Source organism: Onychomys torridus, chromosome 1 (assembly GCF_903995425.1).
Source record: "Onychomys torridus chromosome 1, mOncTor1.1, whole genome shotgun sequence".
Classification (NCBI taxonomy): Eukaryota; Metazoa; Chordata; class Mammalia; order Rodentia; family Cricetidae; genus Onychomys; species Onychomys torridus.
The window spans coordinates 1,130,771-1,202,859 of record NC_050443.1 but is presented as its reverse complement, the minus strand read 5'-3'; the positions used below and the strand labels follow the sequence as shown (position 1 = coordinate 1,202,859).

The 72,089-nt window shown below is 43.2% G+C and overlaps 1 protein-coding gene and 2 pseudogenes across 3 annotated transcripts; all 3 read right to left on the bottom strand.

The window, feature by feature from the left end:
- Positions 1–21,889: 21,889 nt before the first annotated feature.
- On the bottom strand, positions 21,890–27,091 carry LOC118590170 (annotated as a pseudogene).
- Positions 27,092–28,712: 1,621 nt separating this feature from the next.
- On the bottom strand, positions 28,713–36,419 carry LOC118582836 (leukocyte immunoglobulin-like receptor subfamily B member 3). Of its 3 annotated transcripts, none has more exons than XM_036185957.1 (14): positions 36,326–36,419; positions 36,125–36,160; positions 35,664–35,948; positions 35,224–35,529; positions 33,964–34,248; positions 33,569–33,874; positions 33,096–33,392; positions 32,549–32,851; positions 32,211–32,249; positions 31,206–31,322; positions 30,826–30,901; positions 30,710–30,747; positions 30,439–30,491; positions 28,713–29,485 (listed from the first exon to the last, which is right to left on the bottom strand). In XM_036185957.1, the coding sequence occupies exons 1-14, from the start codon at positions 36,357–36,359 to the stop codon at positions 29,306–29,308; spliced, it is 2,355 nt and encodes a 784-aa protein (XP_036041850.1). In that variant the 5' UTR covers positions 36,360–36,419; the 3' UTR covers positions 28,713–29,305. The 3 variants fall into 3 exon arrangements, with proteins under 3 accessions (XP_036041850.1, XP_036041858.1, XP_036041866.1); XM_036185965.1 differs by having other exon boundaries at positions 32,549–32,821; XM_036185973.1 differs by lacking the exons at positions 33,569–33,874; positions 33,964–34,248.
- Positions 36,420–37,590: 1,171 nt separating this feature from the next.
- On the bottom strand, positions 37,591–61,008 carry LOC118590073 (annotated as a pseudogene).
- Between the last annotated feature and the right edge of the window lie 11,081 nt (positions 61,009–72,089).

The following is a 72,089-nucleotide window of genomic DNA, read 5'->3' as shown; positions in this document are numbered from 1 at the left end:
CAGGAAACTGGGTGGAAATTCCTTCCCTTCTAGGGACAGACTAAAAATCTTGACCTAAATATTAGCAGGAAACATATTCTGGCATGTGCATGGAATGATAGACATTATCAACATGAGCATAATCCAGAATTCAAAGTTCTATTATAAATATGTGTCAAACTCATGTGTATGTGTGTGCATGTGCATGTGTGGGAGGGTGTGGGTTTGTATACTTCATTCACAGAGAATAAATAATGGGAGATATGTTCCCTCGAATTGAAGAAGACAAAGAATTTGATCAAAAGTCAATAATCAAGATACAAAAGTACTTCAAAAAGGATAGATAATCACTCACTGGCCAAAATAACAAAACACCAGATATAGCGTGGTTGCACCTGGAATCATAAATACATCCTGCATTCAAGATACAGCCACTTCGATTCTGCCCAGCACTGAGATAGATTCAAGGCATGGACTCCCCTACATTCTACCATTACCTGTTTGTGAAAAGCATTCTCAGTTGGGCACACTTGATGGACACATCAGTTTAAAGAACTCACCCAGCAGAGTCTATCTCTCTATGTGGTCATTAACTGTGGTCCATGCAGAGTGCTATGGATGGAGGCCATGGGGCAAGGTTGGAGAAGAATTGTGACCTTCAGGGGAATTCATGACATCCTAGAGAGTTCAAATCCATCAGCAAACATGCTGCATCTGCTGTAACTCTACATCTAACCTATCTGTGTAAGAGAGGACTCATGGGATGGCATGTGTGGCTTTCAGTCATCTGAGGCAAGTTCATCATATGGAGTTCATCCTACCAAGTCAAGTGTTGGTGTTTGGTTTCATGCAAGTTTGTGGAGGAAACAGGGTCATTCCAGGAAAAAATTTGGTTTTTGCAGGGGCAGGGAGAAGCCTTTTTTTTAATTGTTAGACAATTTACACCTTAGCAAGTCAACTTCCCCATAACAAACCTCTTATCTGAAACTTCCCAAAAAAGACAAATGCCAATGCAATTCTCAGGGACAGGACCTCACCCTTTATTGAGACCTTCTACAACCAAGTTTTGTATAGGTTTGAACCTTTCAGGGAGAACTCAGATAAGATTGATATACTTCAAACAGAAGGTAGTAGACACAAAAGGTAAGAATCACAAAAGGCAAATCAAAGCCCAGGCTCTAACACTGCAGAAAACAAGCTCTGTGGGAACTCCTGATATACAGCCAGGAGAGAGCAGCACTTCTCCCTGGCAGTGATGCCTGTGTTAGGTAGGTATGAAGGAGCTCACAGCACTCAGTGAAATCCTGACTGGTTCAAATGATATGCCTCATCACTTATTCTGAGGTCAAGAAAAACAGCTGCCCATGAAATCCACAGGAAAGAGACACTACAGCCATGTGGCACACTGGGCATAACAACTCACAGGGGTGCAAAGGAAAGCAGGGTCTGTGATAAGAATATCTCCTTAGAAATGGATATAATGAAATACTTGGGACATATGCACACTGTGGGAAATTTATAGGAAATATATTTAATTCTGTTCACCACAAACTCTAGGGGACTTTTTCTTTACTTTGATGAGACAGGGCCTGATATAGCCCAGGCTGACCCCAAACTCATTGCATAATAAGAATTTCCTTAAACTCCCTATACTCTTAGCTCTACTTCTGAATGAAGTTAAAAGACATGAGCCACAACAGCATATTTATACAATACTGGAGATGAAACCCACTCACAAGTACTCTATCAAGTAATCATTTTTCTGATTCAGTAAAGGAAATATACAGACAGAGTTAAAGGATGATAATTATTCATATTGACATTGATATGAAGAGGAAATTAAGAATGTGTTTGGGGCTCATTAACAAAAGGAAGACATGCTCAATGATACCTGTCTCTTTCTCCATGTTACAAACAAGACATCTGTATCCTGGATAGATCCTGTGAGGTGATGCTAAGTTAGCCAATTCCTTCATGTGACACATTCCTAGCATGGGGTCATTACTGAAGAGGTTGAAAAATTTTAAGACCCAGACATGGTGGATGATGACAATAAACCCTTTTCCAGACAATGCAGAACAGTTGACCATCTGAGCTCATCTACAAGACCCATGTAAGCTCAATGCAGAACAAATCTAGTATGGTGATGGGAGATGTGCACCAAGTCTCACCCATAGATGAAGAACTACTGGCATTACATGCTTACTGCAAGAGGGAGAATCAGTTTTCATTAATGGTGTGTCCCATGGAACTATGCCCAAGACTATGGGAAGCACAAATTCAGCTGCATGAGAGAAAGAGAACAGAAATTTTTGTGTATAAGGAAAAGAAGTGGACTTTCTACAACTCACAGGTCAAAGAAGGAATCAAAGAGCAAATCAGGTCAGTGAGCAGGGAACTAGCAAGAGATGGCTAAGGGACATGGGGAGGTTGGGAGGGTTGACTCCATCAAAACACAATACATATTGCTAGGACAATTTCCAACAATTAATATATTAAGTCCATGGCCAGGTTTGGTGGCCTACACCTTTAATCCAAACACTTGGGAAACAGAGGCAGGAGGATTTCTGTGAGTTCTAGCCCAGCCTGGCCTACATAATGAGCTCCAATGGGAGAGCCTGTCTCCAGTCAACAACAAAAATTATTAAACCCATAAACATAAGAAAAATACAGAAGATGAAGAATGGATAAATAAAATGTGGTACATATACACAATGGAGTACTACTCAACAGAGAAAAACAATGACATGATGAGGTTTGCAGGCAAATGGACGGATCTAGAAAAAAATCATCCTGAGTGAGGTAACCCAGACTCAGAAAGACAAACATGGTATGTACTCACTCATAGATGGATACTAGATGTAAAACAAAGGATGACTAGACTGCTACTCACAACTTCAGGGAGGCTACCTAGCAAAGTGGACCCTAAGAAAGACACAGGGATCGCCCAATGACAGAGAAATGGATGAGATCTACGTGAGCAATCTGGACATGAGGGGGGTAATGAAGGGCAAGGGTAATGGAAAGAGAGCTTGGGAGAGTGGGAGATCCCAGCTGGATCAAGAACAGAGAGGGAGAACAAGGAAAGAAAGACCATGATAAATGAAGCCCCCATGGGAATAGGAAGAAGTAGAGTGCTAGAGAGGTCCCCAGGAACCCACAAAGATACCTCCACCATAGACTACTGGAAATGGTTGAGAAAAAAGCCCAAACTGACTTACTCTGGTGATCAGATGGCCAAACACCCTAACTGTTGTGGTAGAACTCTCATCCAATGACTGATGGAAGCTGATGCAGAGATCCATGTCCAGGCCCCAGGTGGAACTCTGACAGTCCAATTGGCGAGAAAGAGAAGGGATTGTATGAGCAAGAGATGTTGAGACCATTATTTGAAAAAGCACAGGGAAAAATAACCAAACTAGTGGAAACACACGAACTATGAACCAATAGCTGAAGAGCTCCGAGCTGGATCAGGCCCTCTGGATAAGTGAGACAGTTGATTAGCTTGAACTGTTTGGGAGGCCCCTAGGCAGTGGGACCAAGACTTGTCCTTAGTGCATGAGCTGTCTTTTCGGAGCCTAGGGCCTATGTTGGAACACTTTGCTCAGCCTGGGCGAAGGGACAAGGGGACTGGACCTGCCTCAACTGAATCTACCAGGCTGAGCTGAATCCTCTGAGTTGTCCTTGCCCTGGAGGAAATGGGAATGGGGGAGTTGATTGGGAGGAGGGGGAGGGGGCCCAATGCTTCCCCTTTTTGCATTTTGGACACATTCTGGGGGTAGGGTGTTGGCTGTTCCCTGTTTTTGGTTACTTCCTCCTTAGGGGCAGTTACATTTCACATGACCCATCTTGCCACATCAAAAACAGGCGCCATTCGCTCCGTTTTTCTTTTGGTTGAGTTGCAGAACTGCAGCCGCAAGGCAAGGCCAGCATTGGTGAAGGGCCCTCCAAGCTCCCTACGTACCTTCATCTAGACCTCTAAACCCTTAGATTTATACGGTGTAATGGCTGCTCTACACTCTTTTGTACATTGCTCGTAAACCAGCTGCTTTATTAGAGGCATAGCTGCATCAGGGTCACCAAAGATTCTTCCCACGGCTTCTACTGAACGAGCCACAAAATCAGAGAATGGTTCCATAGGCCTCTGAATGATCTTTGTGAGGTTGCCACTCACCTCTCCTCTATTGGGAAGCGCTTTCCATGCTCTTTTGGCAATGACGTTTATCTGATCATAAACTTGAACTGGGTACCCATTCTGCTGATTAGCAAATCTGCCTTGCCCTAATAACATGTCTACATCCCAAGCTGCCTGTCCTTCTCCTGAGGCTCTGTTTGCAGCTGCCTGATCACTAGAAAATTCTATTAAAAATGCCTCCCAATCTAAATATTGCCCTGAACTGAGACAGGCCCTTGCTAGGTTCATCCAGTCTGCTGGTGTCATAGCGAACCTATGTAAAGCTTCCAACTGAGCCACTGTGAAGGAGGCTGTGATACCATAGGTTCGGACAGATTCTGCCAATGATTTAATGACCTTAAAATCTAAAGGCTCATGGTACCTGTTACCTTGAGGATTCTGGAACACAGGGAATGCCACCTGCATCTCTGTCCTGACTTTCCTCCACACATCAGGGTTAAAGTATGCCCCCGCATTCGATGGCACAGGGAACGTGCCAGGATATGGTGGAGGAGTGGAAGGAGGGACGTGAGACTCAGACTCCGGCTCCTTTTCCTTTTCACCCCGACCCTTTTCTCAGTCTTTACATCTCTTTCTTATTTTCGTTCTTTGTAAAGACTTGCATAATGATTCCATGTCCTCATCCTCAAGGACAGAATCGGAGAGACTAGAGGACTCTAAGTCCTCAAAATCTTCCAAATCTGAAAGCCTAGGGTATAAGCTGCTCTGTCCCTTTTGTTTGTGTTTCTCACCTTTACCGGCCTTTTTAGAGGCGGCCTTCTTGGAGGCTGCCTTCTCCGACCTCTCTTCCTGGAGTATCTCTAGAGCTGCCTGTCCATTTTCCACGGCATCATTGCATCTCTGATCTTCCAGACAACCTCTAACTAATTTCTACACTGGTCTTACCCCATTCTTAAGTGTTCCCTGTTCTGCAGCAAAGTCTAGGTCATGTCCTAGCTCCTCCCATGATGCCACCGTAAGACTACCAGACACTGCGAACCAGGGAGCAATGATGTCACACTCTTCCAGAAACCTTTCTAAGGTGCTTTTCTTAATCTTTAATTTCTTGGAAAGAAGGAGCTCATTAAGAGCCAGAAAAATTGGTTGCGCGGAGGAAGCACCCATCTTAGTATATCCTTTCTTCCTCAATTTTAGAGGTTTCTTGGAGCCTTTACCAAACAGCCCCAGCCTTCTGATTTCACTTTCTTACTTTGTTTACTGATTACCCGTCCGCTGTAGTCCCGGCTCTACTGTCCCGCTCCCCCTCTATTTACAGGTGAGAGCAAAACCCCGCTTTTGTCGCAGACCCCCAATTTACCTGAGGACTTACCGATATACCCCCTGACTGCAGAAAGTTCTGAGCCCCACAGAGAGATGAGGAGGTTCCCCGTACGGGCCACCACTTGTCGCGCCCGCCTCGACCAGCAAGGATGACGCTACACCGGAGCTCTTCTTTAAGCAGTTTATTCAGGACCTTGTTACAAGCCATGTCTATCTCTGGGCCAGCCTCCCCCAGCCCTTAAGTAGGCATGGGCTGCCAACCCTGAGCAGCCACGTGGGCGCTGTCCATTGGTCCATACAAACGCAAGCAACACTTGATTCCAACCACAGCCAAATAAGGATTTGTTTACCACTTCAAGCACTCGCCGTCAGGATGGTGGAGGGCAGAAGCCAGTGCCATCTTTAAGGTGTGGCTGCACACAGCTCTCTACAGAAGGCGTGATCCCTGGCTGGACATTTAGTTATCTTGGGAACATTTAATTATCTTGAGAACGTTTCAACTGTCCCTAACCTCTGTAACTTCTTTGTCCACAACCACAGCCCCAAAGAACCACACACTGGAGAATCTCATCAGAATGGGGATTGCTGTCCTGGTCCTCATAGTCATTGGAATTCTCATCTTTGAGGGTTGGTGGAGCCAGAGGCAGGCCAAACATGTAGCTGGGATGTAATCAGAAGTCAAAGAAGAACATCTCCCAAGATTCTAGAGCATGGAAAATAAATTTGATGGTCCAAGTTTTCTGTACAAATGTCCATTTCTTATTTTGAGGAACTTTTTTGAGAAAATGTCCAGGGGGCAAACATGATTTAGATGCAGAGAGAGGTGTGAGGGTTGTGATGAGATGCTTCCTAAGCAAATTCACAACCCTCCAACTACTATAGGCATTTGCTGACTGACACAATTTTTTTCTGAATCTATAAGGTGAGGGAATATGCTGTCTCATCTGTTGGGCATGGGTCCTCAATTCTGTACATTTTTCCTTCCCTCTCATGTGTCATTTTCCATTCTTATACATTGCCACATCTTCATGGCAGGAGGCTCTGTCTGTTGTACTAGAAATGGTGAAGGTGCCTCAACACCAAAATAATAAGTAAAATCAGAGCCCAGAATTCAAAGTTACTCTGCTTATGATGCCACAAAACTCTCTCCATGACCCTCCAACCTTTCAGGCTTCAACAGTTATTCCTCATACAGTTTCTCTTGACTATAAAGCCAATGTTACCACACTGTTGGAATAAAGACTGACTGTGAAGTTAGTGCAGGCACAACTTTGAAAAAATTTCCTTTTCTTTTCTTTTTAAATAATTTCTTTCTTTATTATTATGTGTTTTAAATTTTATATCAGCCATGGGTTCCCCTGTCCTCCCCCCTCCCGCTCCCACCACCACCATACCCCCATCCCTTCCCCTCCATTCTCATGTCCTCCAGGGCCAAGACTCCTCTGGGGATTCATTTAAACCTGGTGGATTCAGTACAGGCAGGTCCAGTCCCCTCCTTCCAGGCTGAGCAAAGAGTCCCTGTGTAAGCCCAAGGTTTCAAACAGCCAGCTCATGCACTAAGGACAGGTCCCGGTCCCACAGACTGGGTGCCTCTCAAACAGATCAAGCTATTCAATTGTCTCAATTATCCAGAGGGCCTGATCCAGCTGGGGGCTCCACAGCCTTTGGTTCATAATTCATGTGTTTCCATTTGATTGGCTATTTGTCCCTGTGCTTTTTGCAATTTTGGATGCAACAATTCACCCTCTTACAGTCCCTCCCCTTTCTCGACAATTGGACACCTGGAGCTCCATCTGGGGCCTGGCTGAGGATCTCTGCATCCACTTCCATCAGTTATTGGATGAGAGTTCCAAGACAACTGTTAGGGTGTTTGGCCATCACCAGACAAGGTCAGATCAGGCTTTCTATTGACCATTGCCAATAGTCTACAGTGGATATATCATTGTGGATTTGTGGGGACCTCTCCAGCACTCTGCCTATTCCTGTTCTCATGTGGTCTTCATTTATCATGGTCTGTTATTCCTCATTCTCCCTTTCTGTTCTTGATCCAGCTGGGATCTCCTGCTCCCCTAAGCTTTCTTTCCCTCAAATCTTGCCCTTCATTACTCCCACTGTCATCCAGGTTGTTCATGTAGATCTCATCCATTTCTCTGTCATTGGGTGATCCTTGGGTCTTTCCTAGGGTCCCGTTTTCTAGGTAGCCTCCCTGGAGTTGTGTAGCAGTCTAGTCATCTTTCTTCTATATCTAGTATCCTCCTATAAGTGAGTACATACTGTGTTAGTCCTTCTGAGTCTGGGTTACCTAACTCAGGATGATTTTTTCTAGAACCATCCACTTGCCTGCAAAACTCATGATGTCATTGTTTTTCTCTGCTGAGTAGTATTCCGTTGTGTATATGGACCATATTTTCTTTATCCATTCTTCAGTTGAAGGGCATCTAGGTTGTTTCCAGGTTCTGGCTATTACAAACAAAGTTGATACGAACATAGTTGAGCAAATGCCCTTGTGGTATATGCCCAAGAGTGCTTTAGCTGGGTCTTGGGGGAAATGGATTCCCAATTTTCCAAGGAAGTACCATATTGATTTCCAAAGTGGCTGTACAAGCTTGCATTCCCATCAACAGTGGAGGAGAGTTCCCCTTGCTCCACAGCTTATCCAGCATAAGCTGTATTCTGTGATTTTCAGCTCAGCCATTCTGACAGGTGTAAGGTTGTATCCCAGAGTCGTTTTGATTTGCATTTCCCGGATAATTAGGGATGTTGAGCAATTCCTTAAATGTCTTTCAGCCATTTGAAATTCCTCTGTGGAGAATTCTCTGTTTAGTTCTATAGCCCATTTCTTAATTGGACTGTTGGGCATTTTGATGTCTAATTTCTTGAGTTCTTTATATATTCTGGATATCAGCCCTCTGTTAAAAGTGGGGTTGGTGAAGACCTTTTCCCATTCTTTAGGCTGTTGCTTTGTCTTGTTGACCATGTCCTTTGCTCTACAAAAGCTTCTCAGTTTCAGCAGGTCCCATTGATTGATTGTTTCTCTCAGTGTCTGTGCTACTGGTGTTATATGTAGAAAGTGATCTCCAGTGCCAATGCATTCAAGAGTACTTCCAGTTTTCTCTTCTATCAGGTTCAGAGTAGCTGGATTTGTGTTGAGGTCTTTGATCCACTTGGATTTAAGTTTTGTGCATTGTGACAGATATGGATCTATTTGCAGCCTTCTATACATTGACATCCAGTTATGCCAGCACCAATTGTTGAAGATGCTTGCTTTTTTCCACTGTATAGTTTTGGCTTCTTTGTCAAAAATTATATGTTCATAGGTGTGCAGGTTAATGTCAGGGTCTTCAATTCGATTCCATTGGTCCACATATCAGTTTTTATGCCAGTACCAAGCTGTTTTTATTACAGTAGCTCTATAGTAGAGCTTGAGGTCGGAGATTGTGATGCCTCTAGATGTTGTTTTATTGTACAAGATTCTTTTGGCTATCCTGGGTTTTTTGTTTTTCTATATGAAGTTGAGTATTATTCCTTCCAGATCTGTGAAGAATTGCGTTGGTAATTTGATGGTAATTGTGTTGAATCTGTAGATTGCTTTTGGTAAGATCGCCATTTTTACTATGTTAATCCTGCCTATCCATGAGCATGGGAGATCTTTCCATTTTCTGACATCTTCTTCAATTTCTTTTTTCAGGGACTTAAGGTTCTTATCATATAGGTCGTTCACATGCTTAGTTAGCATAACCCCAAGGCATTTTATATCATTTGTGGCTATTGTAAAGGGTGATGTATCTCTGATTTCCTTCTCAGCCTGTTTGTCTACTGTGTATAGCAGGGCTACTGATCTTTTTGAGTTGATCTTGTATCCTGCAATTTTGCTGAAGGTTTTTATTAGCTGTTGAATTTTTGGGGTCACTCATGTATACTAACATGTCATCTGCAAATAGGGGGAGCTTGACTTCTTCCTTTCCAATTTGTATCCCCTTAATCTCTTTATGTTGTCTTATAGCTCTGGCAAGAACTTCAAGTACTATATTGAATAAGTAGGGGGAGAGGGGAAAACCTTGCCTTGTTCCTGATTTTAGTAGTATTGCTTTGAGTTTTTCTCCATTTAATTTGATGTTGGCTGTTGGCGTGCTGTAGATTGCCTTTATTATGTTTAGGTATGTTCCCTGTATTCCTGATCATTCCAAGACCTTTATCATGAAGGGGTGTTGGATTTTGTCAAATGCCTTTTCAGCATCTAGTGAGATGATCATGTGGTTTTTTTTCTTTGAGTTTGTTTATATGGTGTATTACATTGACAGACTTTCGTATGTTGAACCACCCTTGCATCCCTGGGATGAAGCCTACTTGATCATGGTGGATAATTGTTTTGATGTGTTCTTGGAGTCTGTTTGCCAGAATTTTATTGAGTATTTTTGCATCAATGTTCATGAGGGAGATCAGTCTGTAGTTCTCTTTCTTTGTTGCATCTTTGTTTGGTTTAGGAATCAGGGTAATTGTAGCCTCATAGAAGGAGTTTAGTAATATACCTTCTGCTTCTGTTGTGTGGAAGAATTTAAAGAGTATTGGTATTAAGTCTTCTTTGAAGATCTGGTAGAATTCTGCAGGGAATCCATCTGGTCCTGGGCTTATTTTGGTTGGGAGAATTTTAATGACTGATTCTATTTCCTTAGGGGTTATTGGACTGTTTATGTGGTTTATCTGGTCTTGATTTAACTTGGGTATATGGTACCTATCCAGAAAATTATCTATTTCTTTTAGATTTTCCAGTTTTGTAGAGTAGAGGATTTGAAATATGACCTGATGATTCTGTGGATTTCCTCATTGTCTGTTGTTATGTCCCCCTTTTCATTTCTGATTTTGTTAGTGTGGATGCTCTCTCTCTGTCTTTGGGTTAGTTTGAATAAGGGCTTGTCTATCTTGTTGATCTTCTCAAAGAACCAACTCTTTGTTTCATTAATCCTTTGTATTGTTCTCTTGGTTTCTATTTTATTGATTTCAGCTCTCAATTTGATAATTTACTGGCTTCTGTTCCTCCTGGGAGACTTTGCTTCTTCCTGTTCAATGGCTTTCAGGTGTGCTGTCAAGTGCTATGACTTTCCCTCTTTGCACTGCTTTCATAGTATCCCATAAGTTTGGGTATGTGGTGTATTCATTTTCATTGATCTCTAGGAAGTCTTTAATTTCTTTCTTTATTTCTTCCTTAACCCACTGGTGATTCAGTTGAGCATTATTCAGTTTCCATGAGATTGTAGGATTTCTGTAGTTTTTTCTGTTGTTGAAATCTAACTTTAATCCATGGTGGTCTGATAGAACACAGGGGGTTATTCCAATTGTTTTGTATCTGTTGAGATATGCTTTGTGGCCAAATATGTGGTCGATTTTAGAGAAGGTTCCATGGGGTGCTGAGAAGAAGGTATATTCTTTTTTGTTTGGGTGGAATGTTCTGTAGATATCGGTTAAGTCCATTTGAGTCATAACATCAGTTAAGTCCATTATGTCTCTGTTAAGTTTCAATTTGGCCGATCTGTCCAGAGGTGAAAGTGGGGTGTTGAAGTGTCCCACTATTAATGTGTGTGGTTTTATATGTGCTTTAAGCTTTAGTAATGTTTCTTTTACATATGTGGGTGGCCTTGTGTTTGGGGCATAAATGTTCATAATTGAGACTTCATCTTGGTGGATCTTTCCTGCGATGAATATGCAATGTCCTTCATCATCTCTTTTGATTGATTTTAGTTTGAAGTCTATTTTGCTGGATATTAGGATGGCTACATCAGCTTGCTTCTTAAGACCATTTGATTGAAAGTCTTATCCCAGCCTTTTATTTGTAGGAGGTGTCTGTCTTTGAATTTGAGGTGTGTTTCTTGTATGCAGCAGAAATATGGGTCCTGTTTTCATATCCATTCTGTTAGTCTGTGTCTTTTTATAGGTGAATTAAGTCCATTGATATTAAGGGATATTAATGACCAGTGATTGTTCATTCCTGTTATTATTTTTATTTTTTGGTGGTAGTGTGTGTGTACTTCTCTTCTTTGGAGTTTACTGCTGTGGTGTTATCTGCTGCCTGTGTTTTCATGGGTGCATCTGCCTTCCTTAGGTTGGAATTTTCCTTCTAGTGCTTTCTGTAGGGCTGGGTTTGTGGATAAGTATTGTTTAAATCTGGTTTTGTCTTGGCAGGTCTTGTTCACTCCATCTATGATGATTGAAATTTTTCTGGGTACATTAGTCTAGGCTGGCATCCATGGTCTCTTAGTGTCTGCATTTTATCTGACCAGGTTTTTCTGGCTTTCAAAATCTCCATCAAGAATTCGGGTGTTATTCTGATAGGTTTGCCTTTATAAGTCACTTGGCCTTTTTCCTTTGCTGCCCTTAATATTCTTTCTTTATTCTGTATGTTTAGTTGTTTAATTATTATGTGGCAAGTGGACTTTTTTGGAGGGTCTAGTCTGTGTGGTGTTCTATAGGCTTCTTGTATCTTCATAGGCATTTCCTTCTTTAAGGTGGGAAAGTTTTCTTCTATGATCTTGTTAAATATAATTTCTGTGAGTTGGTATTCTTCTCCTTCCTCTATCCCTATTATTTATAGGTTTGGTCTTTTCATGGTGTCCCAAATTTCGTGGACATTTTGGGTCATGACTTTGTTGGTTTTAGTGTTTTCTTTGACTGATGAATCTATTTCTTCTAACGTATCTTCAACACCAGAGATCCTCTCTTCCATCTCTTGCATTCTGTTGGTTATACTTGCCTCTGAAGTTCCTGTTTCTTTACTCAGATTTTCTATTTCCAACATTCCTTCTGCTAGTGTCTTCTTCATTTTTTCTATTTCCCTCTTCAGGTCTTGGACTGTCTCCCTTGCTTTTTCACAATTTTCTTTCAAGGACTTATTTTTTTCTTCTGCTTTAATTGTCCTTTCCTCTAGTTTTTTTATAGTGTTCTTCCCATTTTTTGTTTGTCTGTTCCTCTACTTTGTTTTTGATTTCTTCTATATAATGCTCTAGCCTCTTCATGATGTTACTTATAAGGTTGTTTTCTTCTTCTTCTTCTTCCATTCCATGATGTTCAGGTCTAGCTGTTGGAGAAGTGCTACATTCTGGTGATGCTGTATTGCTCTTTATTTTGATGTATGTACTTCTGCCTTGATGTCTGCCCATCTCCTCTTGGGTTCATTCTTGGTGTTATCAGTGTACTTGTTTCAGAGAGAGCTGACAGATTTAGGGAGCCTCTCTCTAGTCCAGATCGAAGCCCTGGGCCATATGGGAGCACTGGTCCAGATGAGAGTGCTGGCCAGATAGGAGCTGGGGGGCTGGACTCTGAGTCTCGGGAAGGCCCTGGGGTCTCCTTCTTTTGTCCAGATGGGACCTCCTCTTGTCTAGATGGGAGTTCCTCTGGTCTCTGGTCCAGATGGGAGTTCCAGGGCAGAATGGAAGCTGGGGGCTGGTCTCTGATTCTCAGGAAGTGCCTGGGGTCTCTCTGGTCCAGATGGGAGTTCTGGGGCAGACAGGAGCTGGGGTGTTGGTCTCTGAGTCTCAGGAAGTGGCTGGGGTCTTGGGCAAATGTGTGTGGGGGCAGGGTGTGGGGACTGCAGTGTCTGCCTGCAGTCTTGGAAAATGGGAGCCATCAGCAGGGCCTGCCAATTGGCCAGAAACTGGTGCCAAGTTGGTCTGTTCCTCTCGGGATTGGCTGTGCTCAGCAGTGGAACCCAGGGGCAGTTGCCTCTCTGGCTATAACCCCATGCACTCACCTCTGGTCCAGATGGGAGTTCTGGGTTGGACAGGAGCTGGGGGGTTCGTCTCTGAGTCTCAGGTAGTGGCTGGGCTCTCGGGTGTGGGGGCCTAAAGGTAGATTTTTAAAGTCATTGACAACCCTGGAGTGTTCAGGAAACACTGTGCTAAGGAGACACAATGCCACAAGACCTACAACTCCAGAGACTTCTTGTGATCTAACAAAATCACCCAAAATCTGCACCCATGGGGAAATGGGCAGGGAATAACTGTTCCAAGCTGTCATATACACAAAGTGCTATGTAAGCATTGTTAAGGGAGGACTCATATAAACTTTGTGCCAGCCCTACCTCCAAGACCTATGTACTGAGAACCTGCCCAAGACTGAGGCTGATTCAGTAAAGAGGCTGCTTCTTCCCATGATGAGCAGCAAGAGCTGTCCTCAGCTGGGTGGACACTAGTGGACACATTATTGAAGGATTAACTCAGTAGGGGTCATCCAGCTGTACATCAAGTGACAATAATGCATGAAAAATGAACCATGAATGAGGTGGCCAGGAGGCATGACTAGGGGATAAACATGGAACCAAGCTCCTGGAGAGTTGCTTTCTCACTAGGGGCATGTTGCTACTGCTGTGGTTGAACATCCAGTGTGTGTCATCAGAGAAGGTAGGTGGGATGCCATCTGTTGAGGCCCTAGTCACCTGACAGATGATGCTCATCTTGCTGAGAATGATTTCTGTGGGGAGGACAGTGTTACTGAGCTCATAGAACTGAGTGCATGTTCGACTGGTTCACAGGGTTAACCCACCACATCCTCTTAGGACAGAGAAAACAAGTATCTATGAATTAGTAGGTAAGAATTATCATACTGTGCATGTCAGCACACAATGATGAATAGGATTCACTGGCTTGGGTGCTGCTGTGTCTGAAAGAGCATGAGCATGTCTCAGAAGTGGATATAAGGATGAGTTTAGATTTACTGTGCAGTGTAGATGTCTGATGTTTTGTTCATTCACTTCTTTCTTTTTAGGCAGAGTCTGATATGTCTCAGGTTTATAGTAAACTCACTGTGTGGCATGAGTGATCATCTTGCCTCTGTCATCTGAGTACAGAGATTGTAGGCATCAACTCCCACACCAGATTTATGCAGTGCTGGATCAAAGAAGGGGGTCATGGATGCTAACATTTTCAACTGAGCTGTACTGTGGCTCCAAGGAGGCACATTTTGGTTCAACAAAAATGGATATAAATAAATAGATAGACATGGAAGATGAGAATAATTGAAAAAAAGACAACTAAGGATATTCAATCACATGGGGAAATACTGGGCAATGAGGAGATAAAAATGGGTGAGAAAGTTGCTTCTTGAGAGATGTGGTGGTTTGTGTTAGCAAGAAGTAGAAGAGAGACTTACAGGACAGAGTTCTGGAAAAGGAACATAAAACCAAGTGCCATGAGAAGAGAATGCCCTGTTTCCCTTGTGGTCTCCCTGTGTACCTCCCTTGTGATCATCTCCAGGATAGATGCTCCACGTGAACTGGAAAGTCTTGTGCTCACTGTCTCTCTCTCCTTCACATCCTCCCTGCAGCATCAATGTGCGCCTTCCCCTGCTGTGGCAAGGGATGACACTGGCCTTCTTGAACTCCCAGTCCCTAGGATGGGCCTAAGGTGATGCATATAAGATTAGCTCCATTAAGGTGTTTCTTCATGGAGACTGTTAGGAGGTCCCACTTCTCACCTAAGGACAGATGGAAGATAGGTAGTTAAAGATTTCTGGGGAAAATCTTTTCTTTAGTGAGGTAGACATTCAACAGATGCCAATTCTCCTGTCATACTAATAATATGAAAATAATTCCTTCACCAAGCCTGGCTTGGTGGGGTTGTGTCATTGTTTCTGTCAGTGATTTCTCATTTGGATGAGTATACAGTGTTTATATAACTCCAGGCAAATTCATATAATGTCTATGAAACAACTCAAGGGCTGGGCAGCAGAGTCGCCATGTTTGGACCTCACACCACTGTGAGGATGTTCTGGATGAATGAGTGAAGAAGACTGGTATGGAGGCTCTGAGGGAAAATGGCCACCCCTAGATCACTCTCAGCTGGAAGTTACTTCCCTGGATGACACTAGGACTATTAATTGGTAAGTCCTGGCTGTTGATGACAAGAAAATCATTCACACTGATATAGAAGATTCCAACAAAAAGCTCCTTCTGTAAGAAAAGACTAGCTCATTACTGGCCCATAATGCCAGCACACAGGAAGCTGAGGGAGGATCACCATGAGTTTGATCACTGCTTGAGCTTCATGAAACTCTTTCTAAAAATAATAATCTAGATTCTTCCTGAGCTGTAGCATTTGGGAAACCAAAGACAATTGGCCAAAGAAGGTAATTCCTGCTCTTATTAGGCTGATGAAATGACAGCCTGTAATAGGAGGCAGATCCCACCACCTAAAGGCTACTCTAGGTGTGTCTTTCCATCTGGTTGTGGTGACAGAATGATTGAGGATGGGCAGAACTGTTTAAAGGATTAGATGAAGTGGGGACAGGAGCCTGGAGTGCTGCTGAAGGTGGATGGATCAAGAGGATAGTCTCAGAACTGGAGCTGTGCTGATATGCCCGGGTCAGTGGAAGAAACATTTAAGGTTGGGACTGTTTGAGGTTAGTATCAGAATGAGAATGGAAGGATGGAGAAAATGAGGAAGGATCTTTACTGCAGAGGTTGCCTGGAGTATCAAACATGGCCATCAAAGATAGTGACAGAGAAGATACAAAAAGAGTTATGCAAGCCCCAGAAGACTCACTGGGGAAGCTGACTTCCCTCTTTGCCTGGACTTGTGGTTTGTAACTGATAAGTTTCTTATTCTTCTAACTTATTCACTTCTGTCACAGGAAGCCTCTCCTACTGCTTCCTCTTCTTCCAAACTTCCTCACTGTGTTTTTCCCCTCTATTCCCTTTCAATCTGGGCCACAGTTCCTGATATAACACTGCAGATCGTATCTCAATTCCCACAACATAGGGGGAGCATATTGTCTGGCTGCTCTGTAATGTGCAGGAATATCATTCACAGACTTTCAAACTGAAGCTGGTAATAATATTCCTCTTCCATCCTTTCGTGCATAATGAGGGCAATGACCTCTCTTTCAGGGTTAGTGTGAGAATCAAGTAGTCCTGTGACATGGAAGGGTTCATGAACAGATTCATATTTCTGAGGATATGAATTGGGGTAGGAGAGTGCAATGATTAGTTTTTGTTATCTTCAGGTAGACTAAAGTCACTTGGGAAATTGAGAACCTCACTGATGATGTGCTTTGATCAGATTATACTTCAGTCATGTCTGTGGGGCCCTTTCTAGATTAATGATGCTAAGAGAAATCAGAACCTGATGCTATGCTCTTAGAGGACAACATATGGAAGCAAAGTTTGGGACTCCTTAGGTGGTCAATTTCTTTCCCTGATCCCAGCATGTAGTTTGCTGACTTACGCATAGGAAGAGGATCTATATTTTCACAGATACTGGGCATTGTTGCTGAATCCATCCAGCCCTTTCTCTTCTGGCTCACTTTAGTGTTGCTCATTCTTGCCCTCACAGCTTCATGCAGAAGTGTCTGAAGTGTTGCTAAGTGTTGGTCATGTTTGAAATTAGAGCAACCATTTGTCCCCTGAGGCAGAGACAATAGATTCTGCTCATGCTTCAGTTAACAACCTGTACCCTCACCATGTTGCATGGCTTCCTGTAAACTAATGGTGCTCAGAGTGGAAAGGATCTTAGTTCATCTGGGCTGGGTGGTGTCATGTGGCATTCCAGCTCCTTGTACCTCTTCCACTGACCTCCAATGAAGTAAGTATCAGAGTATCAATTTCTAGATTCATCCTAGGCATCATGTCTCATAACCAGAATATAACTCTTCCCTCCATGGGCCTACCAGATTCATATGAAAGTATGACAGAACCAGACCACATAACATTTTCCATGTGTACAGAAGGAGGTGGTATATTGATGGCATGGACAAGTGTTGCCTCTAAGATCTGCTCAGCTGCTAGTTCTGGTGGCTCATCCTTTCAAATTCAGCACATCTGAGGCAAAGGAAGGTGGATATCTGTGTTCCAGGACAGCCAGGGCTCTGCAGAGAGACCTTGTCTTGAAAAAACAAAAAACACAACACAACAAAACAATCTGCTCAGACAGAGGGAGGAATTGACTACAGGCTACCTAAATCACTGGACACTCAGGTCTAGAGAATGGAATGTGTAACCTCAATCATGCTGTAAGCCCAGCATCACCTAACTGTGAATCAAGAAAAAGAAACTAGAAGAAACTAATTGTAGGATAAAAATCTCCCATGAACACAGCTGCAATAGCTACAAAAATATCATTCCTGCACCCTGTAGAGACAGTCCTGAAGAACAAGTAATCTGTGACATCATATTCATGAGATTTTGCTAAGTATTCTATAATTTTAACACATTTTGAGCTTTGTACTTGAAGACTTAGCTAATACAGAAACAGAAGTATAGTTTATAAAAGAGAGAGAAAAATAAATACCACTATTATTGTTTGAATATAACATCATTTTCTATGTAGAAATTATGAATCATTGTATGATAAGTCTTCCTAGCAAGGTGAATTTTGGGTGATTGGTCTGCATGCCAAATGCTTTTGCATATATGAGAACTAGACATTGGAAAATAAAATGCATCAATTTAATGCAACATTCCTCACCCTCACACCTGTGATGCTGCTTTGCTGGTGTGAAGGTTTCTTTGATGGGGATGTTTATAGTGGTCAACAAATGCTACAGATCAGAGATTCGTGTTAAGAAAACACCGTGAAAGTCCTGCCCACACTGTCTGGTGACACAGTCCTTATTCCACCAGTGTGGTAACACTGGCTTTATATTTCAAGAGAAACTCCATGAAGAACATGTGCTGAACACTGAAAGGGTGGGGGTCATAAAGAGAGTTTGGGACATCATAGGCAGAGTAACTTTGAATTCTGTTCTCTGACTTTACTCATTTTTTTTTTTGATATGTAGGCAACTTCTTTGTTTCTAGTCCAAAAGAGAGAAACTTCGGCCATAGTGAATGCAGCAATTTATTAAAATGGAAAATGACAAAGGAAAGGGAGAGAAAGAAAAGATGTAGAGATAAGGATCAGTGCCAGACAGACAGGACAGCATATTTCCTCACTTTCTTTCTTTTTTTCTTGTTTTTTTGAGGCAGGGTTTTTTTTTGTGTAGCTTTGTGCCTTTCCTAGATCTCACTCTGTAGCCCAGGCTGGCCTTGAACTCCCAGAGATCCACCTGCCTCTGCCTCCTGAGGGCTGGGATTAAAGGCGTGCCACCACCACTGCCCGGCCATATTTCCTCACTTTATAGAACAAGAAAAGAGTTGGTTCAGGCAGCAAATGCCCACAGTAGGTGGAGGGATGTAAATTCATTTGCTGAGGAAGCATTTCATTACAAAACTCACACCTTCCTCTCAACCTAAAACACGTTTGCTCCCTGGACATTCTCTTACACTAGTTCCTCCATGTAAGAACTAGATTTCCTTTCGGAAACCTTGGATCATCAGATTTATTTCCCAGACTCTGGATCCTTGAGATATCTACTTTTTCTTCTCTGATTACCTCTCAGCTGCATGGTGGGCCTGTCTCTGGCTGCCCCAAGACTCAAACAGCAAAATCCCAAGGACTATGGGGATCATGGCAGCAAACCCCAACATGATGAGGTTTTCTACTGTGTGATCCTGGATCTCTGAGGCTGTGAATGTTGAAAAAGAAGTACTGAGGTTAGTAATGGCCCAAGTTTCTTCAAGATAACTAAATTTTCCCAAGATAACTAATGTCCACCCAGGACCCCTCACTTCCCTGAATGAATCTTGGAGCGTCAGTTTCTAGTGCTGTTTTTCAGTTCTCTTCATTCAACTGTCTTGGGTTTAGGCAAGTTCTCGGATGGACTGATAATCACAAATGGTCCTGAGAACAGAGCAATAAGATGGGTGCATGCTTAAGACATCTGGGTTGTACTTTCTCATTTGCTGTAAATGCTCATCTCATCCTATAGTTCATGGAGTCTGGGATGAATCTTTACGCTGATATAACTGGGTTCCCTCTCATTCTTAGATTCTTCGTCACCACTGTAGAAACACCAGTGAAGACAGAAAAGCCAGGGTAGAATAAGTTGTCAAGACATTATAGGCTTGATCCTAAGTCACTGCACTGAGCAGCCACAGTGTCATCTGAGTGTGGTTGGTGTCTTTGTGTGTGGTGAGCTCAGCAGGGGTTGTGTGGACTCACATCCTCAGTCTGGCACGATTTCCTAAATGGGTGTTTTTGCTGAGCGTTTGTTCCATTGTCACACTTAGCCCCCTCTATCGCTCCTGTGACCTGAGCTTTCCCCTGATCTCTTCTGAGTACCCAGAGACCACATAGGGGTGGTTGAGAAGAAACTACATTATTGTTTCAGAGATGAGAAATGGCTTCTGCTAAGGTTGAAAACCAGTGTCTTGTTGCTAAACTTTCCCAGATGTTTCTCCCTACCTCAGACCAAGAAATTTCTTTATGCCAAGTTCAGGTAGGAGCATATCCTTCTGATGTAGTTTGTGATCCATATCTTTTCTGTCACATATCATGTGGGAAATGCAGGATTTAGGTGTGAGGCAGTGTCCTGCAGAATGTTCTGCAGTAGACTCTTTCAAAAACTGGTGTGAAGTGAGTGTGCATGTGTGTGTGGGGACCAGGAAAGAGAGTAGATTTTAAGCAAGTGGGCTCTCACTTAATAGTGCCCCCAATAGCATGGCTAGCTCACACTCAGCATAGATCCAAAGACTGACATATCTAACCCTTACTTTTGTCATCTTTACAAATAATAGTTACTACTGAGACAAACAGAACAGCTATAGAGTGAGGAGAGAATAGTGCAGCTCTTCCATCACACTAGGAGACTCAGGGTAAGTTGTGTACAGCCCCTGGCAGCTCTATCCCCAAACTTCTTGCTCAGATGAGCACACCAAGGGCAGGCAGAAGACATTCTTAGCTGTCTCCCTTCAAGTGAGGGTTGAACCCATAATGTCCCAGTTCCCCTATTTCTCCCTGAAGTGAAAGGTTGCAGACTTCACAAAAAATTGGTTTTGATTGAGACTGCTGGATTTTATTTTGCTTAATGTGAGCATCATTATATTCAGGTTCTCATGGAGAATTCTGTCTGGTAGGGTTGATGTATGAATTTGTTTCTGTTTTGAACAAAGGAGAGTGTAGCAGGCTTTGTAATTATTACAGCAAGGCTACCTCTCCCATGCAGGCACTGAGGGCCATGGATTCACTGACAGCAAATGTCTGTGAATACTGGTAAGTGGAAGGTGATGAGCAGAGGTTGTCACTGGAGACTGGTTTCTGCATAGTATCTTATATCTATGTGTGCCCTCCCCAGGATGCTCTTTTAGACTATCTCAAATCCTTCTAGGTTCCATAAGCAGGGACTGTCAGGAGCATTCGTAGAAAAATCCATATTGGCCTCCACCAGCATGAGGGTGAATATCCATCTGGCTGACCCTCTGCAGCATTTGTAACCTAATCCTAGCCAATAATTGTAAATGTATAATGTTGATATACCCTTTAGCTCAGAAGGATCTGGATCACCTCACCTTGGACCATTAGCTTCACAAGGACAATAGGTATAGAGATGAACTGAGGTATCCATAGCACCTGTAGGTAACCCTGAGAATGGAGGTCACAATACTCATGGAGAATATTAGAACTATATTCTATAAGCTAGAGGGAAGTTTCCTGAATGCTCTGCCATGGACCTGTGCCTCACCCTTGCAAATGTCAGTACTGCTGTGGAAGATCGCCTGCAGAATCACATTCTGGAAGATTTTTCTGTCAGGAGAACATGCAGACAAGGCCAACACAGAAGGAAACTTAAATGTGTGGGCCACACTTCTATGTTTTATATGAAGAATATCAGCAGTCTAGAAACAGGATTTTTCCAAGTCAACATCTCCATAAGCAGCTGTTTCAAGCCCATAATTAGCTACTGTCCATTAGGACCCCAAATTCTAATATGGTCTTTACATAGCCTTCTAGGGCCTGACTCCATGCAGCTGAGAAATGTGTTGTCATGACCTTAGGGGCAGGATGGGCAGGTGAGTGTCTGGGTTTCCCTCTGGAACCTGACTCCATGTAGCTGAGAAGTGTATTCTCATGACCTTAGTAGCAGGATGGGGAGGTGTGTGTTTTGGTTCCCTATTCTCCAGCTCACCCACCTTCCCCATCCTCCATGCTGAGCCTAAACATCTATCTCTGGATGCCACCTTCTGTAGCACAAACAAAACCCTGGGCCTCTGGGATCTCTGTTGGGATTTCTGTTTGCCTCCTGCATGCACAAGCTGAAATTACAGAGAAATGGGGACTTTTCTGGCCTAAGAGCTGCCAGGCAGCTTGAGGATGGAGCATACATCCTGCACTGAGGTGCCTGATACTCACCAGCCATTGGCATGGACAGTCATTTGGCAGGCTGGAGGCTGTAATGTGTCCCAGGAAAAACAAGGGGAGGTTGAGAGTTAGATGCTAACCCAGTATCTCCTCTGCTCACTGTCCTACCTCTGTCCTGTAACCTCCCCAAGATCCTCATGCTGTCTATCCCAAACTGGTATGGCAATATAGAAAGAAGTGGACATTACTTGAGGATTTTCTGCTGGGATTCACTCCATGGCAAAGGATTAGGGTGTCAAAAATGATTAGACAATGATGGGGCTAATCGCCTGAGATGTGTACTTTCAGAGGTTCACCACAACGATGGGCCATGATTGTAGTAACCATAACATATGAATGTCCCTCTATGGTCTGGTTTGACATCATCTATAGAGAACAAGGCTTGGTACTGCATAATACTGTGTATAACTTGAATTCAGAGACCTAAGGAACTTGTGATCATCCTTGGTGAGAATGAGCTTGCTTAAGAGTCATTTTCCCTCCTGAGGTCACCACATGGCTGGATGGGACTGACAGGCTGGGTTTATTGTAGTAGATTCCTAAGAGAGAGCGAGGCAGCCTGTTACATGGACTCACACAGACAGAATATTCTTCAGGGCTAGGGTTTGTCATGGCAATACTTCTGAGAGCAGAACCTGGGGCTGAGATCCTGACTGTCCCCTCACCTGTCACCACTATGTCCAGGATGTCACTTGTACTTGACCAGCCAGCTGAGCTGTAACAGTAACAGCGATATTGTCCTCCATGTTGCTGTGTCACAGAAGGGATGGAGAACTTGGCCTTTTTCTCAGGCTTCTCTGGGGACTGTGTGTCCAAGGTTTTTTGGCTTCCCCCTTTATTCAGAACACATATTTCTGCATCTGGGCTCCTCTGACACCAGTTGGTCATGGGACTTTCTGAGGTGACAGAGTCTGGCTCAGCCTTGATGGTGGGTTTGTGTAGGGTCCCTGCAAGGAAGTAGGAGAGAATTTGAGTCTGTCTGAAAGTGGCACAGAGAAAGTCACACTGGCAGATGGCACTTTTTCCTTTTGAATTTTCTCTCATACAACACACCCTGACAGCAGCTTCCCTGCTACTCCACTCTCCTGTATACACTGCTCCTCCCTTCCCTTCAGGAAGAAAAGGATTCCCAATGATATTAACTAAATAAGGCATAATTACATGTAATACGACTAGCCACACACCCTCATGTTAAAGCTGGTCAAGGAAACCCAATAGGAGGAAAAAGATCCCACATTCAGCAAAAGAGTTAGATATATCCCCACTCCGATTGTTATAGTCTAACAGAGACCACATGCTAGGCAGGAGGTGGTGGTGCATGACTTTAATTCCAGCACTCAGGAAAGAGATGCAGACTCTGTGAGTTCAAGGCCAGCCTGCTCTACAGAGTGACTTCCAGAACAGACAGGGCTACACAGAGAAACTCAAAAACAAAACAAAGCAAAACATCCAAGGTAAACAACCACAGCATGTGTGCAGAGGGTCTAGTGCAGACTCGTGTAGGCTCCATGGTTGCTGTTTCAGTCTCTGTGAGCCCTCATGATCCCTGCTTAGTTGATTGTGTGGTCCACGCTCACCTGATGTCCTGAGCGCTCTGACTTCTGCAACTGTTCCTTCCTCACTTCTGTGGGGTTCCTCTAGGTGTTGTGGATGGTATATGAGCTGATCAAGAGTAACAGAAGGCTCCATAAGGATTTGTCTCTTTCCTGGACCTCCTGGGCTTTGCAGTCACTTTCTGCCTTGCATTCTCTATCTTGTGTCCCACTCTCTCCCATTCTCTGTGTCAATGGGCTCAGGAGCCCTGGCAGCTCACATACAACACACACCAAGGCTTCCTTGAGCATATATATAACTTCAACATCATTCTAGGCAAAGGCTGGGGTTCCTCACCTGAGACCAGGAGGTCACTTGGTTCTGACCACAACTGTGGTATGTTCTTATTAAAGCTGTAGCATCTGAATGTCCAATTTGGCTGGAGGTCACAGGGCCCACAGAGAATAGGACCTGAAACTCTCTAGTAGAGTAGTTATACTGTGAGTCCAGCATCCAGAACAGCCTCTGAGGCCCTCCTTAGTCAGAATGAACCTGTCATATTGCTGCAGTGAGTCACACTAGAGGGAGACATTCCCTCCTTCTTCAGTCACCACAGGGCTGGGCCTCACTGACAGGCTGGGTTTACTATAGCCTCCTAGGAGAGAAGGAGGAATCAGTTAAATGTATCAGGCCTCAATATCCTCCAGACCTATGAGGTTGGGGGTCAACCATAAGAGCAGACTCACTTCTTGACAGTCAATCCTGAGGCTTGGGATCCTCTGTGTCCTCTTACCTGTCACCACCAGCTCCAGGAAGTCACTCAACTCTGACCATTCATTGTGGGTCTGATATTGTCCACAATATTGTCCTGCTTGGTGATCAGCTATTTTTGAGATTGAGAATTCCAGTCTTGTATTTAGGATTTTGTAGAAACTCTGTACACTTTTGTTTTTGGTATTCCTTTTTATAGAGTCTGTATGCTTTGGTTCCTGTGGTCCCCTCACACAAGAAGATCACCACAGTCTGCTTGTAGACCACAGAGTCTGGCTGTACCCTGAGGATAGGCTTAGGTAGTGCCACTGCAAGGTAAAGAACAGCTAGGATCCAGGTCAGCTACCCTCAGATTGCAGATGCAATCCCAGACCTCCAGCAATCCCCAGGGCAGCACAGTTCTCCATCCTCACTGCCCAGGCATGACTGCAGGAATGATGAGAAGTGAAGGTCAGGACATCTCAGACACTCACTCATCTGCCTGCACTGGGCTCCCAAGTAAAGTCCTGACTGGAATAGTCTGTGATGCTCTATTCTCTGTATTCTGTATTGCCTTGAACACATTCTGGATATTGAGTCCTCTGGGCCATGGTGCTATCGGAGACCTATCAGGGGGTCTTAGATTATCAAATGTTTTTCTGCAGTTAAAAATCCCAAAGACTGTATAATCCAGACTCTCTGTGTGATTTCCAACTTTATTTGGCTTATTTTTGTATTACTTTTACTTTCTCTTTAAAGACTTTATTTTCTTTGTTGTTTATTTATTTATTTATTTATTTTGAGTAAAACCAAAACTTATTCTAATCCATAGTCAACCTAGGGTTGCCCCTGTCATATAGCCTCCCTGGTTATATGGGTTGCAGTCTGATTGTTCTTTGCATTATATCTAGAATGCACTTATGAGTGAGTGGATACCATGTTTGTCCTTCTGGGTTTGGGTTACCTCACTCAGGATGATATTTTCTAGTTCCATCCATTTGCCTGCAAATTTCATGCTGTCATTGTTTTTCTCTGCTGAGAAGTATTCCATTGTGTATATGTACCACATTTTCTTAATCCATTCTTCAGTTGATGGGCATCTTGGTTGTTTCCAGGTTCTGGCTATTCTTGAAAGTGCTGCTATGGACATAGTTGAGCATGTATCTTTGTGGTATGGTTGAACATTCCTTGGGTATATGGCCAAGAGTGGTATGGCTGGATCTTGAGGTAGATCGATTTACAATTTTCTGAGAAACTGCCATACTGATTTCCACAGTAGTTGTAGAAGTTTGCATTCCCACCAACAGTGGAGTGTTCTTTTGGCTCCGCATCCTTTCCAACATTGACTGTCATTAGTGTTTTTGATCTTAGCCATTCTGACAGGTGTAAGGTAGTATCTCAGAGTCATTTTGATTTGCATTTCTCTGATGATTAAGGATGTGGAGCATTTCTTTAAATGTCTTTCAGGCATTTGTGATTCTTGTTTTGAGAATTCTCTGTTTAGGTCTTTAGCCCATTTTTAATTGGATTGTTCAGTATTTTGATGTCTAGTTTCTTGAGTTCTTCATATATTTTGGAGAGCAGTCCTCTGTCAGATCTGGGACATGAAAGAATCCTGTATAATAAAGCAACCTCTGGAGGCATCATGATCCCTGACCTCAAGCTCTACTATAGAGCTATAGTAATAAAAACAGCTTGGTACTAGTATAAAAACCAACATACAGACCAAGGGAATCAAATTGAAGACCCTGACGTTAATCTATGCACACATGAACACCTGATATATGAAAAAGAAGCCAACACTATACACTGGAAAAAAGAAAGTATCTTCAACAAATGGTGCTAGCAGAACTGGATGTCAACATGTATAAGACTACAAATAGATCCATATCTGTCACCATGCACTAAACTCAAGTCCAAGTGGATCAAAGACCTCAACATAAATCCAGTTACACCAAACTTAATGGAAGAGAAAGTAGGAAGTGCATTTGAACACATTGGCACCGGAGATCACTTCCTAAATATAACACAAGCAGCACAAACACTGAGAACAACAATTAATAAATGGGACCTCTTTAAACTGAAGCTTTTGTAGGGCAAAAGACTTTATTTTTTAAAACTATTTCTTTATATAACTGTCTATCCCTCTATTCCTCTATCTTCCTAGCCTACGTACATGTTTACACACATTGTAAACGATTTCGGGTTTCATTTCATCTGAATCTGTTTTTGTTTTTTTGTTTTGTTTTGTTTTCTGTTTGTTTGTTTGTTTTTTTTTTCAGGACAGGGAGTCTCTGTAGTTTTGGTGCCTGTTGTGGATCTCACTCTGTAAACCAGGCACCTCTGCCTGCTAAGTGCTGGGATTAAAGGCATGCGCCACCACTGCTGGGCCTGAATCTTTTTTATTGTGGACTATAATCCTTCTCTGACCAGGAGAGATTTTAAACTGCTGAACTGCTTGGCTAGGACCAACCTGACAGCCTCGACTGCTGAATCTGCCTGCCTACCTCAGCTTCCAAACACGGCAGAAGTATGCCTGTTGCCAACTCCAGGAAGCAGTGTGTCTACGTCTCTAAGAAGCAATCTGTTGCCCGAAACCTCTCTCTCTCTCTCTTTTTTTTTGTCTGTACTAGCAAAAGGTAAATCCATCATGTAGAGTGCTGCATAGCTTACAGAGACCACTGCGTACAGTAGCATGAAACTGCCTGCTGCACTGTGAACCCGGTACTGTAGCTCCCGTCTGCACGCCACAGCCTCTCTGCACCTTGGTGTCTCTATATCTCAACCTACATGAGACATGAAGTAGAAACCTGTTTTTGGCTCCATTATTGTGTGCTTAGAAGCCCTTTTTGTTTGTTTTGGTTTTTTTTTTTTTTTTTAGTTTTTCAAGACAGGGTTTCTCTCTGTAGCTTTGTGCCTTTCCTGGAATTCACTTTGCAGTCCAGGCTGGCCTCGAACTCACAGAGATCCACCTGCCTCTGTCTCCCGAGTGCTGGGATTAAAGGCGTGCGCTGCCACCGCCCGGTTTAGAAGGCCCTTTTAATCTCTTTTAGGCCTTATGGAGATTCGAGAGCCCAGCATAAGTACACCAAATGTAGTTGGAAATTTTTCTGTGTGCTGCTTGTCCCATGGTCAGATCAAATCTCTCACCCATGGTCCCACAGCCTTTTATAAAATAATCACTCAGAAGCTTATATTAATTATAACTGCTCAGCCATTATCTCAGGCTTATTACTGACTACCTCTTACACTTAAATTAACTCGTAATTCTTATTTATGTGTAGCCATGTGGCTTGGTACCTTTTCTCAGTTTGGCCTTGTCATCTTGCTTCCTCTGTGTCTGGCTGGTGACTCCTGACTCTGTCCTTTATCTTCCCAGAATTCTCCTTGTCTACTTATCCTGCCTATACTTTCTGACTGGCTACTGGCCAATCAGCACTTTATTTATCAAGTCGTCAGAGCAACACACATTCACAGCATTCAGAACGACACTCCACAGCACTCCAGTCTCCCCTCAAAATGCCCTTCCCCCAAGGTCTCACATGCCTCCCACTCTCAAATTGTTAATCTCCTCCTGTTTCCCTTCAGAAACAGAGGGCCTCCTCCCATGGGTATCAGCCAGCCATTGTATATCAAGTTGCAGTGAGACTAGGCACCTCCTCTTCTATTAATGGTAGATGAGGCAATCCAGTAGGAAGAATGGGTCCCAAAAGTGGGCACCAAAGTCAGGACAGCCCTGCTCTCAGTGTTAGGCGTCCATCAAGACCAAGACACACAACTGTAACACATATGCAGAGCTCACAGTCGGTCTCATGAAGGCTCCCTGGTTGTTGGCTCATTAATTAATTGTTTAAGGGGTCTCATCCAGGCTGATGTGAAAGAACTTTCTTCCTAGGTTTTCTTTGCGAAGTCTTGTTAATGAAAATTTTCTGGTCTGATAAACTATGTTGGGCTATATTTCCTCTTTCTCTAGTTTCAGAGTATCTTTATTTCAAACACACAAACATTTGGAAAAAAATCACCAGCTTCCAGAAAGTGAATTTCCAAAGGGGAACTTTTCTAGTGACAGTGTGTTCACTGTGTGGGAAGTCACTCAGATTTTTTTTTTTTTTTACTTATTGAGCAATGAAATAACTTACTGACATCAAAGGATCTGTCCATTCTATGTACAGCTCCGAATTTGATGGTATAAAATTGTTCATAGTGCTCTACTGTTACTACATTTTTAGTGAATGTAGGGAGGCTGGAAAGGTGGCCCTGTGATTAACAGCATGCACTGCTCTTCCTGAGGACCTGAGTTCAGTTCCCAGCACCCACAGCATGTAGCTCACAAACACCTGTAACTTCAGCTCCAATGTCCACTCTGGCCTCCATGGGCATCTGTATATAGACGGCATAAAAACACACAGACACATATGCATACACATAAATAAAACACAACAAAACTTTAAGAAAATAAAGTGAATATATCGTTGTATACACTGGAAACCAAGGCAGAAGGACAGCAGGTTTGAGACCAGCCTTGTTGGGTTTACAGGCCTACAATGCCATACCCAGCTTTCACTTATAATTGTTAGTTTATATTTTAAATTGTTTTATTTCTTGGGTGTGGGGGAACACCAAGGACTTAGGTGGAGGTCAGAGAACAAGTTGTGGGAGTCTGTTTTCTCCTTCCCCTCTTCCTGCTGATTGAACTTAGGATATCAGGCTTGGTGGCAAGTGCCTTCACTGGTCAAGCCATCTCACTGGCCCTGTTTTATTTAACTTTTCTTTGACACAAGGTTTCTCTATGTAGCCCTGGCTATCCTGAAAATTCCTATTAGACCAGCTGCTGCTGAGATTGAAGGCATGCACCACCATGCTTGGCCTGTTTATTTTAAAACAGTGTCACATGTGTTCTAGGCTGGCCTCTTACTCCTGTGCTGTGTAGGTGAAGATGACCTTAATCCTCCTGTCCACACCTTCAAAGCGCTGGGATTCCAGGTGTGTACCTCCACCCTGGCCTTTGGTGGTTAATGTCTGAAACACGTCTCAATCTGTAGCCCACGCTGGCATGAAATTCACTAGGTATGCCAAGAAAACCACAAAACAAAGGCAATTCTCCTGCCTCAGCCTCCCAGGGGTTGGGATTATGGATCTGTGCAACCAAGCCTGTAAGTTTCTCATTTCATGGCTTGGATGAGTGATGTCATTAGAACTAGTACTCAGTGTGAAACCATTCCCTTCTATTTAGTTTCTCATTTCACGTGATTATCGAGAAATCTGCTTCATTTCCAAAATGTATGATGTTAGTTAAAAAGCAGTCAGGTTCCCCAAAGTTCACAGAACCCCTTGGAGGTCTCTGTTCGGTCTCCTGGCAGGCAGAGGGTCATTGCTCCTTGTTTCTGGGAACAGAACCCTGTCGAGTGACGGCCAGAGCAGCATATACAGTGGGCTCCTCTGGGGCGTCCCCTGCCTGGGAGGGAGGAGGTGCAGCTCTCCCCTGTCTGAGTGACTTGGTGCACAGCTGGGCATAGGTCACATCTTGGGGCTCCTCGGATTCAGCAGCCTGGAGTGGGAGAGAGTGAGAGGAAGGTTATGCTTGACTTGGGGGATGCTGAAGTCCTGGGGAAGACAGGACCCGCCTGACTGTCCATCTCTCTGTCATCTTCTGTTTGTCCATCTTTGGTGTCCAGGACTTCTCCTGACATGACAGAAGATAGGGCAGCTCCTGTCCTCCTGAGCCTGGAGCCTTTCCCCTGGGCATATGACTCTCCCTGGGGGTCTTCCTCAGCTGGTCTCTGCAGCAGGGAAGTAGTGAGGGACAGACAGTGTCTCCCTGTTCCCCCGGGGAGCTCTGGCCAGTTTTTTACGTCATGGTCAGAGTGACCCCTTTAGATGACAGCATCCCTGATGGTTTCTTCTGGGGCTTCCTACAGTTCTGGCCTCTTATACTGACATTCTAACAGTCTTGGCTGTCCCACACAGTCCATCTTCCTGAAAACACATTTCTGGGGGCTGGAGAGATGGCTCTGTGATTAAGAGCAATTCCTACTACTGCAGAGGATCCAGGTTTGGTTCCCAGAACCCACACGGCAATCTGCATTAATCTGTAACTCTCATTCCAGGTATCTGACATTCTATTCTGGCCCCTCAGAGCACCATGCAGACATGTGATTCAGATACATACATGCTTGTAAAACATCCACACATTTCTGCCCAAGTCCCTTTGGTTCCTGCCTGAAGCTGCTAGTCCCATAAATGTTTCTGTGGGCTTTCCCATCTGGGCTGCCACCTCAGATGACATCCAGACAGATGCCAAGGAGCCAGAAAGCAGACAGGAGCAAGAGACACATGATCCTGGAAAAGCAGGAGAGAGTGAGGCAGGTTGAACTTGCAGAAGGGAAAAAAGGGTCAGCTGTGGTTGATTCTGAGTGCCAGGAGCGGCAAACAACAAAGGCACCCCCTGGACTAATCTGGGCCCTAAGTTCTTAGCACTGCAGATAAGGAGAGGGACCTCACCCAACTCTCCAGTTCCACACCATGCTCAGGCTGCATTTTCTCCACTGAAGCATCTGTCATAGAAGAACAAACAGAATGTCTCCTGACCAGAGTCTAGGGATGACTCTGACCCTTAGTTTTCTGTATTGCCCCAGGTGCGGACAGAGGATCAGGGAGTGTTGTGATATCCAGGGTCTATAGTGAGAAGTTCAGACCCAAATAGAGCCTCTCCACCACCCCTGAAATGCTGAGTCCTCACACATCTCCCTCCCCAGGACCCTCTTTCTCTCACAAAGATTTTCCTCCTGGTTGGCAGCAGCTGGGTTGGATCTGGAGAGACAAGAGGATGTCAGTTGGCAGTGAGTTGTGTCGGGCAGGTGAGGGTCTATGTCTCTGGTCATGAGTTACCTCTTCTGGGAGCCTCTGTCTCTGGTTACAGGCTCTGCAGCTCCTGCAGGAAGTTGCAATTCTGTAACTTTCTGGGCTGGAAGAGAGAGAAGAGTCTCAGCTCCCCCTCTCTCTCCAGGCATGTACAGGGAAGGAAAGAAGGAGGAAGGAAGGGACCTTTACACCATGGGTGAGTGAGCAAATGTCCCAGGACATGGTGAAGCTCACAGAACCCCTGACATTGCACAGGTTCTGAGATCACGATCTTTCTGATCTGAGATATGCAAGAGTTTATGAACTACCCAGGACCAGCCTGAGGCTTCCCTGGGGCTGGTGTCCTGATCCCCTGCTTGGCTCTTCACAGGGGAACCTGAGACCCAGGTCACCCACACCGTACTCACCATCCTTCCTGAATTTTCCCTGATGCCTTCGTCGGAGAAGGAGGAAGATGAGGATGAAGAGGAACAGGAGGAAGGCCACAGAGACTCCGACCAGAGCCTTCAGGTACCCTTCCAGTCCTGAGACACAAGTGATGTCATGAGTGGGGAATGTTGCTGCTTAACTGAGTACCTACTGTGTGACAGACGCATGCTGGGTCTTTGCACTTATCACCTCCCATCCTCACAATCATGCAACAAGTATTTGTCTCTTTTTTTTGTCCCCACAGTTCACCTGCCTTAGATCACATGACTGTAAGTGGCAGAGCTGGGAGTCAAACCCAGGGATTCTTACTTCCATCTCTTTACTCTTTGCCTGAGCTGAGCCTCATGATTTGGAAGGAAGGAGCCTGAATGCCCTGCCATGGCCCTGTGCCCCACCCACGCACAGGTGACTACCGCAGTGGGTCAGACACACTGCAGAGTCAGGTTCTGGGGGACTCCTCTGTCAGGAAAGGTCACAGTTAAGGCCAGCCCTAAAAGAAATTTGGACATGTGGACCAGGCTTCTTTCCTTTTTACTCAGAGAAACTTCACTCAATGTAGAAAGGGAAAGGCTGGTCTCAGTCGGCATCTCCAGAAGCAGCTGTATGGAGCCCATAACTAGCTATTGCCCATCTGGGTCCCCCCTCCAACAGAGTCCTTATTAGCCCTCTGGGGCCTGACTCCATGCAGTTGAGAGGTTTGTTCTTAGGTTCTTAGAGGCAGGATGGGGAGGCAAATGTCTGGGATCTCTGCTCTCCACCTCACCCACCTGCCCCTTCCTCCAGACTGAGCCAGAACATTCTGGATGCCACCTTTCTGCATCCAAACTTCTATGTCCTGGGAACCTGGGGTCTCTGTTGGGATCTCTGTTTGCCTCATTCAGTAACAAACTAAAGTGACAGAGAAATGAGGACTTCAGTGGGTAAGAGCTGTGAGACAGCCTGGGGATGGAGCACACTCCTGCACTGAGGTGTCTGATACTTACCGTACGTTGGCATGGACTTTGCGGGTGGTGGACTGGGGACTCCAATGGGTCATAGGAAACAAAAAAGAGGGAGGTAAGGGTTAGAAGCTAACCTAGGGACTTGTCTCTGCCCACTGTCCTGTAACCTCAGAAGATGTTCATGCTATCTACATGAATCTTAGATTGCAATAGAGGATGGAGCAGACATTACTTGAGGGACCTCTTATGTTGGCCTCCACTTCTCTGTCAGGGAAAGTGACTCTGAATGACCTTCCTATTGTTCCCTTAATCCCACCCAAGTCAAGAGCTCTCCTAGGGTTTGGACTGGAAGTCACCCTGAGAGTCCAGGGTCACCTCACCTGAGACAGTGAGCTCCACAGGGGCACTGGCTTGTGTCAGCAGATAGGGAGATGAGTCTTGAGATCCATAGCACCTGTAGGTGCCCGAGAGGTCAGAGGTCACAGCACTCATGGAGAATTCTGCCTGGAACTCCCAAGCTTCAGACTGTGATTTTAGTCGCTGGGGTTGGTGGTCTGCTCCCTCCTTGGACAGAAGGAAAGTGTCCACCTTGCTTATTGACTGACACAGCATGGTCACGTTGTCTCCAGAGTGTACTGTGGAGTTAGGCTTCACTGAGAGGGAAAGACTGAAGGAAAGCTGTCCTAAAGAGAATAAGGATGATGAGAGGCTGCCTTCAGTGTTCTGAGCTGACACCTCACCTGGGTCTGCCCTGAGCACCTGGGAATCTGTCTCTTTTCTCTGACTTAGCCCCTGTCCTGTTCTCCTGCCTCTGCATCTGTTTCTGAATAAGATTCCTGTTCCTCATCCCAGCCATCAGCTCCTTAACTCCCCCATGAGAGCCCAAGCAGACAATAGGTACCTGAGGGAATCTCTTTAGTTCCTCACCTGTGATCAGGATGTCCAGGGGGTCACTGGAGGCTGACCACTCGGAGGAGAGGTTGTTTGAACCATAGCATCTGTATTGGCCTCCAGTAGTTCTGCTCACAGGGCCCAGTGTGAAGTTGGCCAAGGAGAGGCCACTCTGGGTCCACTGGACACCATGCTGGGTGAAGTCAGCTTCCCCCACTTTGTACAGAGCAAATCTGTTATAGTTGATGTCAGAGCAACACTGCAGGATGAGGCTCTTCCCAGGGTCCAGGATATGGCCTTGGTGAGTCAGCAAGGAGGGCTTCTTGGACAGGCCTAGAGGGAAGGTGACAGGCTAGGGATTGAGGGGCTGGTTTTTACTAAACACTTATCCCCTCCCATCCTGCCCAACAGTGGGGCTCTGGTTCAGCTATCAGATTCTTCCTAAACAACTATTTACCCACAACAATCCAGTGGGACAACATGATTGTTCCATGATGGGGCTGACTCACCTGAGATGTGTATTTCTAAGGGATCACTAGGTACTGACCACAAGTGTGGAGTGTGGCTGTAATAACCATAACATCTGAATGTCCCTCTGTGGTCTGGTGTGACATGATCTAGAGAGAACAAGGCTTTCCACTGCCTAATACTATGTATGTACTGTGAGTTCATGGAGCTGAGGAACTTCTGATCTTCCTTGGTGAGAATGAGCTTGTCATATCCATTCTGTGAGACACACTGGAGAGTCATGTTCCTTCCTGAGGTCACAACAGGGCTGGGCAGGACTGACAGGCTGGGTTTATTGTAGTAGATTCCTACAAGAGAAGCAGGCAGACTGTTTCATGGACTCACACAGCCACAAGACCTCAAAGGCTAGACTGGGGGAAGGGAATACTCCTCTCACCTGTCACCACAAGTTCCAGGCTGTCACTGCGCTCTGACCAGCCAGCTGAGCTGTAACAGTAACAGCGAAACTGTCCCCCATGTTGCTGTGTCACAGAAGGGATGGAGAACTTGGCCTTGTTCCCAGGCTTCTCTGGGATCTGTGTGCCTAAGTGTTTTTGGCTTCCTTCTTTATGTAGAACATATATTTCTGCATCCACGATCCCCTGACACCAGATGGTCACGGGACTTCCTAAGTTGACCACAGAGCCTGGCTCAGCTTTGATGGTGGGTTTGTAGAGGGTGCCTAAAAGGAAGTAGGAGAGAAGAAGTTGGGTTTGTCTGACAGGGGCACTGAGAAAATCTCACTTGTGGGCGGCATTTTATTTTCTTTTTAATTTATTCTTCTGTCATAAGTACATCCTGACAGCAGCTTCCTTGCCTCCTCTCTCCCCCAGATCCACTGCTCCTCTGTTTTCCTTTAGAAGAGAAAAGTCTTCCCAGTGATATTAAACAAATGTGGCATAACAGCAGGCAATATGACTAGTCACACACCCTCATATTAAGGCTGTTCAAGTCAATTTAGTAGGAGGACAAATATCCCACATGCAGGCAAAGGAGTCTGAGATTTCCCCATTCCCATTGCTATGAGTCTAATAAAAACCCCAAGCTAGCCAGGCCGTGGTGGCACATGCTTTGTATCCCAGCACTCAGGAAACAGTTGCAGGGAGATCTCTGTGTGTTCCAGGCCAGTCTGGTCTACAAAGTGAGTTCCAGGACAGACAGAGCTACACAGTGAAACTCTAAAGAACAAAATAAAACAAACTAAACAAAATAGAACCCAGGGTAAACCACCACAGCATATGTGCAGAGGGCCTAGTGCAGACCCATGCAGGCTCCATGGCTGCAGCTTCAAGTCTGTGAGCCCTCATGATCTCTGCTTAGTAGATTCTCCTGGTGACCCCAACAATTCTGGCTCCTACAACTCTTCCCCCCTTTGTTCTGTGTGGTCCCCTGAGCTCTTGTGGATGGTCCATGAGGTGATCCAGAGTAACAGAGGCCCCATATGGATATATCTCTGTCCGGGACCTCCTGGGCTTTGCTGTCACTGTCTGCTTTGGATTCTGTATCTTGTGTCCCACTCTCTCTACCATGCTCTGTGTCAATGGGCTCAGGAGCCCTGGCTGCTCACACATATCACACACCACAACCACACACCAAGGCCTCTCTGAGCATCTGTATCATTTCAACATCATTCTAAACAAAGGCTGAGGTGTCTCACCTGAGAACAGGAGCTCCAGAGGGTCACTAGGTTCTGACCATACCAATGGGCTACTCCAGTAATTGCTATAGCATTGGAATGTCCACCTTTGGCTGGAGGTCACAGGGCCCACAGAGGAAAGGGCCTCGTACTGCTGAATAGAGTAGTTATACTTTGAATCCAGCATTTGGGAGATACTCCGTGTTCCTTTCCCAGTCAGAATGAACCTGTAGTATCGCTGCTTTGAGACACACTGGAGGGTTACATGCCCTTCCTCAGTCACCACAGGGCTGGGCTGGGCTGACAACATGGGTTTACTGTGTGCTCCTAGGAGAGAAGGAGAAATCAGTTAAAGCTATCAGACCTCATTACCTGCTTAGATCTAGGTGGGGATAGCCCTGTGAACAGACCCACTTCTTGACAGTCAAGGCTGAGGCTGAGGACCCTGTGCATACTCTCACCTGTCACCACCAGCTCCAGGGTGTCACTGAGCTCTGACCATCCAGTGTGAGTTTGATAGCAACACTGATAATGTCCTGCATGATTGGGGTCTACTTTTGAGATTGAGAATTTAGCCTTGTTCTTAGGATTCTGTGGAATCTCTGTGGTCCGTAGATACTCGTATCCTTCTTTATAGAGTATGTACTGTTTGGCTACTCTGGTCCCCTCACACAAGAAGGCCACTGTAGTCTGCTTGTGGACCACAGAGTCTGGCTGAACTGTGAGGATAGGTTTACGGAGGGCCCCTGCAAGGAAAAGAGCATCTAGGATTCAGGACAGCCAACAGATTGCACCTTCCAACCCCAACCCTACCGCCATCCCCAGAGGTAGCACACATGTGTTGTTCTCCATCCTCACTGCCCAGGCATGGCTGCAGGGATGATGAGAAGTGAAGGTCAGGGCATCTCAGACACTCACTCACCTGCTGGCACTGGGGTCCCCGGGCCCAGAGTCAGTCCTGGAAGAGAGTTCCCTGTGAGAGGTTTGTCCCTGAAGCTTGAGCAGGTCCTCCCCTCTGCAGACCCTCCTGAGGCCCTGGGGTTTCCTGATGGGGCAGAGCTGGGATGTGTAGGTGAAGGTCAAATCTAGACCACAGTATCCCCTCCCCATCTCCCCATCTCACCCAGACAGAGCAGGGCTGTGAAGGTGAAGGTCATGGCATCTCCTCCTGGAGGCTGCAACTGTGCTCATGTGCAGAGCCACAGAGACTGCCTGGAGGGACATGAGACACAGGGTGTGGCAGGATACATGACGTGGTTGGAATGTAACAGCCCCACAGGAAGAGGAAGTGTCCTCCTCTGGCACCAGGCTCTGACTTCCCCCAAGGCTGTTGCTACATCAAATAGTAGACCCTGCACTTAATTCTTTGATGGATGACATTTCCATATCCTGATAAGTTTCTGTCTCATTTTTTCCTAATCTTTGTCAGTGCCAGGTGGTATCAGACATTTACGAATATTACACATAAGAAATATAAATTTAGCCGGGTGGTGGTGGCACATGCCTTTAATCCCTGCACTCAGGAGGCAGAGCCAGGTGGATCTCAGTGAATTCAAGGCCCGCCTTGTCTACAGAGTGAGATCCAGGACAGATACCAAAACTACATGGAGAAATTCTGTTTTGAAAAAACACACAAACAAACAAAAAGACATAAAAATTTGTGTATGAGTTTGCTTTATTCCTTTTCACTTTTTTTTTGAAATATCTACACATATTCAGAAGGTTTGAAGGTTTGTGTGAAGGTTCTCACTGTGTACATCTTTATGGAATAAAGTGTATAATCCTCTTCCTCATAGTCTCAAATGCTGAGTAATAAATGTGCACCACTATTTCTGGTTGTTTGTTCTTTTTTGATGTGTGTACTTTCTGTTACAACTTTAAATTACACTTATTTTTTATTTACACTCATTTCTTTAACTCACACTTACTTTTTCTTTATGTGTGTACATTCACATGTGCCAGAGCACACACAGGCAGGTCAGAGGCCAGTACAGAAGGCAGTGTTCTCTTTACACAATATGGGTCAGAGTCAGGGTTGAAGGTTGGTAGCAGCACTTACACACTGATCTGTGCCACTAGGTCCAATCTTAGAATCTTCTTTGTCCTTCTGCTTCAGTTTAAACAATCACCAGATCTCAGGCGTCCTAAGCCAAACAAGTACCTGTTTCATTGGACTTTCTTGGGACACAGGTTGTTGATGTGGCCACCCTTCTTCTTGAGGCCTTTGACAGGTGCAGGTGTGGGCATTAGCGTGGGCAGCTGTGCATGGCCTTGTCACAGTAGTACTTCTGCAGAAACAGGCAAAGGGGTGGCTCTGTGATGCCACCACACTGGGTACAGATTTGGACACTTTCTGGATTTTGCCACTGGCTAAGGTGCAGCCATGTTCTATCTGCTGGCAGCAAATACCAGCTGCTGGTGGTCAGGTGGGATGCCTTCCTTGTCTTGGATCTTGGCCTTGCCATTCTCCATGGAGTGACTTGGCTCAACCTCGATGGTGATTGTCTTCCTCTTCAGGGCTTTGCCAAAGATCTGCATGTAGGTGTTTTTTGGCCACCTATTTGAAGAGGACAGATCAATAAAAATATTTTATTTCGATCCGCCTGAGACCCCAACCACTTCCTGAGACTCAAAGCAGCCCCCAGCTCCCATCCAGCCCGGAACTCCCATCTGGATCAGAGGTGAGTGCCTGAGGTCATACCCAGAGAGGCCTGCCACTTGGTCCCATCCCGGGGCACCAGCCATTCTGTGGAAGACCTGCCTAACTTGGCCACAGGTTCTGGCAATTGGGGTGGCACTAAATTCCCATATAAAGAAGCTGGAGAAATCTCATGCTAGTGACTTGACAGCACACCTGAAAGCCCTTGAACAGGAAGAAGCAAAGTCCCCTGGAAGAGCAGATGCCAGGAAATTATCAAATTGAGAGCTGAAATCAATGAAATAGAAATAAAGAGAACAATACAAAGGATTAATGAAACAAAGAGTTGGTTCTTTGAGAAGATCAAAAAGATAGACAAGCCCTTATCCAAAGTAGCCAAAAGACAGAGAGAGAGCATCCAAATTAACAAAATCAGAAATGAAAAGGGGGATATAACAACAGACAATGAGTAAATCCAGAGAATCATCAGGTCATACTTCAAAAACCTCTACTCCACAAAACTGGAAAATCTAAAAGAAATGGATAATTTTCTGGATAGGTACCAAATACCTAAGTTATATCAAGACCAGATAAACCATTTAAATAGTCTAATAACCCCTAAGGAAATAGAATCAGTCATTAAAATTCTCCCAACAACAACAAAAAAAAAAGCCCAGGACCAGATGGTTTCACAGAAGAATTCTACCAGATCTTCAAAGAAGACTTAATACCAATACTCTTTAAATTGTTCCACACAATATTACCAAACTCCTTCTATGAGGCAACAATTACCCTGATTCCTAAACCAAACAAAGATGCAAAAAAGAAAGAGAACGACAGACCAATCTCCCTCATGAACATTGATGCAAAAATACTCAGTAAAATACTGGCAAACAGACTCCAAGAACACATCAAAACAATAATCCACCATGATCAAGTAGGCTTCATCCCAGGGATGCAAGGGTGGTTCAACATACAATTGCCCATCAATGTAATACACCATATAAACAAACTAAAAAAAAAAAAACAAAACCACATGATCATCTCACTAGATGCAGAAAAGACATTTAACAAAATCCAACACCCCTTCATGATAAAGGTCTTGGAGCAATCAGGAATACAGGGAACACACCTAAACATAATAAAGGCAATCTACAGCAAGCCAACAGCCAACCTCAAATTAAACGGAGAGAAACTCAAAGCAATACCACTAAAATCAGGAACAAGGCAAGGCTGTACCCTCTCACCATAACTATTCAGTATAGTACTTGAAGTTCTATGCAGAGTTATAATACAACACAAGGAGATTAAGGGGACACAAATTGGAAAGGAAGAAGCCAAGCTTTCCCTATTTGCTGATGACATGATAGTATACATGAGTGACCCCAAAAATTCAACCAAGGAACTGATACAGCTAATGAAAACCTTCAGCAACATAGCAGTATACAAGACCAACTCAAACAAATTAGTAGCCCTCCCATATACAATAGACAAACAGGCTGAGAAGGAAATCAGCAATACATCACCCTTTACAATAGCCACAAATGATATAAAATACCTTGGGGTTATGCTAACTAAGCATGTGAACAACCTATATGACAAGAACTTTAAGTCCCTGAAAAAAGAAATTGAGGATGTCAGAAAATGGAAAGGTCTCCCATGCTCATGGATAGGCAGGATTAACATAGTAAAAATGGCGATCTTACCAAAAGCAATCTACAGATTCAAGGCAATCCCCATCAAATTACCAACACAATTCTTCACAGATCTGGAAAGAATAATACTCAACTTCATATGGAAAAACAAAAAACCCAGGATAGCCAAAAGAATCCTGTATAATAAAACAACATTTGAATACATCACAATCCCCGACCTCAAGCTCTACTATAGAGCTACTGTAATAAAAACAGCTTGGTACTGGCATAAAAACTGACATGTGGACCAATGGAATTGAATTGAAGACCCTGACATTAACCCGCACACCTATGAACATATAATTTTTGACAAAGAAGCCAAAATAGGAAGGAAAAAATAAAGCATCATCACAAATGGTGCTGGCATAATTGGATGTCAATGTGTAGAAGGCTGCAAATAGATCCATATTTGTCACTGTGCACAAAACTTAAGTCCAAGTGGATCAAAGACCTCAACATAAATCCAGTTACTCTGAACCTGATAGAAGAGAAAGTAGGAAGTACTCTTGAATGCATTGGCACCGGAGATCACTTTCTACATATAACACCAGTAGCACAGACACTGAGAGAAACAATCAGTCAGTGGGATCTGTTGAAATTGAGATGCTTTTGTAGAGCAAAGGACACTGTCAACAAGACAAAGCAACAGCCTACAGAATGGGAAAAGGTCTTCACCAACCCCACATCTGACAGAGGGCTGATATACAGAATATATAAAGAACTCAAGAAATTAGACATCAAAATGCCCAACAGTCCATTTAAGAAATGGGCTATAGAACTAAACAGAATTCTCCACAGAGGAAGTTCAAATGGCTGAAAGACATTTAAGGAATTGCTCAACATCCCTAATTATCCTGGAAATGCAAATCAAAATGACTCTGAGATACCACCTTACACCTGTCAGAATGGCTAAGATCAAAAACACAGAAGACAGCTTATGCTGGAGAGGATGTGGAGCAAGGGGAACTCTCCTCCACTGCTTGTGGGAATGCAAGCTTGTACATCCACTTTGGAAATCAATATGGCACTTCCTTAGAAAATTGGGAATCCATCTTCCCCAAGACCTAGCTATACCACTCTTGGGCATATACCCAAGGAATGCTCAATCATACCACAAGGGCACTTGCTCAGCCATGTTCATATCAGCATTGTTTGTAATAGCCAGAACCTGGAAACAACCTAGATGCCCTTCAACTGAAGAATGGATAAAGAAATTATGGTTCATATACACAATGGAGTACTACTCAGCAGAGAAAAACAATGACATCATGAGGTTTGCAGGCAATTGGATGGATCTAGAAAAAATTATCCTGAGTGAGGTAACCCAGACTCAGAAGGACAAACATGGTATGTACTCACTCATAGGAGGATACTAGATGTAAAATAAAGTTGACTAGACTGCTACACAACTCTAGGGAGGCTACCTAGGAAATGGGGCACTAGGAAAGACACAGGGATCACCCAATGACAGAGAAACGGATGAAATCTACATGAACATCCTGGACAACAGTGGGAGTAATGAAGGGCAATGTTTGAGGGAAAGAAAGCTTAGGGGAGCAGGAGATCCCAGCTGGATCAAGAACAGGAAGGGAGAACAAGGAATGGTAGGCCTTAATGGATGAGGACCATATGAGAACAGGAGTGGGCAGAGTGCTGGAGAGGTCCCCTGAAGTCCACAGTGATGTATCCTCTGTAGACTGCTGGCAGTTTTTTGAGAGAAAGCCTGATCTGACTTAGTCTGGTGATCAGATGGCCAAACACCCTGACAGTCAGGCTGGAACTCTCATCCAGTGACTAAAGTCCAAGTGTATCAAAAACCTCAACATAAACCCTTTTACAGTAAACTCAATAGAAGAGAAAGTAGGTAGTACTCTTGAATGTATTGGCACTGGATATCACTTCCTAAATATAACACCAACAGCACAATAACTGAGCAGAACAATTAATAAGTGGGACCTGTTGAAACTGAGCAGCTTTTTCAGGGCAAAAGATAAGGTCAATAAGACAAAAAGACAGCCTACACAATGGGAAAAGATCTTCACCACCCCACATCTGACAGAGGATTGATCACCATAGTATATAAAGAACTCAAGAAATTAGACATCAAAATACCAAACAATCCAATTACACAATGGGCTAAAGAACTAAACAGAGAATTCACAAAACAAGAATCACAAATGGCTGAAAGACATTTAAAGAAATGCTCAACATCCTTAATCATTATAGAAATGCAAATCAAAACGACTCTGAGATACCACCTTACACCTGTCAGAATGGCTATGATCAAAGACACTAATGACAGTCAATGTTGGAGAGGATGCAGAGTAAAGGGAATACTACTCCATTGTTGGTGGGAATTCAAACTTGTACAACCACTGTGAAAGTCAGTATGGCGGTTTCTCAGAAAATTGGGAGTCAAATCTACCTCAAAACCCAGCCATACTACTCTTGGGCATATACCCAAGGAATGCTGAACCATACCACAAAGATACATGCTCAACTATGTTCATAGCAGCTTTATTTGTAATAGCCAGAAACTGGAGACAACCTAGATGCCCGTCAATTGAAGAATGGATAAATAAAATGTGGTACATATACACAATGGAGTACTACTCAGCAGAGAAAAACAATGACAGCATGAAATTTGCAGGCAAATTGATGGAACTAGAAAAAAATCATCCTGAGTGAGGTAACCCAAACCCAGAAGGACAAACATGGTATGTACTCACTCATAAGTGGATTCTAAATAGAAAGCAAAGAACAATCAGACTGCAACCCACAGAACCATAAGGCTATATATATGGCATGGGGGACCCTAGGATGACTGTTGCTTATAATAAGATCTGGTTTTACTCAATTACTGAGCATCCCTCAATGAAACTATTAAGGTAAGAATTTATACTGTATCAAGCTGATAATAGAAAATAAATTAATTAATTATTCTAAAATAATAAAAAGGGAAAGAAAAATTTGAACTATTAAAAAAACAAAAAACAAACATTTTGCTACAGTAAAAAGGAGAAACTAGGGGCTCATCATTCCTCTCCACAGTCTATTCTTTCGCTTGTACTATATATTTTAAATATTTTATTGGTGGATTCTGCAGGAGTATCCATTACAGATAAGCACTAGAGGGCTCCTGTTGCAAATCACTCTCTGGAGCGATGGAAGGATCTTTCTACTAACACTTGGAGGGGACCCAATTTGGTGTTGGTGTGAGCCTGGGGTTCTGCTTAGGTCTTTCCTCAGGACAATGAAATTCCTCACTGTGTTTCTGAGCACTGAGTGTGCCCTGTGCCTGCAGCTGAAGCCCAACAAGGCAGAGACCTAATGGGCCTTTGTGAAAAACTCTCCCCTCCCAATGCCAATGGGGATTAAAAGCCCAATATGGCCAGCTTTTGAAAGAATTAATGTAAGCCTAGGAACTGCAGCCATGCAGTTGGATTCTCCAGAAGGCAATGTATGATAACTTCTTTTTCAAGTATGTTTGAAAACGTGTCACCCAGACACCTAGGAGATTAAGGATAACACTGAAGATCACTTACCTCCACTTAGTAACAGTAGTATGCCAGCTAAGCACTTTCATTCTCACAATCCTATTCAAGCTGGAGCAGTACCTACTTCTTAGGAGTGGCTCTGTGCAACATTTTTGGCCTCCTGAAATTAATTTAATCCCCTTTGAAGATGCCTTAAAATTTGTGAGTCTGAGTGTAGCCATTATGATACCAATATTTCTGTTCCTTGTGAGCTGCCTATTTTTTCATTATGGTCCTTAGTTGTTCTTTTGCAGAGCTGCCAGCTTAAGTCATGCTTGGATCAAGAAAAATGGGCCTTGGCTGTTCGTGTTCCTGGAATTGTGTCCATGCCTGTGGATGCCCACTTGCTCCAGAAGAGAATTTGACATCGCTGTTGCTGTTGCTGCTGTTATAACAGTGGCAACCACCGCTACTACTGTTTCTGAGATTGCCATTTCATAATTGGTTACTACAGCTAGCACAGTGGAGACCCTAGCAGCAAAAGTAGCTACCACAGTTAGTTAATCTTTCATTCTATTGGACATAACAAATTTAAATCACTAGTTATATAAATTTCAATTGGCTTTGAAAGCTATAAATTTACAAACTCAAGTTCCATTTGATCACGGGATATCATCTCTACAAGGTCTCCAATTTGCAGTAAGGCTCGTTAATGAAGGGAATGGCTCAGTTGCCTTTAGCCTACCAGATATGGCTGGGTCAAGACTGCTGTTGGTCTTTTCTGTGTCAAATACACAGATTGCAAGCCCAGGGCCACTTAAAGATCTTAGGCAACAGTTAACTCTGCAGCTCTTACAGGATGGAGTCTGTATGATAATGAGTATTCAGAGATGGGTAATTCCTGGGAGGCGCTCACCAACCTAAGACAGAATGCCTGTGTGGCCTGGACAAGTGTCTTCATGACGGGTAAAATGACCTGCTGACGTCCAATGCAACCTAAGTCAGAAGCTCATTTTTTAGTCAAAGGGGGGACCTGTAGGTCCCTGGCTCCCATTTTGGGTAAATGTTGCCTTGCTTGCTGACCTTGACCTTGATATCCTCACTATGCTAATTTGCTGTGAGATTCCACCCTCCTGAATGCTTAAGGGAAGCTCCTTGTCTGTGTATCCAGCATATTGGGCATTAACAGCTTAGAGGCAAGATTGTAAAACATCAGAAGCAGGGTTGGGGACTTAGCTCAGTGGTAGAGCACTTGCCTAGCAAGGGCAAGGCCCGGGGTTCCATCCTCAGCTCAAAAAAACCAAAACAATACAAAAGACATCAGAAGTGAACTTCTGCCCTCCAGGGTTCTCCCATCGTGCTGTAAGCCTGCATTTAAGACCTCCTCCCTCCTTCAATAAATGGTGTTCGGCATTCAAAGAAGAAGAAGAAGAAGAAGAAGAAGAAGAAGAAGAAGAAGAAGAAGAAGAAGAAGAAGAAGAAGAAGGAAGAAGAAAAAGAAGAAGAAGAAAAGGGGGGTCAAGATCATGATGGGGAAAGCCACAGAGACAACTGACTGGTGCTAGTTGGAGCTCACTGACTCTGGACTGACAGCTCGGGAACCTGCATGGGCCTGAACTAGACATGCTGAATGTGGGTGACAGTTGTGTGGCTTGATCTGTTTGTGGGGTCCCTGGCAGTAGGACCAGGACTTATTCCAGGTGCATGAACTGGCTTTTTGGAGCCCATTCTCTGTGGTGGGATAACTTGCTTAGCTTTGATACAAGGGGGAAGGGCTAGGCTCTCCTCCAACTTGGTATGCCAGACTTTGTTGACTTACCCACTCTGAGGAGTGGATGGGGGTAGAGCAGGAGGGAGGTGACAAGGTGAGAGAAGGGGAGGGAGAGGGAGCTGGGGTTGGTATGTAAAATGAAAAAAAATTTTAACAGATAAATATATTTAAAAAAAAAACTACACAGAGAAACCTTTGAAAAACCAAAAAAACAAACAAAACAAAACAAAACAAAAAATTCAGATTCCATCCTTCTGCATACAAGAAACACATCTCAACTTCAAAGTCAGACACTGACTCAGAGTAAAAGGCTCGAAAAAGACTTTGCAATCAAATGGACTCAAGAAGCAAGCTGGTGTAGTAATCCTAATACCTAACAAAATTGACTTCAAACTAAAATCAGTTGAAAGAGATCAGGAATGACATTACATATTAATTGCAGGAAAAATCCACCAAGATGAAGTCTCCCTTCTGAATATTTATGCCCCAAATATAATGGCACCTACATTTGTAAAAAAAAAAATTACTAAAACTTAAACTGCACATCAAATGCTACAGACTAGTAGTGGGAGATGTCAACACCCCACTCCCACCAATGGACAGGTCTGCCAGACAGAAGCTTAACAGAGAAATATGGGAACTAACAGATGTTATGACTCAAATGGCCTTAATAGATATCTACAGAACATTCCACCCTAACACAAAAGAATATACATTCTTTTCAGCACCCCATGGAACCTTCTCTAAAATTGACCACATGCTTGGTCACAAAGCAAATCTCAACAGATACAAAAATATTGGAAAAAACCTCCTGTATTCTATAGGACCACCATGGCTTAAAATTAGACTTCAACAACAACAAAAATTATAGAAATCCTACAATCTCATAAAAACTGAATAATGCCCAATGGACTCACCAATGGGTCAAGGAAGAAATAAAGAAATTAAAGATTTCCTAGGATACAATGAAAACAAGTGTACAACGTATCCAAACTTATGAGACACCATAAAAGCAGGGCTAAGAGGAAAATTCATAGCTCTAAATGCCCACATAAAGTAGATGGAGAAATCACACTTTAGTGACTTAACAACATACCTGAAAGATCTAGAACAAAAAGAAGCAAACTCACCTAGAAGGAACAGACTCTAGGAAATATTCAAATTGAGGTTGAAATCAATGAAATAAAAACAGAGAGAACAATACAAGGAAACAAAGAATATGTTCTTGAAAAAATAAAAAAGATAGACAAGTCCTTATCCAAATTAACCTAAAGGCAGAGAGAGAGAGAACATCAAAATCAACAAAATCAGAAATGAAAAGGGAGACATAACAGCAGACAATGAGGAAATCCAAATAATCATCAGGTCATACTTAAAAAAACCTGTACTCTATAAAATTGGAAAATCTGAAAAAAAGGGACCATTTTCTGGATAGGTACCACATACCAAAGTTAAATCAAGATGAGATAAACAATTTATATAGACCACTAATCCCTAAGGAAATAGAAAGTGATTAAAAGTCTCCCAACCAATAAAAGCCCAGGCCCAGATGGTTTCAGTGCAGAATTCTACAAGATTTTCAAAGAAGAGCTAATTCCACTACTCTTCAAATTATTCCACACAATAGAAACAGAAGAAACATTACCAAATTCTTTCTATGAGGCTACTGCTACCCTGATACCCAAACCACACAAATGTGCATCAAAGAAAGAGAATTACAGACTAATCTCCCTTATGAACAATGATACAAAAAATACTCAATAAAATATTGCTAAACCAAATCCAAGGCATATCAAAAGAATCATCCACCATGATGAAGTTGGCTTCATTCCAGAGATGTAAGGATGGTTCAACATATGAAAATCTGTCAATGTAATACCCCATATAAACAAACTGAATGGGAAAAAACACATGATCATCTCATTAGATGCTGAAAAAGCCTTTGACAAAATCCAATACCCTTTCATGAGAAAGGTCTTAGAGTGATCAGCATTACAAGGAACATACTTAAACATAATAAAGACCATTTACAACAAGCTGATAGCCAACTTTAAATTAAATAGAGAGAAACTCAAAGTGGTTCCACTAAAATCCAGAACAATCAAGGCTGTCCAACCCCCCCCCCCATATCAATTTAATATAGTACTTGAAGTTCTAGCTCAAGCAATAAGACAACAAAAGAAGATCAAGGGGACACAAATTGGAAAGGAAGAAATGAAACTCTCCCTCTTTGTAGACAATTTGATAATATATATAAGTGATATATATATATATCCCCCAAATTCTATCATGGAACTCCTAAGGCTTATAAGCTCCTTGAGTAATGTGGAAGGATGCAAGATTAACTGAAAAAGATCAGTAGCTCTTCTATATACAAATGATAAAGGGGCTGGGAAAAATCAGAGAAACATTACCCTTTACAATATCCACAAATAATATAAAATACCTTGGGGTAACTCTAACTAAGCAAGTGAAAGACCTGTATGACAAGAACTTTAAGTCTCTGTAGAAAGAAACTGAAGAAGATCTTAGAAAATGGAAAAATCTCCCATGCTCATGGATAGGTAGAATTAACATAGTGAAAAAGACAATCTTATCAAAAGCAATCTACCGAGTCAATGCAATCCCTATCAAAATCACAACACAATTCTTCACAGACCTGGAAAGAATAATACTCAATTTCATATGGAAAATCAAAAAACCTAGGATAGCTAAAACAAGTCTCTATAATAAAGTAACCTCTGGAGGCATCACCTTCCCAGACTTCAAGCTCTACTACAAAGCTATAGTAATAAAAACAGCTTGGTATTGGCCTAAAAATAGACATGTGGATGAATGGAAATGAATTTAAGATCCTGTAATTAATCTCCACACTTATGAACACCTGATTTTTGACAAAGAAGCCAAAACTGTACAACAGATAAAAGAAAGCATCTTCAACAAATGGTGCTGGTATAACCAGATGTCAACATGTAGAAGGTTGCAAATAGATCTATATCTATCTCCATGCACAAAACCCAAGTTCAAGTGGATCAAAGTCCTCAACATATGTGCAGACAGCTTGGTGCTGACATGGCATCGCCACATGGATTGTTTACTGTCTCCAGTTTCAAGAAAGGGAAGATAAAAGTAAGTAAAACTGTAGGGCCCTGGCACTCCATTTTGGGTAGGTGCTGCCTTGCTTGCTGACCTTGACCAGATATCCTCCCATGCTGATTCCCTGCAGGTTTCCTCCTTCCTGAATGCTCATCTGAGGTTCTTTGTGAATCCTGCCTTTTGTGTAAACAGCTTAGATGCAAGAATGTAGAACATTGGGTAGGGAACTTCTGCCCTCCAGGGTTCCTCCATTGTGCTATAAGCCTGTAATTAAGGCCTCCTCCCTCCTTCAATAAATGGCATTTGGCATTCTGCTGGGTGGAATGAAAAAAAAAAAAAACCTCAACATAAATCTAGTTGATACTCCAGAAGATAAAGTAGGAAATAGTCATGAACGCATTTGCACAAGAGACCACTTCTTAAATATCACACCAGTAGCACAGACACTGAGAACATCAATTAATAAATGCAACCTCCTGAAACTGAAAAGCTTTTGTAAGGCAAAGGACATGGTCTATAAGATAAAATGACAGCCTACAGAATGGGAAAAGATCTTCACCAACACCACAACTGACAGAGGGCTGATATCCAAAACATATAAAGAACTCAAAAAACTAAACATGAATATACTGAACAATCCAGTTAAAAATGAGCTACAGAGCTAAACAGAGAATTTTCAACAGAAGAATCTGAAATGGCTGAAAGACATTTACGGAACTGCTCAACATCCTTATTTATTAGAGAAATGCAAATCAAAATGACTCTGAGGTACCACATTACACCCATCAGAATGGCTAAGATCAAAAACACTGATAACAGCTTATGTTGGAGAGGATATGGAGCAAGGAGAACACTCCTCCACTGTTGGTGGGAATGCAAACTTGTACATCCACTTTGGAAATCAGTATGGTGGTTTCTCAGAAAACTGGAAAACAATCTGCCCCAAGAACCAATGATACCACTCTTGGGCATATACCCAAGGAATGCTCAACCATACCACAAGGACACATGCTCATTGATGTTCATAGCAGCATTATTGGTAATAGCCAGAATGTGGAAACAACCTAGATGCCCCTCAACTGAAGAATGGATAAAGAAAATGTGGTACATTTATACAATGGAATACCACTCAGTTGTAAAAACAATGACTTTATGAAATTTGCAGGCAAATTGATGGAACTAGAAAATATCATCCTGAGTGAAGTAACCTACACTCAGAAAGACAAGCATGGTATTTACTTACTCAAAATTGAATACTAGATGTAAAACAAAGGATAACCAGACGACAACACACAGCTCCAGAGAACTTATTGCCTTCATCCAGTAACTTATGGATGCAGATGCAGAGATCCACACCTAGCTACCTGGTCAATCTCCATTCAGGAGTCCATTTTAGGTTAGGATAGAGGGATTACATTAGCAAGAGGGATCAAGATCCCAACGGGGATATCTACAGAGACAACTGCTGAACCAGGCAAGCAGAAAGTCACAAACCTTAGACCAGCTGTGGTACCTGCATGGGACCAGAATAGGCCCTCTGCATATGGAAGACTATTGTGTAGCTTAGTCTGTTTGAGGAGCCACTGGCAGTGGGATCAAGATTTATTCCTGATGTGTGAGCTGGCTTTTAGAGCCCATTACCTATGGTGGGATGACTTGCTCAGCCTTGATGCAGGGGGAAGGGCTTTGAAACTGTCTCAACTGGATGTAGCAGGCCTTGCTGAGTCCCCATAGAAGACTTTACTCTTTTGGAGGAGGGGTTGGGGCATGGGTCAAGGTAAAGGCTGGGGATGTGGGAGTGGGGATGAGAGGGGGATCTGCAGTTGGTATTTAAAATGAATAAAAAAATTTTCTTAAATTTTAAAAGAATGTCATTTACTTGTAATGACAGAAGCAGGTAATAATTTCCCTGTGCACTTCCTTGGGGTACATGATGGTAATGACCTCTCTTTCAGTGTTAATATGAGAATCAATTAGTCTGGTGTCATGGGAGGTTTCAAATATGATTTCCTTTCCTGAGAATATGACTCGGGGTGGGAGAGTGCTTTGGTTAGTTTTTTGTCATCTTGTTGATGTAGACTAAAGTTATTGGGACAATAGGGAACCTCACCTGAAGTCATGATTTGATCAGATTAGACTGTATTCATGTCTGTGGGGCACTTCCATGATTAATGATGCTAAAAGACATCAGAATCTGATACTAGTCCTCTCAGAGGACAACACATAGAAGCAAGGTTTGGGATTCCTGACATGGACACTTCCATTCCCTGATGCCAGCATATACTTTGCTGACTTAGGTATAGGAGGAGGGTCTGTAATTTCACAGATAATGGGTAATCCTGTTGTATCCATCTGGCCCTTTCTCTTCTGGGTCACATTTGTGTTGCTCATTCCTCTTCCCACAGCTTCATGCAGAAGTGTCTGAAGTGTTAGGGAGTATTGGTAATAGTTGAAGTTAGGAAAACCATTTATTCCCTGAGGCAGAGACAATAGATTCTGCTCACACTTCCATCAGCACTCTGGTCCCTTGATCATGTTTCATGACTTCCTCTGAACTAGTAATGTGCACAGAGTAGAAAGTACCTAGAGCATCTGGGCTAGGTGGTATCATTTGGCTTCTTGTACCCATTTAATGATAGTTAGATATATTAACTATCAGAGCACCAATTGCTAGATTTACTCTAGTCATCATGTTTCAGGAGGGGGACATATCTTTTCTCTCTTTGTGCCTACAATAATCATATGACTGTATGACAGGGCCAGATAATGTTTTCCATAAGGTTAGAGTGAGGTTGTATACTGATGGTGTGGACAAGTATAGTCTCCTAGGGTCTGCCTGGCTGCTAGTTGTGGTTGCACTTTCCTTTAAATCTAGCACTTGGGAGGCAGGGAAGTTGGTATCTGTGAATTTAAGACCAACCAGGTCTGTCAAGACTCTGTGGAGTGACATTGTATAAACATAAAACAAAACAAAAAACCCAAACAAAAGAAGAAAAACAAAGCAAAAAGACCTGCTCAGGTATAGGGAGAAACTGAGTACAGGCTACCTAAATAACTGGACTTTCAGATCTATAGAATGGAATGAGTAACCTCAGTCATTCTGTAAAGCCAGCATCACCTAACTGTAAATCAAGAAGAGGAAATTAGATGAAACAAATTATAGGCTAAAAACTCCCATGAACACAGCTGCAGAATCTACAAAAAATATCATTCATGCACCATGGCAAGACAATCCTGAAGAGCAAATAAAGTATGACATCATATTCATGAGACTTTGCTAAGTGTTCTGTAATATTAACAACATGAAAAACATTATTAAATGTGAGTTATTCAGACTGTATCCTGCTGTTAGAATGTATTATAAAATGAAAAGAACACCTCATGAAAAAGTAGAATGTAACCAGTATGTAAATTTTATTTAACATTCAAAACCATTTGGTATTGATGATGGTAACAAGGTTAAAACTAAAAATATACAAAAGGGAGAAAGTTTTTGACAACAAATTAGCATTTGTCAGTGTCCCACAACCATTCATTGTGGACACTCACAGGAAATTAGGAGCAGAGAACCTCCAGAGTCAGAATAACATCATGTACTAAAACACCAAAGATAACATCATATTGAAAGGCAAGAAAGCAGAAATTTTGCATTAAATCCTGAAGAAGGTAACAGAGTCACCTCTCTTCACACATTTTGATCTTTGTACATGAAGACTTAGCTAGTACAGACACAGAAGTAAGTAAAAGAGGACTTCAATATAAATAAAAATAGATGGAGAAATAAATACAACTCTCATTGTTTGAAGATAATTTAATTGTGTATGTAGAAATTATGAGTCATTGTATGATAAGACTCCTAGCAATTTGATTCTGGGACAATTTATCTGCTAGCCAATTTCTTTTGCATGTATGAAAAATAGACATTGGAGATTGAAATAAAAAACAAATAAATTCATGCAAATCTCTCTACCCACAAAGCTGTGATGTTACATTGCTGTTGTGAAGGTGTCTTTGATAGGGTTATATAGAATAGTCAGGAAATGCCACAAATCAGGACTTTGTGTTAAAAAAACACTTGCAAAATCATTCCCAGAGTACCTTGACATATAGATAGTCTTTATTCCACCTGAGTGCTAACATTGGGTTTATATTTCAAGAGAACCTCCATGAAGAATAGTTTTTGAAGACTGAAAGGTTGAATGGTCATAGAGAAAGTTTTGGGGCATCATAGGCAGAGTAACTTTGAATTCTGGGCTGTAACTTTACTCATAATTTTTGTTATTGTGGTACCTTCCTTCTTTCTAGTCCAACAAAGAGCCTCCTGCTATGGAGAATGAGGCAATGTATAGAAATGGAAAATGACACATGAAAGGGAAAGACAAAATGTACAGAAATGAGGACTCATGCCTTGCAGATGGGACAGCATACTCTCTCACTTTACAGATTCAGAAAACAGTGGGCTCAGTCAGCAAATGCACAGTAGGGGGGATATGTAAATTTATTTACGTGGAAGGACCCATCACAACACTCATACATTCCTCTATATCCAAAACACAGTTGTTCCTTGGACATTCTCTCACCACAGTTCCTCAACATAAGAACTGTTTTTTTTTTTTTTTGTATTTGTTTTTGTTTTTTTTTTAATTAGAAAATGACAGTTCCAAAGAAGCTAGGAAAGAAGGGAGACTCTAAGAGGGATAGATGCATCACCCTGTGAAGGGGAAACAGAAGTTTCTCCCTGAGCAAACTGGTGATGGGGGGCAATAGAAGGGAGAGGATGGGGATGAGAACATGGGAGAATGAGATGGTTGAGCTACTGAGAGACAGAGTGGGAGAGCAATGAAAGAGGTATTTTGATATAGGGAGACATTATCAGGTAAAGGAGAAACCTGGTGCAAGGGAATTCCCAGGAATCCACAAGGATGACCCCAGATTAGACTACTAGCAATAGTAGTGAGGGTGCCTGAACTGGCCTACACTGGTAAGCAGATTGGTGAATACCGTAACTGTCATCAAAGAGCCTTCATCTAGTATCTGATGGAAACAAGTGCAGAGATCCACAACCAAGAACCAGGCTAAGCTCTGGGAGTCAAGTTGAAGAGAGGGAAGAGGGATTATATGAACAAGGGGTGTCAAGGTCATGAATGGAAAATCTACAGAGACAACTGAACCAAGCTCATAGGAACTCACAAATATTAGACCACTAGTTGTAGAACCTGCATGGGACGAGACTAGACTTTCTGGATATGGTAGAGAAATGTGAGGCTGGGTCTGTTTGAGGGGTCCCTGGCAGTGGGATCAAGATCTATCCCCAGTGCGTGAGCAGGCTTTCTAGATCCCATTACCTATGGTCGGACAATTTGCTCATCCTTGATGCAGCCAGGAGTGGCTTGGTCCTGCCTCAACTGAATGTACCAGGCTTAGATGTCTCCCCATGGGAGAACTTGCCCTTTTGGAGGCAGGGATAAGCATTTGGCCATGGGGAGAAGGAAGGGAGGAGAGGGGGAAGAGAGATGAGGGGGGGTCTGCATTTGGTATATAAAATGAATAAAAAATTTTTAAAATATCTGGATTTTTTCATAGAAATCTTGGATCATAAGATTTATTTCTCATACTTCAGTACATTGAAAGATGTACTTCTTTATCTTCTGATTACAACCCAGCTACATGGTGGGTCTGTCTCTGGCTGCTACAAGCCTGAAAGACCAGAATCCCAAGGACTATGAGGATCATGACAGAAAATACCATCCAGATGAGATTCTCCACTGTGAAATCCTGTTTCTCTGAGGCTGTGGTTGTGGACAAAGAAGTTACAGAGGTTAGTGGCATTCAAAATTCTCTCAAGAAAACTAAATGGTCTCAAGATAACTAAATGTCCACTGGGGCCCCCGCCTTCACTGGACAGAACTTGGTCCCTTTGTTTCAAAGCTGACTTTGAGTTCTCTTTTTTCCCAGCTCTCTTGTGTTCGGGCATATTCTAGAATGACTGATAATCTCAGCTGATGCTGAGAACAGAAAAAGCGCCATAGGATGTGTGCATGCTGGTTGTTTCTTCTGAGTTGTACTTTCTCATTTACTGTAAATACTCATCATTCTCATCCTATAAGCTCACAAAGTTCTGGAATGAATCTTTTCTGTAGCATGAATCTTAAAGGTACTTAATAAAAATAAACCTGAAGCTAGGTATTGGAGTTAACGCTGGAAGATCAGAGAGACAGAACAGGCCACAGCCACCTCACCTTGCCAATTCCTCAACTGATCCTGTTTCCTCAGACTGGAATCCTCTGAGTCCTCATCCAAAATGGATCTCAGCTGAACTGCTCTAAAAGCCTAAAAGCTTAACCGGACTGTAGTTCCTCGTCCTCATGCCTTAAATACCTTTCTGCCTCCTACCATTACTTCCCGGGATTAGAGGCAAAAGTCATCATGCTTGGCTGTTTCCAGTGTGGCCTTGAACTCAGAGATCTCTACCTCAGGAATGACAGAATTAAAGGCATGTGCTACCAATGTCTAACCGCTATGTTTAATTTTGTGGCTGTTCTGTTCTCTGACCCCAGATAAGTTTATTAGAGTACACAATATTTTGGGGAACACAATACCACCACACTTTTCCCTGGCATAGCTGGGTTCCATCTCTTATTCTTCTTTGTTTCCTCAGCACTATTGTTAAAACATCACTTCAAACAGCAAATTCAGGTTAGGATAAATTGTCAAGACATTACAGGCATTGATCCCGAGTCAGTGCACTGAGCAGTCAGAGAACCATTCTGAGCGTGGTGTCTGTGTCTCTGCTGTACTTAGCAGAGGTTGTGTGGACTCACATCCTCAGTCTGGGATGACTTCCGAAATGGGTGTTTTTGCTGAGTGTTTATTCCATTGTCACACTTAGACACTCCCATCTCTCCTTGGATCTCAGTATTCACCAGATCTCTTCTGAGTACCCAGGGACACATAGTGGTGGTTGAGGAGAAACAATTTTACAGTCTCAGAGATGAGGTATGGTTTCTGCTAAGGTTAAGAACCTGTGTCTTGTTGCTAAATTTCCCATATATTCCTCCCCATATCTGACCAAGAAATTTCTCTATGTCCAGTTCAGGTAGAACCACGTCCTTCTAATGTAGATTGTCCTCCATCTCTTTTGTTGTACATATCATGTGGGTAATGCATGATTAAGATGTGGGGCAGTATCATGCGACCTCTCTCTCTCTCTCTCTCTCTCTCTCTCTCTCTCTCTCTCTCTCTCTCTTTGTGTGTGTGTTTGTGTATGTGTGTGTGTGTCTATGTTTGTGTGTACCAGGAAAGGCAGTAGATGATAAGCCACTGGGGTTTCACCTAATAGTTCCTCACACTAAGCATAGTTCCTAAGACTGACATATCTAAACATTACTTTATTCACCTCTACAAATAATAGTTATTGAGAAACAGACAGGCTATATAGTGTGAGGAGAGAGTGCTGCATGTCTCTAATCACTTTAGGAGTCTCAAGGGTCAGTGGTGGATCAGCCCTGGAGGTCCTATCCCTAAACTTTCTCATGTTCAGATGAGTACACCAAGGGCAGGCAGAGGACATTCTTAGCTGTCACCCCTCAAAAGAAGGGTGAACCTATACAGTCTCAGTTCCTCTATTTATCCCTGAAGTGAGATGTTGCAGACTTCACAAACAATGTGTTTTGATTGAGACTGCTAGGTTTTATTTTGCTTAATGTGATCGTTGTTATGTTCAGGTTCTCATTATGAAATCTGTGTGGTAAGTTTGAGCTATAGATGTGGTCTGTATTGAATAGACTGAGAGTATAGCAAGATTTGTATTTATTCCAAGAAGGCCACATCTTCCCATGGAGACACTGAAGGCCATGGTTTACATGAGAGTAAGAGTCTGTGACTAATAATAAGTGGAGGGTGATGAGCAGAGGTTGTCACTGGGGAATAGTTTCTCCTTAGGAGCCTATGTTTGTCCGTGGCCTTCCCAAGATGCTCTTTCAGACTACTTGAAAAATTCTGGGTTCCATTAGCAGGGACTGCAGTGAGCACACCTAGAAATATCCATGTTGGTCTTGACCATCATGAAAGTGAGTATCTATCAGAATTATCCCCTACAGCATTCAAGACCCAATCCAACTAATAATTGTTGTAAATGGAGAATGCCGAGAAACCCCTTCAGCTTAGAATGATCTGGATCACCTTACTTGCAACCAAGAGCTGTCCACATGACAATAGATAAAGTGATGAGTTGGGGGTCTCCATAGTACCTGTAGATGCCATTGAGAGTAGAAGTCACAGAACTCACAGAGTATATTAGATCTATGCCCCATGGTCTAGATGGAAGCAGTCTAAATTCCCTGCCATGGCCTTGTGCCTTACCCTTGCACATGTCACTACCACTGTGAGACAGATCCACTGCAGAATCAAGTTCTGGATGATTCTTCTGTTAGAAGAAGTCACAACCAAGGACAATACTGAAAGAAATTTAAAAGTGTGGGTCACACTCTCCCTTTTATACTAAGATTATCAGCAGTCCAGAAACAGAAGCATTTGCCCAAATCAGCATCTCCAGAAAGCAGCTGTATCAAGCCCATAACTAGCTGTTTTCCACCAGAACACCACATTACAACAGAGTCTTTACATAGCCTTCTGGGGCCTAACTCCATAGAGCTGAGAAGTGTGTTCTCACAACCTTAGTGGCAGGATGGGGAGTTGAGTGTCTGGATTTCCTGTTCTCCATCTCACCCAGCTGTCCAACGCTCCATGCTGAGCCTAAACATCTCTCTCTCTTTCTCTCTCTGGATGCCACCTTCTGTAGCACAACTAAACCCCGGGCTGCTCACAAGCTTAAGTGACAGAGAAATGAGGGTTTTTCTGAGCTAAAAACTGCCAGGAAGACTGGGGATGGAACATGCACCCTGCACTGAGGTGCCTGATACTCACCAGTTGTCATAGGCATTGAGGGTGAGGTGCTGGAGGCTCAACTTAGACTTAGGAAAAATTGCATGAGGAGGGTGAGGTTTAGATGCTAACCCAGGAATCTGCCTATGCTCTCTCTTCCACATCTTTCCTGAAACCTCCACAAAATTCTCATGTTGTCCACCCCAAACCTAGATTGCAATAGAGGATGGAGTGGACATTACTTGAGGAACTCCTGCTGCTGGCATCTACTTCTCTGTCAGGGAAAGTGCCTGTGACTAACCTTCCTATTGTCTCCTTAATACCACACAAGTCAAGGGCTCTCCTAGGGTTTGGACTGTAAGTCACCCTGAGAGTCCAGGGTCACCTCACCTGAGACAGTGAGCTCCACAGGGGCACTGGCTTGTGTCAGCAGGTAGGGAGATGAGTCTTGAGATCCATAGCACCTGTAGGTGCCTGAGAGGGCAGAGGTCACAGCACTCATGGAGAATTCTGCCTGGAACTCCCAAGCTTCAGACTTTGATTTTAGTCGCTGGGGTTGGTGGTCTGCACCCTCCTTGGACAGAATGAAAGTGTCCACCTTGTGTGTTGACTGACACAGCATGGTCATGTTGCCTCCAGAGTGTATTGTGGAGTTAGTTAGGCTTCACTGAGAGGGAAGGACTGAAAGGAAGCTGTCCTAAAGAGAATAAGGATGATGAGAGGCTGTCTTCACTGTTCTGAGCTGACACCTCACCTGTGTCTGAACTGAGCACCTGGGAATCTGTCTCTTTTCTCTTTCTGAGTTCCTTTCCTGGTCTCCATATCTGCATCTGTTTTCTAATAATGTCTCTGTCCTTCATCTCAGCCATCAGCTCCTTAACTCCCCCATGAGAGCCCAAGCAGAGGTTAGGTACCGAGGGAATCTATTTAGCCCCTCACCTGTGATCAGGATGTCCAGGGGGTCACTGGAGGCTGACCACTCGGAGGAGAGGTTGTGTGAACCATAGCATCTGTATTGGCCTCCAGTAGAGCTGCTCACCAGGTCCCGTGTGAAGTTGGACAAAGAGAAACCAGCCTGGGTCCCCTGGACACCATGCTGGGTGAAGTCAGCTTCCCCCACCTTGTACAGAGCAAATCTGTCATAGTTGATGTCAGAGCAACACTGCAGGGTGAGGCTCTTCCCAGGGTCCAGGATATGGCCTTGGTGAGTCAGCAAGGAGGGCTTCTTGGACAGGCCTAGAGGGGAGGCTAGTGATTTAGGGGTTGGTTTTTATCAAACACTTATTCCCTCCCATCCTGTCCTGCACATGTTACTGCTTCTTCCCAGGAGTGGGACTCTGTCTTAGCCACCAGTCTCTTCCTCAACCACTCTGTTCCTGAAACTACCCAGTGGGACCAGTCCATAGCAAAAAGACAAGGGTGACAGAAATGATTGGTCAATGATGGGGCTGACTCACCTGAGATGTGTATTTCCAGGGGCTCACTGGGTGCTGACCACAACTGACGGGTATCATTGTAGTAACCATAACATCGGAATGTTCTTTTGTGGTCTGGTGTTACATGATCTATGAAGAAGAAGGCTTGGTACTGCATAACACTTTGTATATACTGTGATTTCTGAGAACTGAGGAACTTTTGATCTTCCTTGGTGAGAATGAACCTGTCATATCCATCCTGTGAGACACACTGGAGAGTCATGTTCCCACCTGAGGTCACCACAGGGCAGGCAGGGCTGTCAGGCTGGTTTTATTGTAGTAGATTCCTAGGAGAGAAGGAGTCTATTACATGGACTCGCAGCCACAGTGTTCTGCATGGAATACTCTGAAAGCAGAGCCTGGGGCTGAGACTCTGACTGTCCTCTTACCTTTCACTACCAGTTCCAGGGTGTCACTGTGCTCTGACCAGCCAGCTGAGCTGTAACAGTAACAGCGATATTGTCCCTCACGTTGCTGTGTCACAGAAGGGATGGAGGACTTGGCCTTGTTCTCAGGCTTCTCTAGGGTCTGTGTGCCCCAGGGTTTTTGACTTTCCTCTTTATGTAGAAGACATATTTCTGCATCCAGGCTCCCCTGACACCAGATGGTCATGGGGCTTTGTGAGGTGACCACAGAGGCTGGCTCAGCCTTGATGGAGGGTTTATAGAAAGTCCCTGCAAGGAAACTGAATAGAAGAAGGTGGGTCTGTGTCGAAGGGCCATGGATAAAGTTGCACTTGTAGACAGCTCTTTTTTCTTTTTAATTTTTCTTCTCTCATACAATGCATCTCAAAAGCAGCCTCTCCACCTCCCTTCTCCTCCGGATTCACTGCTCTCTGTTTCCCTTCAGAAAAGAACAGGTTTCCTAGTGATATTAACTGAACATGTCATAAGAGCATGCAATAAGACTAGTCACACCATCATATTAAGGCTGGACAAGGGAACCCAGTAAGAGGAGAAAGATCCCATGTTCAGGCAAAAGAGTCAGGAATATCCCTACTCCTATTGTTATAGTCTAACAGAAACGCCATGCATGCCAGGTGGCAGCAGTGCATGTATTTAATTCCATCACTAAGAAAATAGATTCAGGCAGATCTCTGTGAGTTCAAGGCCAGCCTGGTATATAGAGTGAGTTCCAGGACAGACAGGACTACACAGTGAAACTCTAAAATCAAAACAAAAATCCAAGGTAAACCCCCACAGCATGTGTGCAGATGGTCTAGGGAAGACCTATGTCGATTCCTGGGTTGCTGCTTCTGTCTCTGTGATCTGCCACGAGCCCTGCCTAGTTGATTGTGTGGGCCGTGTTCTCCTGGTGTCCTGAGTGCTCTGACTTTTGCTACTCTTCCTGTCTTTCTTCTGTGGGGTTCTCCAAGCTGTTGTGGATGTCACATAAGTTGATCCAGAGTAACAGAAGGCCCCATAAAGATTCATCTCCGTTCTGGACCTCCTGGGCTTTGCAGTCACTGTCAGTCTTGGATTCTGTATCTTGTGTCCCACTGTCTACCATGCCCTGTGTCAATGGGCTCAGGAGCCCTGGCAGCTCACGTACACCTCATACCAAGACTTCCTTGAGCACCTGTAACATTTCAACATATTCTATGGAAAGGCTAGGGTTCCTCACCTGAGAACAGGAGCTCCAGGGGATCACTAGATTCCGACCACACCTGTGGTCTGTTATTACTAAAGCTGTAGCATCTGAAAGTCCACCTTTGCCTTGATGTCATAGGGCTCACAGAGAACAGGGCCTGGATCTCTCCAGTAGAGTAGTTATACTGTGATTCCAGTGTCCAGGAGAGCTTCTGTGGTCCTTCTTTAGTCAGAATGAACCAGTGATATGACTGCCTTGAGGCACACTGGAGGGTGACATTACCTCCTTCACCAAAGGGCTGGGCTGGGCTGACAGGCTGGGTTTACTGTAGGCTCCTAGGAGAGACACAGGAATCAGTTAAATATATCCAGTTTCATTATCCTCTATGGCTGTGAGGTGGAGGTAGCCCTGTGAACAGACCCACTCCTTGACAGTCAAGCCTGAGGTTGGGGACCCTGTGTGTTCTCTCAACTGTCACCACTAAGTCCAGGGAGTCACTGAACTCTGACCACCATCATCATGGGTCTGATATTGACAGCGATATTGCCCTGTGTGCTGCTGGTCGGTTTTTGAGATTGAGAATTCAGCCTTGTCCTCAGGAATCTGTGGAATCTCTGTGTGACTTAAATGTTTGTGTCCATCTTTGTAGAAACTGTACTCTTTGGCTTCTGTGGTCCCCTCACACAAGAAGGTCACTGTCATATTCTCAGAGACCATAGAGTCTGGCTGTGCTCTGAGGATAGGCTTAGGGTGGTCCCCTACAAGGCAAAGAGCCCCTAGTACTTACGACAACCTTCCTCAGATTGTAGACCCAACCACAAACCTTCAGCCATCCTCAGGGTCAGCACACAGGTGTTGTTTCCCATCCTCACTGCCCAGGCATGGCTGCAGGGATGATGAGAAGTGAAGGTCAGGACAGCTCCAGACACTCACTCACCTGTCAGCACTGGGGTCCCCAGGCCCAGAGTCAGTCCTGGAAGAGAGTTCCCTGTGAGAGGTTTGTCCCTGAAGCTTGAGCAGTTCCCCCTCTTGAGAACCTCCTAAGAACCTGGGGTTTCCTGATGGGACAGTGCTGGGCTGTGGGGCAGCGTCAATCCTAGACCACAGTATCCCCTCCCCATCTCCATAACTCAACCAAATAGAGCAGGGCTGTGAAGGTGGAGGTCATGGCATCTCCTCCTGGAGGCTGCAACTGTGCTCATGGGCAGAGCTACAGAGACTTTCTTTAGGGGCAAGAACACAAGGTGTGGTCTCTTGAGGCTGGGGACTTCCCATGATATGATTGTACTTCAGCAGCCCCACAGGAAGAGGACATGCCCTCCTCAGGCGCCAGGCTCTGACTTCCCTAAGGCTGTGTGTCTAGGTCAGGTAGTAAACTCTGCAGTCAATTCTTTGTCTGTTTCTTCCATCCTCATCTTTGTCTGTTACAGGTGGAACTGACAAATTAGGAGACAAGTCTGAATATTACACACAAGAAACACAAATTTACATGTGGGTTTGCTTTATTCCTTTTCACACTTTTTTATGTGAAATACTTCACGTTCAAAATATTTGAAGGTTTCTGTGAAGGGTCTCACTGTGTACATCTGCATGGAATGAAATTTATAATCCTCTTCCCCATAGTCTCAAGTGCTGGGATACAAATGTGCACCTCTATTTCTGTTTTTTTTTTGTTTTGCTTTTGATGTGTGTGCTTTACACTACAACTTTAAATTACATATATTTGTTTATTTACACTTATTTCTTTAAATGATACTTATTTAATAATAAAAAATTACCCTTATTTTCTTCTTTATGTGTGTACATTTGCAGGTGCCACAGCAGAGCATGGAGGGCAAAGGACAACTACCGAAGGCGGATTTGTCCTTGCATAATGTGGATCAGAGTCAGGGATGAAGGTTGGCAGCAGCACTCACACTGACCTGTGTCAATAGCCCAGTCTTGACATTTTCACTTTCCTTAGTCCTCCTGCTTCGAGCAAAAACATTGTCCTTGGCTCCCTGGAGTCCTGGCCCAATCAAGGTCCCAGCATTATTTGACTTTCTTGTGGTGCTGGATGTTGGTGTTGCCCCTCTTCTTCTTGAGGCAGTTGACCACACAGGGGCGCAGATTTGGGCAGCAGTGGTGGGAGGTAGTGCATGGACATGTCACAGTTGTATTTATGGAGAGTCTGGCAAAGGGTGCCTTTTTGATGCCACCACACAGGCACAGCACCAGGTGAAGGGTGGAACTCTTTCTTGACCTTGATGGCGGATAGGGTCAACGCTCTATCTGCTGGCAGCAAGTACCAGTTGCTACTGGTCAGGTGCGATGACTTACTTGTCTTGGATCTTGGCCTTGCCATCCTTGATGGACTCATTCTCTGGGCTGGACCACTGGAGTCATGGTCTTGCTCTTCAGGACCTTGCCAAAATCTGTATGTTGGTGTCTGTTGGGCCATCTAGTTGAAGAGTGGGTGCTCAGTAAAAATATTTCCTTTTACTTTTGGTGCTAGGGATTGATGACAGGAAGGTCAGTATTCTATTGCCCTTGAGCCACACTCCACCCCTGAGCCACACCCACCTTATCCTGTAATTGTAAATTTCTGACCTTACTTTAATTTTTTTGCATCTATCTTTTTCATATACTTATTGGTTTCATTATGTTGTTGTTGATTTGAGACAGGCTCTCTCAGTGGATCCCTGGCTTCCCTTGAGCTGGTTATGTAGGCCAGGTTGGGCAGGAAACTCACAGAAATCCTTCTGCCTCTGCTTTCTAAATGTTTAGATTAAAGGTGTGAGACACCAAACCCAGCAGTGGATTTAATACCTTAATTGTTTCAAAATGTCATGTCAGTATGTATTGTGCTTTGATGGAATCCACCCTTCCACCCCTGCTCTTCTCCCTCACCCTCTCTTGCTGGTTCTTTCCTCACTGACCTGATTTTCTTATGAATTCCTTCTGTGACATGCTAGTTGTTGCAAATCCACTGCTCTTTCTTGCACACCTAACTTTCTGTTCTCTTCCTCCCATGCAGCTCAATTTGTGCTTTTCATAGTCTTGGGCATAGTTCCAAGGGCCACAATGTTAAAAAATCTCTCTCTCTCTCTCTCTCTCTCTCTCTCTCTCTCTCTCTCTCTGTAGGTATCAGATGCCAATATCTCTTCCTGTATAGGTGTGACCTTGTGCCCCTCTTCCATCCCAATTCTAGACTTGTTCTGCATTGAGTTTATATGGGGCTTGTAGATGTCATCACAACTACTGTGAGCTCAGATGTTTGACTGTTCTGCAGTGTCCAGAAAAGAGATTATTGTCATCTTCTCTCATGTGTGGGTCTTAAAAAATCTCAGCTTCTTCTTCAGTAGTGATCCCATGCTTGGACTGTGTCACATGGGAAAAATTCTGTAACTTAGCATCACTTCAAAGGATGGTCCAGGGCACACACATCTTCTATTTGTCATATGAAGAATGACATAGAGGTCACTCAGTATTTCCCTCTTTTGATGCTGAGCCGAAAAGGCATCTGTAATTTCCTCTTTGTATCAACGTCAATATGAATAATCACCTTTTTGTAAGTCTGTTGTGTATATCCTTTACAAAATCAGAAAAATCCTCAAGTGGTAGAGTACTTGTTTGATATTCTTAGATGTCTGGTTTTAATCCCCAGTACTGTATGAATCTGATGCTATGGTTCAAGTCTTTGACTACATCATTCAGGAGGTAGAGCTAAGATTAATAGGAGTTTAAGGAAACTCTTACTATGCAATGAGTGGGGTCAGCCTGGGGTATATCAGGTCCTATCTCATCAAAGGAAAGAAAAGGTCCCCTAGAGTATGTGGTGAACATGATCAAATATATTGTATGCGTGTAATTATCTTCAAAGAAATAATGATAATATATTTACTATAAAGCTCCCACACTGCGGATATATCACACTTATTTTATTATATACATTTTTATGCTTTCCTTCAATTATTCTTTTTCCCCCCATTTCTAAGGGGATATTCCTATTCCAGCCTCTGTGTCTTTGCATCCCTGTTAGTTGTCATGTCCAGCATTTCACATGGCTACAGTGTCTCTTTAGTATTGATTTCATGAGCAGCTGATTTCCTGAGAATAATGATGAGGCATGCCATTTGAACCAGTCAGTATTTCACTGACTGCTGTGAGCTCATTCATACCTACCTCTCAACAGGCATCTTCAGTGAAAATAGGTGCTGCCCCCTCCTGGTTATGTTGTGGAAGTTACTGAAGATCATTACAGGTGGCTTGTGGAGTTTAATGCCTTGGCTTTTTTTTTTTTTTTTTTTTTTTTTTTTTTTTTTTTTTTTTTTTGGTTTTTTGAGAAAGGGTTTCTCTGTGTAGCTTTGCACCTTTCCTGGAACTTGCTTGGTAGACTAGGCTGGCCTCGAACTCACAGAGATCCACCTGCCTCTGCCTCCCCAGTGCTGGAATTAAAGGAGTGCACCACCACTGCCCGGCTAATGCCTTGGCTTTGATCTCCATTTTGTGGTTTACCTTTGTGTCTATTACCCTCTGTTTGAAGTATGTAAATCTTATCTGAATTCTTCCTGAAAGGTTCAAACCTGTGCATAACTAGGTTGTGAGTTCTCAGGAATCAGACAGGTTCTGGGACTGAAAAATGCTTTGACCTTTGTCTCCTTTGGGGACAATCAGATAGGAGATTTTGGCATGGGGAAATTGACTTGTTAAGGTGTAAACTGCATAACAATAGAAAAGACTTTTTGAAACAAAAGTCAGTCAGTTCGCCAGAAATCATCTCTAAATAAGCCAAAATTCTCCCTGGAGTGACCCTGTGTCCTCCATGGACCTGTGTGAAACCAACAACTGACACTTGACATGGTGAGATGACCTCCATGTGATGAACTTGCCTCAGATGTCTGAAAGCCACACATGGCATTTCATCAGTCCTTTCTGACACAGAATGGTTAGATGTAGAGTTCCAGCAGAGGCATCTTGTTTGCTGGTAGATAGGAACTCCCCAGGATATAGGGTCAAGATTCCTCTCCAACCTTGCCCATGGCCTCCATCCATATCACTCTACATGGACCATAGTTACTGACCACATGGACAGATAGACTCTTCTGTATGAGTCCTTTAAACCTGTGTGTCCATCAGAGTTTGCCCTGCTGAGGACAGTTCTTGTTGCTTTTCACAATCAGCTCATGGTGGAATGCAGGAGAGTCTCTGTCTTGAATCCACCTCAGTACTGGACACAGTCTCAGTAGCAGGATGTATGTTTGTTTGACTCCCTAGGCATCACAATGTGTCTATCTAGTGTTTGTCTGTTTTGGGCAGTGAGTGATTTATATTCTTTTCCGAGTATGTTCAGATATTGATTAATGACCTTTGATCAAATTGTTTTTCAATTTGAGGGAGCATATTTTCCATTATTTATTCCCTGTGAATGAAGAACACCCACCTACACCCTGCCACATATGAACATGGATACACACATGAGTCTGAAGTTTTACATTTTTAACCCAACCTTGTTTTCTGGAATTAGCTCATGTTGATCATGTCTATCATTCCATCTACATGCCAGGATGCATTTCCTGTTAATATTTAGTTCATGATTTTTAGTCTATCCCTAGATGGGAAGGAATTTTTCACCCAGCTTCATGATGGATCATTCAGAGTCATGTTCTTTCCTAAGGACACCATCAAGCCTGGCTGCACCAATAGAGAAGGATGTATGGAGAGCTGTGGGAGACAGAGGAAGGGTGTTCAAATAGCTTTCTACATTTTCTCAGCTGAAGTCTCACCACCGCCAGCCTCTGAGGACTTGTGTTTCTCTGTCTCTTATCACTTGCCCACTCCCATCACTCTGCTCTTCAACTTTATCCCTCCAGTAATTTAACCCTTATTATACTTAATCACCTTCTGGAATCCTCCAGTGCACCTGTGTCAAGTGTAGACTTCTGATTATACCTGTTGGACTCATCTTCCATGATAGATTGTTCAGCAGCTCAACGGGGGCAGAGAGAACAATATAGCTGTATGCATTATATTGTTTTTTGCCACCACCCCCCAGCCAGCTACTCACAGATCCCAGTGGAATTCATACTTAGAAAAAACGATCTAAGCTTTTGTTCAGAGAACACAGGGATATCAGTCTCTCCACTTTTGGACATCAGAGAGACACTGGACTATCAGCCTCTCAAATAGACTAGAACATCATTTCTTGGATAGTAGGGATGAATTCCTGGATACCCTTCTTGGGAGGATGAGCAGTGGGTTTGTTGTTACCTTACATCTTTCCTCTCCCATCCTCTGATGCAGGCCTCCCCTTATCTCACACTGACAGAGGAGAACTCAGCTCCATTCAGTCACATTTCATCTGTGGCTCACCTCAGTACACAGCTATTGAAAAGACCTACAAGTCTTGAAATAATTGGTTCAGGGTTAAGACATCCTCACTTATGAAGAAGCTAGAGGTGTTACTGGGCATTGACCATGCATGTGGTTTTATTCTTGCAGTAAGTGGAACATCTGCATGAGCTCATGTGGGTCAACATTTGTTGGCCCAGGATCAACATTCTGTTTGTCTATGGACTTGATGTGCATTCAAGGTGAAGAATACTTATGATGTGTTCTCCTTCATGGGACAGAATAAATCTTCCAAGACTGTATTATGATCAACACTGGAGGGTTCCAGTCCCTTCACAGTCAACAATTTGCTGGACAATGCTGACAGGTTCATTGTACTGTAGAGTTGTAGAAGGAGGCAACATCAGCTGGTACTGGACTGTGATGGGGACTCCTGAGAAGAGGACCCTTTATCTCTTTAGGGCAGGGTTTGTGATGGACCCCTGAGTGACCTTTCCTCTGTTATCATGAGCTACAGGTACCACTGCTCTCTAACAAGACAGTACTTGTATGATGGAAACACTGGTATAGATCTTCATATTATCTGTCATAAAAAGGATCATTAATGTAGTTTTTGTCCTGATGTTCAGCTTTTTTGCCCTAAACCTTGAATTTCCTTCTCTAAGGTATGTATGGTTGTGACTTCCAGAATCTCCAGACACTAGAGGTTTATAGACTCCACATAGGTATGACAGTGTATGACTCAGGCCGAATGATTCTTTTGGGGCCTTGCTTTTCACGAAATCAGAGGTCAGGTCCTAGGACATTCTCCAACCATATTCACTATCTCAGTTTTCCTCATAGCCATCTTTTTTTTCTGGCTGCCATTTGAAGTTGTTACTTACACTTATAGTGTATTCTCATAGTTCAAAACCAGGTCAAGGGCTGGAGAATTGCCTCAGTGGTTAAAAGCACTGGCTGCTCTTCCAGAGGATACTGTTCCAGTTTCCATCAACCATTTTGTTTATCTCACCTAGAGTTCCAGTGGACCTGGTGCCCATATCTTCCCTCCACAGACACCAGGATAGGTGTGTATGGAAGGAAAAACACCAGTATATATATTATTAAATAATTACATTTAAAAATTCTGAAAAAATATCCATTATAGATGTGCTCATTTGCTTTTTTCTTAGTTCATTTCAGACCCAGTCAAATTATTAGCCAAGATAAGCCATCACAGTTGGCCTTCTATTCTCTTGAAAATTTTCTAATTTTAACTTTGGAGTATTGATACCTCTTGTTTAACAGGAGAGAGTCAAATAATGAATGTTTTTGCAAAAATTTCACTGTTTTGGGCAACACTAAATATTTTGAGGAGAAGTCACAACAGTATGTCACATTAAGTTGGTTCTAAGTTGTACCAACAACTTTGGTTGCCCTAAGTTCTAGCTGTCCATCAAAGAGCAGGCCCTTCTCCCAGAGTGGGCCCTGAGTTCCCTTTGGAAACCAAGACAAATAACTTTGTCAGAGACCCAAGAAAATAGCAGATGGAATGTGCCCTTAATATATGATTATAATGATGTAAATTTAGCAAGTTTACAGTGCTTTTCCATGCAATTAAGTTAGGCTCTTGTGATATTAATTAATTCCCTACAATATATGTATTTCAAGGGCCACAGACCAGGCATCACAAGAGCTGATATGTAGGTATGGAGATGTCCATCCCTGGCAATAATTTCATGCTCACTGTTTTGGGGATTTCATTGTAATGTGGGAGAAGGGAGCCTAGTTGGTTCTGTTTCATTGGGACTAAGGAAAAATCTCTACACAAACTTGCATATCTCAATGAGGAGTCAGTGAGGGCTGAGCCTCTTTCCTGAAGCAGGTGTACTGTTTTAACTCCTGGGTCTCACCATGAAACATTAAGATTATCTTTATGTCATTGGTGTGCCATGTGAAGGTGAACTTTCACGAGGGAAGCCTTTTATAGGAGTTTTCTATTATTTATTTCTCATAACTAAAGATAAGCTCCAGAGATGGTAATATCTTACAGGGTAGTATATATAAAAAAGACAAGGACAACCAATGAACAATGATGGTTGAGTTTTCAGACTTGAGAATTAGAGAGCATAATGTGCCTTTGGATTTTGAGTTGAACACACCAAGGGAAAAACTACATTCCAGTGGAGTATGGTGTCAACAGTGTCAGTCTCAGAGATCGATAGCTGAGGAATGATTTTACTCTTTCTAGTGATGAAACTAACTTGAAATCTCTGCCAACACTCCAGTTACCCTTCAGTTTTCATGGAATGATTTTATCAAGTTAATCAATTGTCCATAATAAACTAAGCTATACAAGACTTCCAACTCCAGATCCATCTTTTGCTTGAGTAATATGATACTGAGCACAGGTTAACAGAGCTCTGGGTTGAAATTGATGTGGGTTCTTAATTAAGATCTCAGCCATGGTCTGTCCTGAGATCCAGCATTAGGTTGAATGTGCATCTTCTTCCATTTTTCCCAGACCCCTTCTTCATTCTCCATGAAGTCTGTGCAGTCCTTGTTGCAGCCAGATGAGAACCTGGTTACCTTGGCAACATGCTTCACCTGTGATTACCTAAAGGTCTGGATGCTCCTATGAAATGTGGTGTCAATGAGTGGACAGGGGCTGTCATCAGATACCTGTATCATGGACAGATTCACAGGAAACATAGGCAGGATCCTTACAGCCATGTGAATTCCCTGTCAAAAGGCAGAGCTTGTTAAAAACCTATGCAGGTTGTGTTCTAATAAGGAGATCCACATCAAGAGCTGAGGCTTATCATGGGGACAGAGTGAAACCAGGTGCTAGGGAAGCTCCTAGGAATCCACAAGGATGACCCCAGTTTAGACTATTAGCAATAATGGAGAGGGTGCCTGAACTGGCTTATCCCAGTAAGCAGATTGGTGAATACCCTAATCATCATCATAGAACCTTTATCCAGTAATTGATGGAAACAGATCCAGAGACCCACAGACAAGCACCAGGCTGAGCTGCAGTTCAGAAGAAGAGAGAGAAGAGGGCCATAAGGGGCATCAAGATCATGATGGGGAAACCTACAGAGACAACTAAACCAAAGTAGTGGGAACTCATGAACTTTAGGCCAACATCTGTGGAGCCTCCATGGGACTGGACTAGGCCTTCTGCATAAGCAAGACAGTTGTGTAGCTTGATCTGCTTAAGGGGCCCCCTGGCAGTAGGATCAGAATCCATCCCTGTTGCATGAGCTGGCTTTTTGGAGCCCACTACCTATGATGGGACACCTTGCACAGCCTTGATACAGGGTAAGGGGCTTGGACCGGCCTCTATTGAATGTACCAGGCTCTGCTGACTCCCCATGGCAGGGCTTAACTTGTTAGAAGAGGGAATGGGGGGTGGTTTGGGTGGGGGAAAGCTTGAGGGGCGGGAGGAGGGAAGAGAGGGGGTTCTGTGACTGGTATGTAAAATGAATAAAAAATTCCTTAATTAGACATAAATAAATAAATAAACAAACAAATAAATAAAAATGTGCACCAAAAAAGAGCTGAGACTTGTGATTTTTGTTTTGATAGTATAGATAATAGTTCATTTAACTTATCATATATGCTTTTACCTTTTTTGTTTATTTTTACATTTTTAAATTGAAAATAGACTTTTCTCATACACTATATTCTAATGAAGATTTTTCCCCTCCAACTTCTCCCAGTTTTTCCACCCCACACTAGCCACCCCACACCATATCTTGTTTTTGTGTCTCTCATTAGGGAACAAATTAAGGATAGTAAAATAAGATGAGAAAAATAAATACAGAAAACTATAATAGGATAAAACAAACAGAAACAAGTGCCAAAGAATAAGTATAAAGATACACAGTGACACAGAGACACGCATATTTGCACACATAGAAATACAAAAAAAAGAGAAAACAGGAAATCATTATATGTACGCAAAGGACATAAAAGATGAAAAACATCTCCAGACTAACATTATGACATAAAACCTCAGAAAACACCAAATACCATTGAGTACATTTTGTGTTTCCAATCTACTGCTTTGCATGGTTAATATACTGTGAGACTCCATTGGGAAAAAAACAACTTATCTTATGCAAGGGGTTATCAATTCCAAATACCTTCTGGGTTAAGGATGTGGTCCTGTGTCCACAACCCCTCCCAGAACTGGGACACAATCTTGTATAAACCTGTGTGGGTCCTTTGCATGCTGACACAGTTTCTGAGAGTCCATATTTGCATTAGCTTGTTGTGTCTAGGTGGCTGTGTTTTCTTAGTCTGTTCTGTCTCCTCTGGCTCTTCCAATCTTTCATTCTCCTCTTAGAGTTCCTTGAACCCAAAGGGGAGGGGTTTGATGGCTATATTCTATTAAGGATTCCAAGGCCTCTTTACGCACATTGTCCAGTTCTGGGTCTTGTATTGTTCCATCTCCTGCAGGAGGAAGCTTTTCTGATGATGTCATAGCAAGACATTGATATATAACTATAACAGAATGTTGCTTAGAGTCATTTTATTGCTTTATTCCTTCAGAAAAACAGAAGTATATATCCATGACCTACCTTGCCTCACTTTCTTGGCTACCTGCAAAGTGTTGAGGCTGAGATTGAATTTCCTTGGATGTCAAGACTGTCTCCCTAGCTACAGGACCATGACTTGGAGGGTGTGAAGGTTCATCTATCTGCTCTAAATTGGAATCTGCCCTTTCCTCAACCATTGCTTGCACACTTCTCAGGGAATTATAAAATCCGCAATGAACATAGACCTGGATTTGGGTAATGTGAAAAGGTATGTGACAAGAAAGCACACTTGCATTTAATCACAATGAGAATTTATAGAAACCACTAAGTTGCTAACTAAGAAAAAGAGGCCAGGCTAATGTAGTGTCAGGAGACTGACTTCTGAGAGCATTTAACCTATAGTCTAGGAGTATGTGTGAGTTTTAATTTTAACACACATGGCAATCTCATGGCCACTTTGATGTCTGGGATTGGAATGAGTTAGGCATCAAGTATGATTGATATTCACATGGAAGCCAAGACTTTCCCTTCAGAGTACATCATTCCAGGCACAGATCTACCTCCTCACAGCTTTACCTTTTAAATATCATCAGTATAATCTCAAAGGTATGTGAATCTGGGAAAACATGAAATTTCTTTTCAGCAACTTGAGCGAAGCAAAGAAATAAGATCTATTCACAACACTTCTCTTTCTGTAGCAAGTTCTACATTTGTCCTAGTTATTTTTCTTTTTTATTACATGCCTGTATTCTGTCACGATGTCAGATATGTTTATAATGTGTTCTGATTATTCTCATCCCACCCTATTTCTTTCCTGTCTATAGCAGTTTACATATCATTCCTGTAAATCCCACTCCCCAATCTGGATCTTTTTGTCCTGTTATTTCTCGCTGATTTTCAAGTAATGGGTGTTGTACTAAAGAAATCTGATGGGCTCACTGGTGAGTACACAGCTGAAGACAGCGAGTCTTTCTTTCCTGCAATACTTCATTCAGTATATTTATTTTCTGATGACCATAAATAATCTGAGCGAAATAGTCACACAGCAGACTCCAAACAATGATATAACATGTTATACCAGAGATAATACATTATTCTTTAATGTGGATGCAGTGAACTTAATTAATTCATTGGTTAAGCATATTTAGGATACTTTCTGAAGCATCAAAATGTGTCAGTGTTATATTAAGGAAAGAAAAACTTTTTCTTGAATTGATTTGACCAAGATGGAGCCCAAATTCGGGTTCTCCACTTCTCTTCCTGTTCCTTCTGTCTGTGTGAAGTTCGTGGTTTCTGACTTTTCTGTAGTCTCTGTTGAGTGCCTATCTATGGTTTCATGGTATCTGACTGACAGTCCTCTCTGTTCTCTGACAGAACTCTGTGTTCACAGCACAGAAAGCACCGCATA

Excerpts from the sequence above, each read along its gene's own strand:
- LOC118582836 (XM_036185957.1), bottom strand. The coding sequence starts at position 36,359 with ATGACCTTCACCTTCACAGCCCTGCTCTGTCTGG. Across the intron at positions 33,393-33,568 it reads CTTAGAAATACACATCTCAG|GCCTGTCCAAGAAGCCCTCC; the intron begins GTGAGTCAGCCC and ends CCTTCCCTCTAG. Across the intron at positions 31,323-32,210 it reads AAAGTCCATGCCAACGTACG|GACTGGAAGGGTACCTGAAG; the intron begins GTAAGTATCAGA and ends CTTGTGTCTCAG.